Source organism: Phragmites australis, chromosome 19 (assembly GCF_958298935.1).
Source record: "Phragmites australis chromosome 19, lpPhrAust1.1, whole genome shotgun sequence".
Taxonomy (NCBI): Eukaryota; Viridiplantae; Streptophyta; class Magnoliopsida; order Poales; family Poaceae; genus Phragmites; species Phragmites australis.
In genome coordinates, this window is record NC_084939.1 from 9261210 (window position 1) to 9333298 (window position 72089).

Consider the following 72089-nt stretch of genomic DNA (forward strand, 5'->3'; position numbering starts at 1 on the left):
ACGAGTCGGTAAATGTTGTGGAACATCTCAATTCTGATGCAATGAAATTGAATGCTCAGGGCTTTTGCTCTCTTTTATTTAGTTTTTGAATGTTATGTCGTGTGCCATATGATGGCAATTCTTTTCCTATGTCCGTGGACAACAAATTGATGTATACATTGACGGAAAGTGATATGAAAAAGAGTCTTGTGTAGGAGAATTGAGCGCTAGCTTAGTGGTGTGCCCTGCCGTCGTGTAGGCCACTCGTCCAGATTCGATGCTCAGCATCGGCAACAGGGTGCCTCACCGGGGTTTTATCCCCATTAACCTTCGGATGGTCCCGGCTAGGTGTAGAATACATACGTACATATTTAGTGAGACTACATGTTTTTCTCACATTGGAGGCTTAGTATCTTCCAATCTTTTCTTGTATGTATAGGACATGAGTGTGATGTGAGTGGGTCATGTGTTCTCAAATATACCCTTCATAAAAAATCTTGTGTTACTCCTTTTTATTTTTCAAATATGCTCCAAACCTTCTACTTTGTGCTTCCTTGTACATGTGTCATGGGTTATCATGCACTAGAACTCCTGGAAGCAGTGCGCTACTGGAACTTGTCGAATGAATGAACTTATGGTGCATTCTGACACTTTCAAACTCCTATAATACATGAATGCATGACATAAGCTTGCGGTGTGCAAGTGCTTCAGGAACACCCAAAATAATGAATGCAAGAATTGAGTTCCAAAGGGATGCATTAGTTTTTTTTTCCTAGTCCAAAATAATTTTGCATGAGGTATTCAAATTCAAATTGATCCAATCTAGATACATGCACACATTGTCTTACCATCACTTCACAAAGTTCACATAATGTAGAACCTCGTGCACAAACAATAAATTAAATGCTTGCACATGCACAACAAAAGAATTGAAAGAAAAAGAATCTGCTGCCACAATTGAGCACACAAACCATGAACAGCAACAGTCAAACTTTGATAGATTTTACCCTAAGAATAACCAGGGCAAATTTTTTTTAAAAATCATTTTTAGTACAAATATCAAAATTGAAGTAATTCTATAGCATAAGAATTTCAAGTATTAAAAATAATATCTATTTGGAAAATATAAAGAGTTAAAGATATTTTAAAGGCATGTGGCTATACGTAAACGGGTCTAGTGATGTAGCATACCCATTTTGGGTGGAAAAGCGCTGTAGTGAACCATACACATCCTCTAAACTCACTTCCATTACTTCCATTATCGATGAACTAATGTCTATGTGTGGTGTTGAATTTTTTTATCAGTTCTCTTAAGCAAGTGATTAATTAATACTCCTTCAATTGTCAAACATTGACAATTTTGCATGATTGAAACTCACCTCACAGGATGTCGCACCAAGCATTTTGGTGCAAAACATCATATAGGTTTTGGTTGTTGGGGAACAGATAGGCTAAGCTAACGCAAAACAAAATATCCAACCGCGTTCAACCAGGAAATCATTTGAGCAGAGGATCATGGATTGTTACCACTAGACACGCAGTGCAACAGAAAAAGAATTAGAGTAGAGCAGTCCAACATCATGCGCGTTGATGCAGAGGAAGAAGTCAAACTCAATGTTGTTGTAGACGATCTAGTCGAGGTCGACTTTCGGGTTTAGCTTCCTTATCGGGAGTGTTCCTACTACCTAGTCAGAAGGGTTCCGACTATTCATGATCACCTTGTTGGGAGGGATGTCGAGCTGATCAGCGCCCCAATAGCAGCAACACCTCTATGGTATCCACACGTTCTGGGCTGTAACGTCGAACACTGGTGTGCTAGAACCACACATATAACTATGGTTTCAATCGGTCAGGTGGAGAGAGCGTAGCTAGGGTATCTGAGTGGCTCAACCGTGTGCGCCCCTCCCCACTCCTCCCTTTATATAGATCCTACTATGAGCTCCACGTTGAAATCCCATTAGGACCCTAGTCCCTCACAGATCACAATCCGTTTAAACCCTCTTACAGATCAAATCCGCGTGTGCCCTGTTCCAACCCATTAAGTATGTGACCCACTAGGTTCATGTATAAACAGCTATGACCCAGAAACTCTTTTCGAACCGAAATCAACAATGGTTTCTAGAAGGGTTTATTAACTCTCGAATATACATAAAGATCATATCAGCTGAGCCTTGATATACACATGCGCCAATCCCTTTACCTCAGGATAACAGTCAAGCTCAAGGCTAGACACGTGCCATCCTTGTAATAGTTTGACCATTCACTCAATCCTGTAGTGGATTACTTAACATGATTAACTCTTTAATCACATTAACATAGCCATGCACTTTCTAATGCAACTACATTGAGGGATCTAGAGATATCTCTCCTGTTATATAGGAGGGATAAATTTCATGTTGGTCGCTCACACCCCATAACATGTTTTATGGTAAACTCAAAAGCTACCTTTAGGACTATCTATTTACAAAGTAGCGTTTGGTAGTCCCTAAGTATACCATTACATGCTCTGGGAATCAATAACGATCTCTGGTCTAAGGACTATATAAGTACACCATTTATGATTACAACTGATGGCACATCATATGACAATCCTAGCAGTATCTTAAGGTAGGATTATCTAACACTATATTCTCTAGCATGTGTCCTATTATTGATTTGATATCTCTATATCTATAATATGTGAAATATGATCATCAATCAATACATGTGCTAGCCTATAAATCATTATTATCCCGCATAATTATATAAGATTATGGATTATTTATAATAACATCACTATAAAACAAAGAGCTTCACAAACAAGTCACATACCGGCTAATCAATGTAAATGTTAATTATCTAAGGAACTGAATAAAACATTATTCAAAAGTACATAAATATAAACGTGATACAATCATCTCTATGATTGCCTCTAGGGCATATCATCAACAATCTCCCACTTGCACTAGAGTCAATCATTTAAGTATCTAATACCCATAGCTCTCATGTGCGCTTGCTTGGGCCGTGGGAGTGGCTTTGTTAATGGATCAGCAACATTCAAATCTGTGTGTACCATGCATATCCTTACGTCACCTCTATCTATAATCTCTCGGATGAGGTGATAACACTGTAGTGTGTGCTTGGACTTCTAGTGTGACCTAGGTTCTTTGGCTTGTGCAATGGCTCCAATATTCTAACAATAGAGATCTATTGGTCTAGGCACACTAGAGACCACACCCAACATAGAAACAAATTTTCTGATCTAAACAGCCTCCTTTGCAGCTTCGGAAGCTGCGATGTACTCGACCTATGTCATGGAATCAACAACCATTTCTTGATTGGAACTCTTCCAACTTACTACTCCTCCATTGAGGTAGAACACAAAACCAAACTACGATCTAGAATCATTCTTGTTGGTTGGGAAGCTAGCAATGGTGTAACCACTTATAACGAGCTCCTCCTCACATCCATAGACCAAGAACATATCCTTAGTTCTTCTCAAGTTCTTAAGTCTTAACTGCTACCCAGTCAATTTCACCTGGGTTAGATTGGTATATGCTCGTAACACTTAGAGCACAGGAGACATCCAGGCGTGTATAAAGCAAGTCACACATGATGGATCCAACATTGGAGGCATATGGACCGCACTCATCTTGTCTTGCTCATCAGGTGTCACAGGACATTGACTCTTGCTAAGACTAATGCCATGTGACACTAGCAAGTAACCTTTCTTGGAATCATGCATATTAAACCTTTTCAATACCTTGTCAATATATGTACTTTGACTTGATCCAATTACCCTTTTTGATCTATCTCTATAGATCTTTATGCCCAATAAGTATGTTTCCTCTTCTATATCTTTCATTGAGAAACTCTTTCACAACGAAGATTTGACAGCATCAAGCATTGGAATATCATTTCCGATCAATAGTATGTCATCTACATATAAGACCAGAAATACAAGTGCGCTCTCACTAGCCTTCTAGTAAACACAAGGCTCTTCTTCATTCTTGATAAAACCAAACCCTTTGACCACTTAATCAAAACGAAATTCCAACTCCTAGATGCTTGCTTCAATCCATAAATAATCTTTGAAGCTTGCATATTTTCTCAGCATTTTTTGGATTGACAAAACCATCAAGCGGTGCCATGTACACATCCTCACTTAGGTTTCCATTAAGGAAAGACATTTTGATATCCATTTGCCATGTCTCATAGTCATAATATGCGGCAATTGCTAGGATGATTCGGATAGATTTTAGCATTACGACGGGCAAAACTATTTCATCATAATCCAAATCTTGAATTTGCTTGAAACCTTTTGCCACCAATTGTGCTTTATAGATGTGAATATTTTCATCGATGTCTATATTTTTCTTAAAACCCCATTTACACTCAATAGTTTTAACACCATCAGGTGAATCAACTAAGTTCCAAACTCGATTATCATGCATAGATTCTATTTTGGATCTCATGACTTCAAGCCATCTCTCAGAGACCGGTCCCACCATTGCTTCTGCATAAGTCTTGAGCTCATCATTGCCCATTGCCCAATAATAATATGTCACGTTGTTCCGTGGTTTGGAACATGAAAGTCTTAGGGCATGACGGGCCCTGTGTCACTATCATGGGGCTTGTGCTTGTACCATAGGCTCAACAACATCTTGCACTTCCTATTGAGGTTCAATAGGAGATGAAACACTTTCTGATGGTACCGAATTTCTTCGAGTTGCACTTTTTCTTCTTCCCAATTATAGAAATAATATCCTTTAGTTTCCTTAGGATACCCCATAAAGAAGCATTTATCTAATTTAGGAGTGAGCATATCGGATGTCAAACATTTTTGCAGGATCGAATATGCACAAATTCACAATTTAAATCACCCTAATTAAATATTTAATTTACTCACAAAATTTAGTTCGGGACATACAGCTATTACGTCACTAAAAGCGATGCCCAGAAAGATTCAACTGTTGGATTACCCTAAAATGTTTACTATATAAACTAGACAATCATGTGAAACTATCCCACAAGAATCAGGTCAATTGGTTCTCTGGATTTAAAGACATGAAATTCACAAGCAAGCCATGACAAAAATACATCAAACATAAATAACACAAGAATTACTAAAATTTGACCAATCAAACTTTTCACAGAATTACCTTGATTCCTTAGGATGATTTTGGATGCATCAAACCAATGAAAATCATGACGACCAAAGGATCTACCAAAAATCAATGCAAAATGACAAACACAAAAAGCACGAAGAGAAACTAACGAAATTTGCACTTTAATGCGTCTCCAAAGCATCCCCAAAAGTTTCCCCATGAAACTCTATTTTTTCTATTCGAATCCATTTTCTAAAGCCCCTCGGGTCTTTTCGGCGTATTGTTCCCTTTGGCAGTGTTTGTTGTGGCCTCTATCAACTCACTTTGTTGTCGCACTGTTCCAATATATATAGCCACGACACAGTAATGGCCAACACGGCCTCTGGCCCCCATGACCAACAGTCGAGCTTCCCACTTGGACTTGCATCCTGTAGTGCCTGGGCCTTGTTTCCTGAAGCCAATTTCCAATGATATATATATATATATATATATATATATATATGTGTGTGTGTGTGTGTGTGTGTGTGTGTGTGTGTGTGTGTGTGTGTGTGTGTGTGTGTGTGTGTGTGTGTGTGTGTGTGTGTGTGTGTGTGTGTGTGTGTTTAATATTTGCAAAATTACATGCATGTTTCAAATATTTGCAAGACTAGGATAATGTCACCCGTCCAATGAGTGGTAGCAAGGTGTCTCTCATTCAATGGGTGATACCTTTATGTGGCCAACTAGGGTGGCTGGCCGCTGACCTAGCACAGAAGATGTCACCAATTGGATGTGAGACACCTTGCTATCAGCCATCGAGCGAGTGACACCTTTATGTCACCTAATCAGAGGGCAACAGAAAGATATCACATGTTGTGATATAAATCTATCGCCCATTAGATGGGCGACACCTTACTATCACCCATCGAACAGGCGACACCTTTATTTCACCTAATTAGAGGGCGGCAGCAAGATGTTGCCCATTGGATGGGTGATGCCTTGTTGTAACCCTAGCAATGGGCGACACCTTGCTGAATTAGGGCTTCGTTCCCGTGTCGATTTGTTTTTTTGCGAAATGAGCATCTTTCGTGCGCCACCATTTTTGGTTGTCGATGTGTCCATTGGCATTAGATGTTTGTGAGGTATTTTGCATACCCTGAATTCACAGAAAAGGAATGTTGTACATGGTGATTTTAGTGAGAGTTGTGACATACAAGGTGGCATGTATGGTACACGATCATTCTAACCTATACATGTATCGTGTCTAAAGCTAATATGCCTTAGGAAATGTAAACAACAGGATTACAACATCTAGTCACTGAGTGCAACATGGGTATTTTCCCTTCCTCGCCGCTTCTGATCTTGCCTCACGCACCCAACATACCTTCTCGTGATTCATCTCCTTCTTTGTCTCATGAGCCTTGGCCATCATACGTTTATGATCCTCCCTCATCTTCTGCTGCTCCTCCTAAATGCACTTGTGCGTAGCCTCCCTCCTCTCATCAGCATCCATCTCATGGAAGTGTCTCTAAGTGGCGTGGTGCTGAGTGTGAAGGAAGAACACATCCGCTTGTGACTGCTCAGTATCCAGCCACTGTAAGAAGCAACATAGTGGTGTCGGATACTGTAATGAAGACAAAAATGTTTAGTGTTAAATCTTAGTTATATTTAGAGTAGTTTGGCCAGGTGATTACCAGCGGTGAGAGCCAACATTGGTGTTTCCTTGGGGTGAATCGTACTCATAGTTGCAGCACATGAAGAACCTCCTTCCATAGGTGTTAAAGAACTCGAAGGACTTCATCACCCTACAAAGGTCTCCATACCAACACATGGGAACTTCAACCCCATGAGGCATAGTATCCAGCAAGTATTTCTTAGGGACAGGATGGGATGCCATTTCGGTTGGAGTTGTGGAGATTGAGGCTAGTGATTTGCTTTTACATATGTCAAGGAGATCATCTATTTATACTACAGTTTTGTACTGGTCCATGGACAGTCCATGGACCCAGAAATAGTCCCAGGGAAAGCAGTTGATTCTGTTGTAAGGATTGGTTATGTCAGATGAAAAAGCTATTTCTGACAAGCTTACTTCTGAAAAGTCTATATCTGAAAAGACTATGTTTGAAAATGTTACTTCTGAAAAGGCTAGGTCTGAAAAGGCTACTTCTGAAAAGGCAACTTCTGAAAAGGCTACTTCTGAAAAGGCTAGGTCCAAAAAGGCTAAGTCTAAAAAGACTAGTTTTGAAAATGGAGTATATGTTTACTAATGTGAGGAGTTCTAGTACAAGCTATCAATTTTATTATCATTGTTGGATGTCTTCGGGTAAAAAAAGTTGATAGTAATATTACATTGATACGGATTGGAAAAAGGCTTTTACTAGGTGGGCCGGGGATGTCTCCCCCTTCATAGACGTGCCGCTTCGTGCTCAGCCCCTTCTTGCCGATGTAGGACTACTTCACGCCTTTGCAGATCTTCCTCACACCTTTGAAGTTCGACCTCCTACCTCCTTAGGATGTCTTGTTAGAGATGGTGTTCCTCCTCATGCCTCTGAAGTTCCTCAGCCTATCGCTTGCGTTCTTGTTCTTGGCATTGACATTATTGTTGGTGCTCATGCTGCAGCCATGCTTCCTCCATCCTAACATCGTACTCACATTTGGTTTTAGCCTCTTCGATGTAGCCCCTACTGTATGGTGGCCTGATAAGGTCGATCCATTCCTTGAAATGATATGGCTTAGGACAATTATTCTAGAGTTAGAAGTTCTCTACTCAATGTATACTTGGGAGGTGTCGATGAAGGGCAAAAGAGAGATGAACCATGAAATCATCGTCAAGCTCTGGACACATGAAAAGCCTTCTACCAAAAGTCTCGACCTCGAAGGATGTCGACATTCGAGCTTGGTCGCCACACTAGTATAATGGACGCTCATGTCATTGTGGCACTCCCATGGGGTGGTTACTACAGGAATATATGATGATGTGTTTCGAGATGGCAAGAGTAAACAATTATCAAGAGAAAGGACATAATGTGCAATACAAAAATAGTTGCAGTACGCTATGTCCTTTCGGACTAAAAGACAACACCTATATGGCGTAACAAAAACAATTAGGCAACGGTAAAAGGAGATATGGTGCTACCACACTTCTATAAAAGGCTCTCATATCTTGAAACTAAAACCATAGTGATCAATTGAGGCTAGAGGCGGGAAGGGGCAAGGAAGAAGGGGGGGGGGGGTTGCCGGTGATGAGATAGGAGGCTTCGTTTGGTCCAATCGAGTACGACGAACTTCCCTTTGCAGGATAGGAGTGATTTTCAGCCACCAAGTCACATAAGGATTTACGACCATCCGAATGGCTACGCCTGTGTCATTTATATGTACAATGGGAGCATTCATGGAGGGCGTCGATTCTTCCGATGTCCTCTTGGGAGGGTGAGAACTATATCACCATGAACGGCAATATCATTTTTTTTAAACATTCTAGATTGTGACCTCCATAGTTCTACAGGCCTTGAACGATGACACTGACAACTGCCAATAGATGAGATGAGTTGATCTTCCTATTCTGCATCATATCTAATATTACATCCACCACTTACGAGACCAAATCTTTGACTTGCAGAGAGAGGTGGAGAATATGCCAAGTCTTCCTATAATACACCTCAATGACCCTACGGTATGCATCGATCCATGATGCCTCTTCTTGTGCCACAATAAGGACACTCTCCTCCTCCTCCTCCTCCTCCTCCATCAACGCAATATGGTGGTAGAGCATATTGGGACTCAGGAGCCTCCTCGTAGTTCACTCTAAGTCAATATGATTAGAATTACTATTAGGGCGCCATTGTTATTTCTATATCATACCTTCAAACTGCACCCTTTTACATTCCCTAAGGCATGTCGTACAAAACTCCGGTACACCACTAGATGTCTCGTACATGCCATTGTACCTTAGGTCAACATGTTTATTATCATTGTTATGGAATGCTCGTGGTATGACTCTAAGGTCCGAATAGCATTAGAAAATAATAATATGGTAGATACAAAATATTATGACACTGACAATAACATAGTAGCATGACAATGACCATACATAGTAGCATGACATTGCCAATAACATAGTAGCCTAAAGATTATGTCCCCTCTTGGGGACGACCCCCCTGGTCTCTTCCCCCTTTGGGACCCTATGCCTCTGTGCTCTCATGTGTTGTGTTGAGTACGTCAGCGTGTCCGATGGAATGATCATCCGTGTAGACTACCCAGTGGGTGGTGGAGTTGCGTAGTCATCCTGGGTGCCCCATGTCCCTGTAAGTGGTGCACCAGGTAATTATGATGCACCCGGCTTGCTCTCCTGACCGAAGATGTAGGTGTACCCCGGGACCTAAGTATCGTCCCTAATGAGCTACTCCATGTACCTCGCCTACGCATCTACATCCTCGAGATCCTTGATCTCTGCACATAGAAGAGTGAAGAAAACATGTTAGCACCAATAAAGCATGTGATATGTAACAATTGCTTATTCATGAAGCGAGTGTCGTAGCTGAGGCAGGGACATGAGAAGAGGAAGGACCTGCGTCCATGGAGGAAGGTTGTGTCAACCCGCTGTCGATGTAGAAGTGGTATTTGGCACCAATGAATGCTAGCCTTAATGCTACGACACTGTAGTGGGAGTCACCAGCTCCGAAGGAAGTTTGCCTCGCCTAGGTTCCACTGTAGTGGAGGTCACCGGCACCGGTGAAAGACTGCCTTGCCGAGGCGCAGCCGTAGTAGGGGTCAACAGACGGGGTGAAAGATGGCCTTGAGGGCTTGATGATGAAGGCCAGACATACCGGTGGCTGCAATGTGCCTGTGAAAGTAACCGTAGGGTGTGAAAGGAGAGGAACCGATGCTCGTGGTCCAGTCAAAACATCCGAGGACAACTTGCAGTTGAACGACATGAGCACCTTGCACACTTGCCGATAGATCCGGCCAAATGCCGTGCTCAGCTTGCCCCTAGGGACGTCGAGGCCACTGTCCAACCACTCCTGGCTCGTTTGTCAGGACCCCGACCTCGGGTTCCCTGTGCCTCCTATATCAGTCCCTGGATCAAGTAGCTGATACACACAAAATTCAACAGAATGATATCAAATACATACTTTGAATAAAATAATTAAAATAATTGCCTGAAAGGTGTAAAAGATGGTCTGGTGGACAAGGATCCACAGCAGACTAGCCAGGCAGAAGAGCCTGCAGCGGAGCAGAGCGAACAACGATGCAACCCAATGCCATAGGAAACTCGGGTGCGGGCACAACCTTAGACTTCTTCTCTTCGATTTCAACTGGGTTGAGGTTGATCTCCATCTGAATAATCTGAAAGCAACAAGACTGAGTATGGAAGGTACTTAACAAGTCCTATACTACTTCAAGGGGTTTGATAGATACATAAAGGGGTAATTCAGGATAAGGCTTTACGGTTTAGTTTTAAGCGTAAAGTAGTTTATGCAGGTATCCAATTGTATTATCTATGATTGACTTTAAAATAGTTTAAATAGTTCAAAACTAGGTAACAAACTATACCTCCCCCGCCAGAGACGCTCCCCCGCCAGAGTTCTTCAATGAGAAGCTCACACCGGCGACCTAGACACTACGGGGAACACATCTAGGACTCATCGATGGTGGCTGGCAGTGAGAACAGCACCAGACGGCGGCCGAAGGAGAGGGTAGTGGCACGAGCAAAATGGGTAGCACCTCCCCTGCACTGGGAGGCACCAACCTGCAAAGAACAGGATCTGAGGCTTCTAGGAAACATGGCACGAAGGCCAGCCATACACACGGACGCACAAGGCACACCGGCGCCGAGCTAAGCACGAGGGGGGAAGCAAAAACACAGCTACCCACGCGGCCATGTGAAAGGAGGACACTGCAGCTACGACATGCTACCTTGGAGGGGGTGCTAAGGGACTGGGTTGCTCACCACGCTACGGAACAATGAGGAGCTAGACGGCGGCCGGTGGTGCGTAGATGCAGTGGTGGTGGAGTAGCTTGGCTTCAGCGCGAGCGGCCTCTCAACAGGCTCTAGGTGGACGAGTGGCAGCACAGAAATGACGACAACCTCCTGGTGCTCCTTGGTACTATGTGGTGGTAGGTCGGTGATGGTGGAGTTGCGGCGGAGAATGGCGCGATGACATGAGCTTTAGGGAAACCGAGAGAGAGAGAGAGAGAGAGAGAGAGAGAGAGAGAGAGAGAGAGAGAGAGAGAGGCTGAACGGCTGTATAGAGGGAGAGGGAGCAAGGCAAGGCGATGTAACGCATGACGTCGTGCGGTCGTCGGCGGTAGCGCGAGTCATCTTGCAAGCCATCTCACAAGTGCCTTATGGCCAAAGGTATGGATAGTGATATAAGTGATGATGAATCTGATGAGGATTCTCCCTCTTATGATGAACTCCTTCATTTGATCAATGAGCAATAAAGAGCCCTTAAGAAACAATCAAAAGAGCTTAAGAAATTCAATGCACTTAATGGCATTCATGCTATCTTTATTTCTAATTATGAATAATTATTGTGCAAATTCAATTTGCTGAACAAGGAGCATGAAAAGCTTAAGGCTAAATTTGAGTCATTGAATCTCAAACTAAGGTCCCTTTGAAGCAATCTACCTCTCTTTTTAATTGCAATCCTAAGATAGTTGCTTTCACTTCTTGTGATGATGTATATGCTTTATCTAGCTCACCCTTTTGCAATGAGATTTGTGTTGAGAATGTTGTTGTAGAACAACCTAATGAACTCATTACACAAGAGAATGATGAGCTCAAGTAAGAAGTGGAGAAGCTCAAGGAGAACTTGGCGAGATTGAAGGGTAGAGGATATGTCCAACCTCCTCAAGATAACCATGCTTTCATGGTGAAGAAGCTTGAGAAGGGGTCAACTGTGACATGCTTCAAATGCCATCAAGAAGGCTACAAATCCTTCCAATGCAAGCAAGTAAGAAATAGACCAAGGAGAAGAAAAAGATGGTAAACCTCTCCAACAAAACCTCCAACCTCTACACCAAGCCCAACTACAAGAATAAGATAAAGAGTAACCACTAGAAGCTCAAGAAGAAGGAAAATAGCAAGGTAGTTGCACAAAGGGTTGGGAAGAAGGATCGAAGGTGGAACCAACCTATTTGAGTGTTCAAGGAAGTTATCACCAACATTAAGGGGCCCCAATTGGTTTGGGTTCCAAAGAAGACTTGAAGCCCGAGGTGGCTATGGGGATTTGGAGGCTTAGCTTACAGGATGAAGTGAAGATTCAAATAAAGAAGCCAAATGTACAAGATGGGCACATTGATGAAGATTATGATCATCATATACCCAAATCTCCATCCAAAGGTAAAAGAGGTAAGTGTAGCTAGATTTTTGTTCATGCATTTTATTTTGCTTCTAGCTCATTTGCCTTATCTAGGATTGCATGTGCTTATTTTAATTTATTGCAATGCCTAGTGTAGGTTCTCATATGGTAGGTTGCTTGTATTTCTCTCTTATCCATGAGCAACCTACATGGTTTATTGGTTGTAGGTTTCTTTTATGGCACTAGTTTTACATTTGATATCTTTTATATGCCATGATCCAATATATAGGATAAGTCCCCATAGTTATCAATAACAAGTGCATATATCTCACAAGTATCCAACACTTATATGCACACATTTAGGGGGAGTATATCCTATAGGTTGTGATTTTGAGACTAACATGTGTTTCAAGTTGCATCTCTTGTAGTCTCATGGAGCAATTAATATGTTCCCAGAGGTATGCAATGCTCAAATGCTTCAAATTGGTATCATTGTCAAATCTTTATTCATTTAAGCTACCTCCATGCATCATATAGGTTAAACTTCCTATCTTGACACATTATCTAGTTGTGCATATATTTCCTTTTCATCATATGTATGCACACATATATGGGGGTTTAGACTATATTATGTGAGTTTCATGAATTATGATCCATGTGCTTTCATCCTTTTCAATTGGTATCATTCTTTTGTAGTGAGATTTCTACAATTTGTATCATTACAATTGGTATCATTTTAATTTGGACCATGATTTGTGAAGCTCTATCCCATGTACTCTAATGTTTTCCCTTTAAGTTCAACATGTCCATATAGTCCTTTTTAGGAGATTATTGATAAAGAGAGAGAAGTTTGACTACCAAATCAAGAAATGCAAGATGAACAATTTTGGGAGATTATAGCAATTGCAAGATACAAGAAGGTTAACAAAGGTGCAGAAGCTATTGCTTAGGTCAAATCAAGGGAGATAGTGGTAGTGGAGAAAGGAGGAGCCACAACAAAAGGGGACTAAGTGGTAAGAACATGCATCCAAGCAATATGGTAAGACTTTGTGCTCATTTATGATCTTTACATTTGGAATCATTTGTTATTTGCCACTTGCTTTGGTTGTGTTGCCATCAATCACCAAAAAGGAAAAGATTGTAGTGAAAATGGCCCTATTAGGCTATGATTGTGATTTTAGTGATTAATAACAACATAGTCATTGGGACTAACTTGTGCGTCAAGAATATATGTTAGTAGCTCAAAGATGCAATACATGAAGAACCCACCAAAGCCGGGATAAAGTTTGGTTGAATTGAAAAAAGTCTCAGGAGAAATAACTACACTGGATGGTCCGGTGCTCAGGGTATTTGCACTCACCAAAGCATCTCTGTCAAAGGGGGACAGAGGCATGAAAGCCTGACTGGATAGTCCGGTGATGAAGCAAGACAACACCGGACAATGAACAATGCAAAGATGAGAAGTAGAAGACCCCACCGGATAGTCCAGTGATTGATTTGAACACACCAGAGGAATACATCGGAGCATTGGTAACAAAGAGAAGAATGCAGTGACCTCACTGGAAGGTCCGATGCTTTGAAGATTTGTACACCAGAGCATATTTTCTAGAGAGGGTTGCATTGGCTCAGCTAGCTGAGGAGAACGCACCAGATGGTCCGATGATAAAGTATGTGCACCAAAAAATACATTGAAGCAATTTACATAGAGAAGATGTTATCTCGGATGGCTAAAGTATACTCACCATAAAGTTCGGTGATGAAGGTGGAGTATACACCGGAGTATCCGGTGTTCACAGAGATTTGAGTGGGGTTTCAATAGCTAGTTTGTGAGAGTGTACTCACCGGATGATCCGATGTTAGTACTACTATTCTCACCAGATTATCCGGTGTTAATAGCTTTTTAGAGCCATTGGGTTAATGGCTAGTGTGCGAGTTTGAAGCTATAAATACCCCACCACTCAGTCATTTCAGGTGCTGGAGTCCAGAGAAGTTCATATACACATGAGAAGATATCCAAGCCACCAAAGTGCTTAAAGTGATCATCCAAGTCAATTAAGCACAAGATTAGTGAGTGAATAGTGCTTATAGGCATAGAGAGTGAGTTGCTACGTGATTGCTTCCTAGAGAGTGGATCAAGGAGTGATCCAATAGTGTACCTGATGCGTGTTTGCCTGATCTTCTGAAGGTAATATGATAAGTCTATTAGTGGAGTTTTGACGTTGATGATCCAAAGGCTCCGATCATAACAGATCAAGAACCCTTGGAACCACTACACCACTACTCCGTGGTTATCAACCTTGCTAAGACGCGGTTAACCTTGTTTTTCCTGCAAGCGAATCAAGAACACAAGCAAGAACATGTAGATCAACCTGAATATTGCTAATTATCAATGAAGCACTCGAGTTTGGGGTTCAACAAACCGATAAACGGCAAAACTGTATTAAACAGAATAATCTAAGCTAAACTCAAGCCTAAACTACAACGGCTATTGTGTATATATAGGGGGACATGAGGAGGTCAACCTAGGGTTGTGCAACTGTGGAGAGAGGGGTGCACCACCTGGACTCCGACTCCGACACGATTACAAAACTCGGTAGGGTTCAAAATATTGATGCAACACCTTATTCCTTTGACACTGACTAAACTATAAAAATATTTGGTCAAGCTCATATCCATTGGAAAGGGCTTGTCGTAAGCTTTCCAAAATGTCCAAGATTGCCTAAAACGGACTTCGTATGAGAGTGTTATGCCCTTTTTACTGATATGTTATCCTAGAACTCAACTTCGACCATGATCACGACTTCAACCACGACCATGACTTTGACCATGACTACGACTAGAGCTCAGTCTTGAGTTCGAGTAGACTTGGCCTTCGAGGAGTACGTCCAAGTAAGGTTGTGGTGCTTCTCCCACATTCCTAGCAATAAAATATCACAAGAATTTAGTAGTAATCCATCCAAGGAAACATGAACAGCAAGGAACGAGTTCACTGGTGGTCTAATTATCATGCACGTGCTCTTGTAATTAGACCTTGTATGATTTGAGGATTATTAGTGGTACTGATCGTATCCGAAGGAGCCATAGGCTCATCAGTACCTCTTGGTACATCGGCACCTTGGAGTCTTGGTGGCTCACCGGCAAGCTTGTTGACCCTCTGACTTGGAGTGGAGCGGTGGCAAGGCGATTGTGTGGGGTCGCGGAGACCCTTGCCTTTGTGGCTCAAGCTCCGAAGTGATCACGGCGGCAAGGAACCGGAAGAGAGGCTAGTGGTGAGATCTTGCCTTGGTGGTTTGGTGGCTCATCCGAGTGGAGGCCTTGTCTTTGTGACTTGGTAGCTCAAAGACCATGACCGGGTGCCGACCGGGAGCGTATCCTTTGTAGAGCTCCAATGTGGACTAGGGGTGGCATTTATGCAATTGATACCACGGGAAAAAAATCCTTGTGCCGAGTTTCCTCTCTCTACCTTATTTACATTTTCGCATTACTTACTTGAAATTTACCTTCTTATATAGGCTGCAAGCGCTTTGATCGGTAGAGTAGACATACTAAATAAACCTAGAGTATATTTATATAGAAATTGATATAGGTTTATCTTGTGTTATTTTTTGAGTCAAAATAGTTTTAAGTATCCCAATTCACCCCCCTCTTACGACGTCACCGATCCTCACATCGAGCTGGGTCTCGACGGGGACGAAGCAGTGGGAGCGGATGGTGGACTCCTCGGTGCTGGAGAAGGGCTCCGTGAAGGAACCAACGCAGTGGCCCATCTCGTAGTTGTATGACTGGATCGTGCAAAGGAGGCAAAAGATGTGGTACGCCAGGAGGAGGCAGAGCACGATGTACATTGACCTTAGTAGCGTGAAGCAGTGCTTATACACCTAGTTCACGGCTAGCCCCTCACTCTCCACAGTCCACCTCCCCTCCCGCTCCCCCACCACCGGCGGGGGCCAGGTTGACGTCCACCACGAATGGCTCCCCAGGTGCCAACGCCTCTAGGTGCCCTCCCCGACTCGTACCGAATCTCGGGACGAGATTCTTCTTAAGGGGGGGGGGGAGGTTTGTCACATCCAAAATCCGTAATCACCTAATTAAGCATAATTATGCTTCTTAAGCATTATGTTTAAGTTTGTGTGAATTTGTTTTGTAACTCTAGAGCAATTTGTTTAAAGTCATTCGGATAAGAGAAAGAAATTTGGGAGAGAAAACAATAGAAATCACATTGGAAATACCTCCTTTCTCTAACATGTGGGACCCACCATCCCAACCGCCAAATGGGGCAACACCACCTGCTCCCTCTCTCTCCTCCCTCACTCCCCATGCCCTCACTAGAGCAGCACAGCTGCTGCTGCTCACTCAGCCCCTTCTCTCTCAATCTCTCTCTCACTCCTCCCTTGAATTCGCACTCCAGAAGCGAAGCCAAGGTATGCATGTGGTACCATTGCGTTCTCTAGCTCATGAGCTACTCATCTATCCAATCCATTTTTGTTTTCATGAAAGAATCGAGTAGTTCTTGAAGTTCTTGACGTTCTTGAGCTTTTTGGGAGCAAAAATGGAGTTTTGGTCGAAAATGAGTTCTACTAATTGATGAGCGAGTTCCAGGACCCTTGGACTATCCCTAACATATCCCCCTTTAGGTTTGGAAAAGATCGCAACTCGAATCGACCAAAAATCCACTCGAGAACAGCTTTACTGGGCTAATCCAGATATTCCGGCCTCACCCGGATACTCCGGGTTTAACAAAAATTGTCCGTCGAATTGTGCTCAAAATTGGTTAGGGTTTAGGGTGCGAGATTGGTTTAGAATCCTTTGGATGGGGCATATGCATGTTTGTGTAGCACAGATTTGTAAAGTGAGTCAAATCACTCGAGGGAAAAGTTGTGAAGAACCCAAGTCAGTATCACCCAGATAATCTGGGTGAGCCCGGAGACTCCGGGTAATTGCGTTATCGAATAACTGAGAGCCCCTCCCAGAGCCTCACTCGCAGTGTCCGGTACATCCCGGATAGTCCGGACCAACCCGGAGGTTCCGGGTTAAGTTAGAGTAGTGGCTAACCGAGAGCTTACACCGAAGGATGGCTTGGAGGCTCCAGAACCCGGATATTCCGGATTCACCTGGATTCTCCAGGTCAGTCAAGCAAAAAGGCAGTAACTGAGCACCTCTTTCAGAGGTTCACCCAGAGGGTCCGAATCTGGATACTCCGAACCAACCCAGATACTCCGAATGGCTGTTATTTTTCAGATTTCGTTTAGATCGTTTAGAGTTGCATTGATTCACATGTCTTATACTCCCAGCATGTTATTGAGCATTATGGCATACCTTGTTGCATTCATTCATGCTCATCATTGCACGCATTTTTGTTTGTTGAACAAGAAGCCGGTGTGTGGCGCGGTTGCAGTTGAAGACGACTCCAATCTTCCAGATTTCTACAAGTGTTGCGTGGGTAATTATAGGCAGCCACCTGAGCAGCAAGGCAAGCAACTAAGCATATTGCACCCTTGTTGTATTGAATGAAGTTTAAAGTTGATAAATTATACTTATGTATATTGCATGATTAGCGAGTCGGTGTCGGGTATAAATGGGTAGATCCTATGTTGGTTGCATTAGCTCTACCTTGAGATATTGTTTACCCGCATCCTTGTAGCCTTGAGAGCATGTTATCATCTAAGTATAATTTTGACTTAAATACTTAGCAATGTATAGGTCACCAGTAGAAGTCGAGTGGTGGAATGTTCCATCGTTCGTGAGCTATAGGCTTAATTGTTGTTCACACTAATTTTAACCTTGATGGGTTGTTGATAATGGTTGTAAGAGTGGTGAGTATGAGATGAGATGTGGGTAGGGTTCAAAAAACTGACGGTAACCGAGCAAAAATCATGATAACTGACCATCTCAGTCCGGTTCGGTTTCAGAAACCGAACGGTAACCGAAATTGAATTCAAAAAATTCGAAAAAATAATAAAAAATTCAAAACAAATCTTTAAAAAAACTAGACACAATTCTAAGACCTTCTGTGAAAAACTTTGTCAAAAATAATGTCGTTTGCATTATATTCTATAGGGAGGAAGTTTGAAAAAAAAAATGAAAAAATTGAAGCGTGCGGCTCAGTTATTAACTAATGTAAGGAAAAGTTTAATATGAAAACACATATTTTTCTTATGTAAAACGTATCTTAATAGGATCTTTAAAACTGATTTCACTTTATTTAGAGTTTTATTAATTTCTCTATGATTTTTACAAAGTTCACAAGCATAAAGTGAATATGTTAAGAAACAGCACTGTAATTAACTTTTTTATGTCTACTATTATTTTTCCTACGTAAATCATAGTATAAATAAACTAATAAAAGTGGTTTCACTAATTTTTGAGGTGTGATGGGTCAGTTATGAATTAATCTAATCGCAACACATTTACACAATCCTGCATATTACAATAACTAATTTATGAGTTCATGTATTTTTAAAAGACATAGGATCATGTAAAAAGAGTAGGGTTCAATGTTAGAAAGGGCGCAGTGCACTCTGGGACAGCGTTGGCGGTGGTGGACGGCGGCAGAACAGTCGCCGGAGAGAGAGGGCTCGGCAGCGAAATGGGGGCCTCGTTAATGAACCGCATGTGAAAATCGTTTTAAATAGCTTTTTTTATTTTTTTTCCTGGGTAAAATTATTCTAGATGCATATATTTAATACATATTGTTAATACAATCTCGTATATTAATCAAAGCATTTTAGTACTACATACATTCCCTCGGTATTAAGTTACATAACATGTATGTCACATTGGAAAAGAAATTGCATAACATGGAAATCACACTGGAAACTAAGTTACCTAACATGGCACTATTTGCCTTGTACCATTTTTCCTACTCCATCAAGGCATATGTAGTGCATCACAGATCTATCGAGGGTTGCTTCTACAAGTTTGATCTTTTCTGGATCTCTGAAAGGCGGCACGTCATCGAACTGATTGTATTCTTTCTCATCCTCCATATTCTCAACTCCATCAATTCTTTATTTTCCATCAACAACTATGTGCTTCTTTTCATTCGTGGGGTCGTTTATATAGAAAACTTGTACGACGTGATCGAGTACCCACGGGTCATCTTTGTGGCCTACAATGCTGAGATCGACAGTTGTGAACCCATAGTTGTCCACCACCACGCCATTTGGGTGTTTGACCCACTTGCACCGAATGACGGGATCTGCAGATTCACTTCATAGTCGAGTTCCCAGATTTCATCTATGAACCCATAGTAGGTGATCTTTTCCTCCCCTATTGTGTCATAGGCTTCTATCCGAACACCACTATTTTGGGCCGTGCTTTTCTTGTCCTTTGCTTTGGTATAAAACGTGTGCCCATTAATGTCATACGCTTGCCATGACGTAACTAAACTTGATGGGCGACAAGCCAACATTTTCATATTTTTTTATCTACGGATTCACCATCTAGAAGGTTTTGGTTCTTGAACCATGTGGTGAAGCAACACTTGTGCTCTTTCAAAATCCAATCATATGAGCAGCCTTGATTTTCTGTGTGAAGCTCATTCAAGTGTTGCTCAACGTACGGTGCCACTATCTGGAGCTACTACAAGATGGTGAAATGTGCTTCTTCCACTACTTTGTAATCATGATCGATGAATCTTTTATTTTCTTTGGTCCCTCTCCCAGACAACCTTCCCTAATGTTGAGATACAGGTACACCACTCGGTTTAGTATCTTTTATGTAATCGATGCAACACTCAAAGACTTCCTCGGTAATATAGTCCTCGATCATGGAACCCTCTGGGTGAGCACGATTCCATACATAGCCCTTGAGAATGCCCATATACTACTCAAACGCATACATCAAGAATATAGGGCACAATGCAATTATCTCATTCACGATGTGAACCAAGAGGTGTACCATGACATCGAAAAAGGATGGAGGGAAGCACATCTCAAGTTGGCACAGAGTCTCTAACAAGTAACTATGTAGAACACCCAACTTTTTAGCATCGATCACCTTCTGAGAAATTGCGTTAAAGAAGTGACACAACCATGTGATGACCATCTTTATGTATCCTGGCTTGATACCCCTAATTGTAATATGGAGCATCTACATCATCATCACATGACAATCGCGAGACTTCATGCCGATTAGCTTCAAATCTTTCATCGAGACTAGTTTCTTGATGTTGGATGAGTAACTAGTCGGGACTCTCACCCTACGTAAGCACTTGCACAATGACTTTTTCTCCTCAAGTGTCAGAGAGTAGCTAGCTGGGAGAAGATAATGTTTCTCATTTGGTTTGTCTTCAAGGTGTAGCTCTGGCCTAATTCCAAAATGCACCATGTCCTTACGTGACTTTATTTCATCCTTTGTCCTGCCCGGTTGTCCAGTAAGAGGCCAAGGATGCTATCAGACACATTTCTCAACGTGCATGATATTGATGTTGTGACAAATATCCAAGTCCTTCCAGTAGGGCAAATATTTAAAGAAAATCGGCATCTTCTTCCACGGTATGCTGATCGGCGTCTCACTTTTCTTCCTCCTTTTACTCTTCAGTGACTTCTCAAAAACAACCTTGATGCTCTTGACCATTGCAAATACTAGTGCCCCGCTGTAAGGTTTTGGGCCCGTACCTTACTCAATCGTGTTGTCAAAATGTTTCTTCATCTTGCAGTATCTGTGAGTTTTGAGTAAGTACAGCCGGTGTCACATGTACACTACCTTATGTGAGTACGGAAGGTACACAGAAGCGGTTTCATCCAAGCATACTACACATCCTTGCTTCCCTTTAACCTGTCTCGATAGGGAAAAAAGGGTGGGATAATCACTGATGGTAATGAATCATGGCTTTCAGCATGAAGTATTGTCGTTGGAACTCATCCCACACACGTACCCCATCGTTACACAGTTTTGCCATATCTTCCATCAGTGGTTCTAGAAACACATGTATATCGTTGCCAGATTGTTTCGGTCCTTGGGTAAGAATGGACAGCATAAGGTACTTACGCTTCATGCATAGCCATGGAGGAAGGTTGTAGATGGCTAGGACCACTGGCCAAGCGCTATGTGAGGTGCTCATATTATCGAAAGGATTCATTCCATTGGTACTCAATGCGAACCTTACATTCTTGGTTCTTCAGCAAAATCTGGATACATGGCATCGAACTTTCTCCATTGGCTAGCATCAGTGGGGTGTCAAAACTTAGTTCCATTCTTCTTGCTCTTACCAAAATGCCAACGCATCCGTTCAGAGTCCCTAGGGTTCGAGTACAAACGCTGCAAGCAGGAGATCACCTGCATGTACCACATCACCATGGCAGGACTTTTTCTCTTCTTCTCCATGTCAAAAGAAGTGTCTTCTTCGTCACGACCAGCATTACTCTTCTTCTACGTCGCTTTGGCGGAAGCATCTTCATTCTCACAATCATTATTCCTCGCATTGCATACTGGACACCTATCCATGACTTCATACTCTTTACAGTACAGGATACAGTGGTTCGAATGCGTGTGTATTTTTTTTTTACATCCAATGACAACGGGCAGATAAGCTTCTTCACCTAATAAGTGGTGGTGGGCAAGGAGTTAGGCTTCAGAAGCATGTTTCCCAAGAGACTCAATAGGTCCGAAAAACTTTTGTCGAACCATCTATTGCTGGTCTCTAACCTTAGAAGTTCAAGCACCGAATGCAACACCGTAAACTCCTTATCACAGCCCTTCGATTCCTCATACAAAAGTTCATTCGATGCCTTCTGTAACACCTCAAAATTATCTAAATCTCTTGTGTCTCTTAAGACATGCGGTTCTGCGTAGCGCAATATTTCCTTCAGATCAAAATCAGTATCATCATCCACCATAACATCAGTGTCGCCTTCGACTCCCTCATCATCACCATCCATTTCATCAACAGCGATGTCTTCATTTGGTTCACTTGCACGTTGTTCGCCGTGATTGTACCAACATGTGTAATCCTCGACAAAACCTCTCAAGATCAAGTGTGATTTCATTATACTTGATTTGACCCATAATTTTTTGTTCTTGTAGTCATAACATAGATAATATATTTTCTTTATCTTCTTAGTCAAAGCTTCCTTCTCGGTGGCTTCAATAAAAACCGAAAGTCTTTTGATGTATATTTCTCCATATCTTGGCATATCGTACATACATGCTCTGTGCATTTTTAACTTCAACCGCAAATTAGATACATAAATTAATTAAATAATAATAAAATCATAATTAATTTTTTTAAAAAATATAGAAAATATTAGGCACGTTATGATTATAATATGTCTACGCAATTGAATCTACATTGATGCAAATTTATAGCTCAAAACAATGTAGATTCATTACTTTCTCTCCCTCTATATCTAGATCTAGATCTAGATAAAAAATCCCCATTCATGATAAAACCTTCTAGATGCTTAAAAACATCAAATTGAAGCTACATATTTGAAATATAATGCTAGAGTCATGTGAATCTACATAATGAAATCAACATTGCCACAAAATTTAGCTAATTTAAGGATCTAAATGGCTAGAACCATGAGCACTCTAAAACATATTCAAACACTAAATAATTCATAAATCTAAATCTATACTTCAAAAAGATGCTACCTAAAGATGCGATACTCTTATCTTAGATGTCTCCTCCAAGAAATTCAAAACAAAACCTTCCCCTTTGTTTTCAAATTTTGTTGTCGCCTCTTGTGCTGTATTGTTCGAACAACAGTGAGCTCAATCTGAATCGAGCTCCCCACGGACAAACGCTATTTATGAAGATATTTCCACAAACGATTCTTAATATGAACCGTCTGTGAAAATTTGTTTCTACAAGCGGTTCGTTATGTAAATCTCCTGTGAAAATAGCTATATTTTTATAGACTGTTCACATATGGAACTGTTTGTGAAAATAGAGCTATTTACACATCCATACTGGGCTATAACCAAATACTTCGACGATTTTTCATATAAACCACATGTAAAAATAAAATCTTGATATCTCGAAAGATAGCTTTTTAGTAATGTTTGGCATAGCCATGTGCAATACTGATACCGTAGACGTCTTACTCTCCACGAGTGGTAAAGTGGTGAGTTTCATAGTTGAAGGTGTTAATATCCAGTTTTCAAGTTGAATTGGGAAATTCGAACTCAGATAGAAGTTGGGAGGTAAACTTTTTCCTTAGCAAAAGGCGACCCGACACCAAACAAACAAATAGCCCACCTGCTCCCGTTCCAGCCCACCTTCCCCACACGCTAGCCAACCAGATCCAGATGGAACCCGCGCCATACCAACTGACAAGGCGGCCTGATCCCCCTCCCGACGAGATCTCAAATTGCCGGCGATGCAGGATTATGGGAGAAATTTCAGTATTTGCCACTCAATTCGCGTGTCTCTCTGAAATTACCATCCAATTCGCGTGCCTTTCAGAATATAACACCGGACACGCGAATTTTTTCAGAATACGACATCCGCGCCAACACCTTTGGCGCGGAGGTGCCCTTTTCGCAATTTCGTACCATTATGCCCCTAAGTACTGTTCATTGTCAGCGCCAATGCCGTTGGCGCGGAGGTTTAGCAGTCCAGCGCCAGCAATACAGAGTCCTAGTGGGTCAGCGCCAATGCCGTTGGCGCGGAGGTTTAACAGTCCAGCGCCAGCAATACAGAGAGTATGATGCTGGTGCTAGGAGTAGTGGGTCCGCGCCAATGCCGTTGGCGCGGAGGTTTAGCAGTCCAGCGCCAGCAATACAGAGAGTATGATGCTGGTGCTAGGAGTAGTGGGTCCGCGCCAATGCCGTTGGCGCGGAGGTTTAGCAGTCCAGCGCCAGCAATACAGAGAGTATGATGCTGGTGCTAGGAGTAGTGGGTCCGCGCCAAAGACTTTGGCGCGTAAAGTACATTTCTCCGCGCCAACGGCATTGGCGCTGACAATGAACAGTACTTAGGGGCATAATGGTACGAAATTGCGAAAAGGGCACCTCCGCGCCAAAGGTGTTGGCGCGGATGTCGTATTCTGAAGAAATTCGCGTGTCCGGTGTTATATTCTGAAAGGCACGCGAATTGGATGGCAATTCCAGAGAGGCACGCGAATTGGGTGGCAAATACTGAAATTTCTCGGATTATGGAGCCCTATTGGAGCCTCATGGAGCAATGGCGGCGTGACTCCACCAGACCCATGGCGACTTCGTCGGCTGCGCGCCCTGGCGAGGATCCACGTGAGGGAGGCAGCCCATCTCAGTAAACAGCAGAGGCATGGCTGGAGACTGGGGAGGGGATTGGAATTGGATCCCGGCTGCGCTGGGAACCATGCTGTTTACTGAGAAAAATTAAACCTTTAGTTACCGAAGAAACCAAGTGCTTACTGAACAAAGCTCTATGTTCACCGATGATCCCCCATATTACTTTTGCAACTGAAACATATTACATGGGAGTGGCACACAAGAAATGGAGGCAAATTGAGGATTTTGCTAGTATTCGATGGCACACTGGGAATTTTCTCCGGAAAATTGCTGGGCCAGTGTCAGCATCAGTAGACCTAGTGTGTTCAGGTCAGTCCCGCTTGAAAATTCACAACTGCTCATGTACATATCTCACAAATTTGAAGTTAGCCTTCTGCCTATTGTGTTGTGATTTGGATTCATCTTCTTGTCTATCTTTCTGCATCATAATCGTAAACCATAGGATGGATATGAACCATAGCATCATAAATTTTGAAGAACCACAGCAAAGGCTTCTCAAGAAGAGATCTTTCAGTCACTTAAGCAAGATAAGCATAGGCTATAATGCACCCGTAACATGTGAACAGAAACAATTGTCCTATTCCTCAACGCTTAGTGCTGAAAAATGCTTGTTTGATTGCATTGACTTCAGCATAAACATCCTGCATTTTTGGTCGATCTTTTGGTGTCTCCACAGAGCATGAGAGACCGAGCTTAACAAGCTGCAAAATGCAGCTCAGCATTCCCACAGTTGCATGGTCTGATTCATTGTTAACGCCTTCGTCTCCAGAATTTTGAATGATGTTAGGATCAAGAATCTCGGCAATCTTGTGGGGAAATGCATTTCCCACAAATTTGTGAAGGCTCAAACCATGATTAAACAACTCATCTGTTGGACGTTTCCCTGTGAGCATTTCTAGGATGATAATTCCATAACTATAGACGTCGCCCTCTGTTGAGATCTTGCTCCCAAAGCCATACTCTGCATTGTTTGAACATTCGACTATCTCACAACATTGATTATTAAAAAAAATCATAAAAACTCCTTTTTGAAGAAAGAAAAAGTGAAATGTAAATATCAAAAATATAATACTGACAAAATACAATAATATGATAAATGTTTACCTGGTGCAATGTATCCAACTGATCCTCTTGGTCCTGCTAAGCTTGTAGAACTAGTAATGCTTGACGAAGTGTGAAGAAACTTAGCTAACCCAAAGTCACTGACACGTGCACCCATGACATCATCTAGAAGGACATTGCTAGGCTTCAAATCACAATGGACTATAGGGGGCATGCAATGGTTATGTAAATAATCCAATGCAGAAGCTATGTCCACTGCTATTGTTGCTCTGGAGCCCAAACTTAACGGTCCTTCCATTTCCGAATAAAGCCAGCTCTCTAGGGTACCGTTAGCCATATATTCAACAATAAGAGCCTTGAAATCATTCCCTTTATGATCGCATGTTGAGCATGCAGATATCACCCTTACAAGATTACGATGACGAGTGTTTCTAAAGGCCTCACACTCGGCAAGGAAGCTTTTCGTTGCTCCAAGTTGATCAAGCTTGAAAACTTTTATAGCAACCGCATGTGCTTCAGACTCAAGTGCACCCTTATAGACTGATCCATATGCCCCTGAGCCAACCAAGTTGTCTGAAGAGAAACCATTTGTCGCTCTGACTAAATCAGCATACGAGAAGTTCTTCAACTCCTTTAATTGTGGATGATCTGATGGTTTGGATCTCTTACTCCTCTTCAAAAGAATAAATACTACACATAGGGAAGAGACCAAAACAAGAGCCACAGTAATCCCAACTATCTTTAGATTGTGGGAAGTGCGCCGGTGTTTGGATGATGCAAAGCAAAGTGGCAGTTGTAACATTGGGGTACTAGAACATAACATAATGTTCCCTTGGACAAATACCTCACTCGAATTTTGAAATATCCCCCCTGCTGGCATTTGACCCTCAAGGTTGTTGAAAGACAAGTTGAGAAGCTTCAAAGAATTGAAGGACTGAAAAAACGTTGGAATTTCACCACTCAAGTTGTTTCGTGACAGGTCAATCTCAGCAATACCCCCCAAATTGATGAACGATTCAGGAATTCTGCCATCAAGAAAGTTACCTTCCATGTGAAGGGACTCTAAGTGGACACAGGCACCTAGAGTACTTGGAATTCGTCCAGAAAGATGGTTGTTGGAAAAATTTAGAAGGCCAGTATTGATCAAGCGACCAATCTCCTGTGGAATTTGTCCAGAAAGCTGGTTGTGGGACAAATCCAGACCTGATGATAGGGAGTAAAGAGAAAAAAGCTCTTTTGGTATGCTCTCGTTCAAGGTGTTACAAGAAAGGTTGAGAATGTTCAAATTTTTGCAGTCACCTAGAGCACTGGGAATTGGTCCACTCAAATTATTTTCTTGCAAATAGAGCTCATTCAATTGACGGAGTTTACCAATTGAAAGTGGGATTTGTCCAGAAAGTTTGTTCCGCGACAAGTTTAGGAAAGTCAAGTTTGCAAGATTTCCAATTGAGCCAGGGAGATCTCCGACAAAATTATTCTGCTCCATTCTAAGAAACCCGAGGTTTGTGAGGTTCCCTATCTCTGGTGGTATGGTACCGGATATCTTATTTGCGTGCAGAACCAAAGCCTTTAGGCTTCTTGCAAGACTCCCAACTGAACTCGGCAAATTTCCTTGCATTATGTTTGTTCCCAAAGACAATACCTCCAATTTTGTGCAATTTGTCAGCGAGGAGAGGAAAGACCAGTCTCCAGCTTCAAGCTGATTACTAGCCAAAATTAGTTCGTTTAAGTTAGAAAGGGATCCAAAAGAAGGGATAATACCATGGAATGCATTATCCCCTATGTTAATGGACTCAAGATTGGTTGCGTTGGCCAGAGAAGGAGGGATCTGGCCTTGAAAGTAATTTCCTTGCAAAATCAACGATCGGATGCTTGGAAGAGTATATCCGATGTCAAATGGAATGCCCCCTTCCAAACGGTTGATGGATAAAGTAAGGTATGTGAGTGAGGAAATATTGTATAGAGAGGCAGGGACAGTCCCTGAAAAATTGTTGTAAGACATGTCTAGTAATTGCAAGTTCGGAATTTTGCCTATACTCACTGGGATGCTGCCTTGAAAATTGTTACCTCCAAGCATGAGGTAGCGAAGGGAAGAAAAATTCCCCAAAGATGAAGGTATGGTGCCTGCAAGACCATTCACCGACAATACGAGATATTGCAAGGGTGAGTCGACATTTGAAAGAACTGGTATGGAACCAGAGAAGTTGTTCCATCCAAGGACCAATTTTTGAAGTGATGTGCTGTTGAACAGGGCAGGAGGAATCTGTCCACCGAGGTTGTTCCTTCTCAAGTCCAATACTTGAAGCGATGAACTGTTAGCTAGGGCTGACGGAATAGGTCCTGTGAGGCTATTGTTTGCGAGGACTAGAGAAACAAGGGAAGAGCTGCTTCCAAGTGAAAGAGGAATTTTGCCCGTCAGACTGTTACCAGCGAGAAGTAAAACAGAAAGATTGCGGAGCATCCCAAGCCCTTCTGGGATACCTCCACTGAGCATGTTGGAACCCAGGTCCAGTTTCTGAAGACCTGCACATCTGCTCAGGTTCAGTGGGATCGAGCCACTGAGACTGTTGGAGCTGAGGTTAAGGTAGCCCAACCTACTCAGCTGCCCAAGCTCCGGTGGAATCTGGCCGCTCAGTTGATTGCCCGGGAAGTGGATTCTTGTGAGGAGAGTGAGGTTGGCGATGCAGGCAGGTATTTGGCCATTCAGGCCGGATGACTCGAGGTCCAGCGCAACGACACGAGATGCGTGCGTTTTGCTGCATGTGACGCCGGGCCAGCTGCAGAAATGGAGGGACTCGTTCTGCTTCCATGAGCCTAGGAGGCCGGCAGGGTCGGACAGATGGAGCTTCAGGCAAAGGAGGGTTTGGAAGTCGGTGTTAGATGAAGAAGAAGAAGCAGGGTATGCCAAGCTCGAAAGATAGGAGAAGGCAACAATGGTTAGGACCTGTGAAGAACTGAGAGCTCCCACATATCTTCTTGGTCTGTCACACATGATTTGTTGGCTTATGGTACCTAGTGCTTCTTCTGCAATAATTTGCGTGGTTTCTTCTACTAGTGACATGTTCCATTTATAGAAGGAAAAGGTAAGCTGCTAGCTCCTTACATATCCTTGCTCGCCAAATACTAATAAACAATTAACAATAAGTGGGCGCTGGACATTTCTGTCATGTGAGCCATTCAAGTTAAAATATTTTTGAAAGCATGTAGTTGCTCTAGAAGGTAGCCTCAAATTAATTATTGCTTAATTGGATTTCCTAATTTCTTCTTCTACATTTCCACCGAATCTAGCTACTTTCTGAGTTTCAGTCAAAGATGTATTAGGTTTCCATGTGCCTGCTAATTTCCATGGTTTGAATTAACACGAGAGAGGCCTTGTCAGTACGTAGCCATATGCGTCCATGCCACTTGACTAGCTTTCCCACCAGCCATCTCGATCCTCAATATATATAATCATCACAAGACTCCTTTGTTGACTACATGTATGTACAGGCAGCTAAGGTAGGTACGTACACTTGGCCACTTGGCTAACACTACCCAATGCGACTTGATCTCTGATGAATGCCAACAAAACTGATTGTCTGATTCTGTAGCCAGTTAATGTAGTAGCTAGTTGGAGGCTACTCTATAAATGCTTCCAGAGTTTCAGTCAAAGATGAATTAGGTTCTGAATGCATGAAGGCTACTCTATAAATGCTGGAGGTAGCATCGCAATTTGAGCACCCATTGCACCAATTGTCGCCTCTCCAAATACAGGGAGCATACAGCTCGATCGCCAGGAACAATGGCAAAGAACTACTCAACCTCAATTCAGTTGCTTATGATCCTCCTCGTTTTACTGGCTTTTGTCAGCGGCATCCTCGGACAACCAGGTGGACCGTTCACCTGCTCACGTAAGCTAGCACTGGTGCTGTTTCTGAATAAACGCAAGAACTCAAGTTTTTTTTCTGCCTAAATTATATATGTATTACGGCTTTCTAGATAATTAACTCTATTGTTCTTCTCCACCATTCATGACAGCTGAGGTCCAGGAAGACTGCCCCCCAATCCCCAATCCCCCACCAGTCTTCAATCCATAACTACTGGACGGATGGATAAGAAGCACGCACCGGGATTGGGATTCTCCCGTTGCGTATGAAGTTTCCATCTCAGACGAATAAAATGTTTTTGAGGTGCAGGTGTGGTGGTGGTGTCAGTGTCGGTGTCGTCACATGTTGAAATTTCCGTTTTCCTCATGCTTTATCAATATTATGGGATGTTCTCTCCCGCCTGTTTGTTAAAAGAAATGTTCAGGAGCTATTTACTAGTGTGTGTGTGTATATATATATATATATTTTTTTTCGCTCAAAAAGTATTTTCAAGTCTAATAATCCCCTCGCATATTAGGGGCAACAAAATAAACATGCAATACCATTTGTTGCGATCTCGACAGTAGCTTTAGAAACTTGTTACTCCCTCTCTTTCAAAATATAGATTAATGTTTAGAACATTGACATGTTCTACAAGTGACACTTCACTAATAATTTATATAAAAATATAACATTTCAAATAAAGATGATTAAATATTATGAAAGTCCTTCTCATGATAAATCTAGTAACATATAACTTATAGTATTAATCCACAAATTCTTTATATATTGTTAGGGAAACGCTCTAACCTTGAGATATTTAAATATTGTACTCTGATATTACTATATCGATCTTACTATACCAGTTACCACGTAATATGTAAAGGAGTGAAAGACTCAAAATATACTCATACTTTTATGATTATAATATAATATTTTAAAAACAGTATGGTAATTTCCTCTGTCCTCTTAAGGGACGGGAGAGAACGGGAGAGAGGGACTGCAACTTTTACCCTCCATATTGTACATAATCTCTCCAACAGACTCGCCATCTTCCCTGTGCTGGCTGCCGTGGTAGCTATCTTGTTGTGCGGAACGGCGCGTAGGCGAAGATGGCCGTCGTGATGGTGAGAGCACACTTAGTGCTCCGGTTCTCAAAGATACTCGCTCCTCGTCTCCTTCCTAATAGAGCTTTTGTGTCACTCCTTACGAATTGCATCATCTGTTGACGTAAGAACATGGGCTGGTTGTCGACGGAGGCGGCCTCACTGAAGTCGCGAGGCGTGTCTGCGGCTCTGGGACAGAACACCACCAAATTCCAAGGTAGTCCCGTGAGAAGGCCAACGCGGAGGGAACAAGTCCATACAAGCACGAGATCAGAGCATGCACTCATTTACCACACTTTGGATCAGGGGTAGCCTCTAATATTTCGCTACGGTAGCTTACTTTCGGTCCTGCTGTCGAGCCTGCTGCTTGCCTCTGTCGCGTGTGCCGTCCAAAGCGGCATGTGAGTAGGGATGGAAACAGATCCAATACGTATGAATTTAAATTTGGATAATACTATTTATTATATTTTAATCCGAATGCGAATACGGATCCGGATATCCTCGAATACGAATACGAATCCGCATTCGGATATCTACTCGATCATCGAAATTCAGATCGGAAATTTAAATTTTTGATCAAATTTAACTGAAATTTGATAAATTCGACTAAAATTTGTTCTAATTTGATTGGGCCGGAATTTTAGAAATTTTGTTCAAAATTCATGTTGGAAATTTAAATTTTTGATCAAATTTAACTGAAATTTGATGAAATTTGACTGAAATTTGTTTCAATTTGATTGGGTTGGAATTTCGTTCATATCTGAAATTTCTAAAACTTTAGCAAAATTTAGTTCCCTGATTGGCGGATACGAATACGAATCAGATATATCTCGAATTCGGATATCCACGTTTGAATCCGAATCTCGAAAACGAATTCGTATATATTTATTTTAATATCCATTTCAGAAACGAATACGGATACAGAATCGAATAATTCGAATTTCTATCATCCATTTCCACCCCTATATGTGAGGGCTGCATTAGTTACAGGCTACCATAGGCCTATGCATCCTGGGGTCGCGTGAACGATGGGCAGGGCCGCCGGGCCTGCGGTTGGCCATGCTGCTGACCGCTGGCTAGTTGTGGCTGGGAGTGTTTACACCACGGCAGCTCGCTAAGATATTCACGTGCTCGTATGCTAAATTCGTATGGCGGCACATCTAGTTCATAAGCGCATCGGGTCAGCCAGTTCGAAACGCTGGTATGGTGGTAACCTGCCCTCTGGTTGCACGTGTCTCCAACCGTCCGCCTCGAACCTTGTGCTGATCGTCGGGTTTTCCGGTCTGAGGTGGGTGTGCCTAGCCTGTTTGCATGTCTATCTAGCTGTCCGCGTTGATCCTGGTGCTGGTCGCCGGGTTTACCGGTCTGAGGTGGGAGTCTCTAACGGCATGTTTGTTTCAGCTAGAGATTCTGAAAAACAGTTTATAAAAGCTAGATTGTTAAAAGCTGGATTGTGAAAAGCTGGATTGTGAAAAGCTTTTAGACTGTAGATTCTAAAAAAATTTAATGGATAGTTTAGTAAAATGGACTTTCACAATCTATCAAAAGCTGAGGAAAACCAGCTTCTCAGATTCTCACAATCCAAACAGCAGATTTTAAAAAGCTATAACCAAAAGCTGCCTGTTTGTTTCAGCTTCGGATTATAAAAACTGAAAGCCAGAATCCGAAGCTGAAACAAACAGGGTCTAATTTGTTCTCTGGCAGCTACACCCTTTGGCAATAATGCCCATAGGGCTGCACAGGCAATAGGATTTGTTAGGAGGGCCATCATGTTCTGTGCGCTACACCTATCCGACAACATTGCTACAGTTATACTCTGAACGCAGATCGTTTTAATTTATACATAAGGATTAATAAATTAGATTAAATGATCTTGTTGTCCTCATTTATTCTGTATTGGAAAAGATAACTCATTCATTTGTGAGAGTGGTAGTATTTATTAAACAAGGATAAGAAGGGAACAAAAGAGAGAAAAAATGCATAGAAATTCGAGAATAACTTATATTTAAAGAATAATTGAGGAGACTAAAACGATCTACATTTATAATTAGAAAGAGTATTTATCACTAGCCGCTCCTTTTACAAAGAGACTAAAATATCTGGAGGTGGCTACCTGCTAGCCACTTCTATTTAGGACACGATAGACTTAAGTTGGTTTAGGGTATGTGAGCGTGGGGCATGGTTAAAAGACTTGTCATATTTATTAGGTACGGTCCAACTATAATGTCTCCCATCAGCTAACTTCACTAACACGCATATGAGGCAGCATGGACACAGAAGAACACTAAAAAATATTGCATCTTGTCGCATTGTTTCTTCTAATCCATGCAGGCAGTTGCCTGTTTTGGGGTACGCTCACGACTCCGATAACGGCCACGTCCACGAGGGACCACGCCCGCGTACCACCGATGTAGGTTGGAAGTGCCCTCCGCATGGTAGATCAGAGGCCACACTTTGCATGCACGGGCCGACCCTGCTCGCTGGCTTCGGCTCCGTAGCCGGAGGCTCCGGCCACCCTCCGATGCTGGTCGGAGGCCTCCTCCACAAACAGCATCCCGGAGGCCGCACTCTGAATGCCAGAGGCTCCGGTGGCCCCTCGCAGGCACAGTCTCCGCACGCTAGAGGCTCCCACCACCCTCCGTTACAGGGACGAAGGCGCCTTCGGCACGGCAAATTGGAGGCTGCACTTTGCATGGGCAGGCCAACCCCTCTCGCTGGTTTCGATTCCGCAGTTGGAGGCTCCGACCATCCTCTGATGCTGGTCGAAGGCCCCCTCCGCAAATAGCATCACGAAGGCCGCACTCCAAATGCCAGAGGCTCCGACGGCCCCTCGTAGGCATAGTCTCCGCACGCTGGAGGCTCCCACCACCCTCTGTTGTAGGGACGGAGGCACCTTCCGCACGGCAGACCGGAGGCTGCACTCCGCATGGGCAGGCAGACCCTACTTACTGGCTTCGGCTCCGCAGCCAAAGGCTGCGGCCACTCTCCAATGCTGGTCAAAGGCCCCTTCCGCAAACAGTAGCTCGGAGGTTGCACTGCGAATGCCAAAGGCTCTGGTGGCCCCTCCCAAGCACAGTCTCCCCACACTGGAGGCTCCCGCCACCCTCCGTTATAGGGGTGGAGGTGCCCTCCGCACGGCAAACTGGAGGCTGCACTCCACATATGCGGGCTAACCCTGGTCGTTGGCTTCGGCTCTATAGTCGGAGGCTCCGACCACCCTCCGATGCTAGTTAGAGGTCCCCCTTCGCAAAACTTGCCTTTTGGACTTATGATTTCATCATTAATGAACATGATAAGTTGTTCTTAAATGACGTTGATGTAATGTTATAGAAGTTTACTTGTGTTCAACTTAATTATCTATTATTGGAAGAATTGAAGAAATCAATCCTACAGAACACATGTAGAAATTGAGAAGCTTGCATTAATATGTATTTACATACATCTGAATTGCAACATCAGGGATATTCTCCTTATTATTATATGCCTTATTATGTTTAATCTTCACCTTTTTTAGTTCATCTTGCAAAATTTCAGCAGGAGTCATAGGTCTCAATTTAAAATTTCTACCTTTATGTTTGAATTTGTATGTATTAGCTCTCACATGGTACAAAACATCATATTCATATGTCCATGGTTGACCTAGCAATAAAGCACATACTTGCATAGGTACTATATTAAAATCTGCACTACCACTACTACAGAATTGGCTATATATGTCGCCTCATCACTACTAGTACCTTATGGGCCGGCAGTGATAGAGCATCACTGTCAATTCAAAAGCCGCGCAAAAAGAATCAGCCATTGTGACTTATAAATCGGCAATGATGAAGGGCATCACTACAGACTGAAGGCTTGAGCCGATAGTGATGCTTCACTGCTGGGTAAGGACACCGACCGACAGTGATACCTGAACTACCACTGCCGGTTCTAGCCACGAAACGGCAGTTATACTTGACAAACTATCACTTTCGGCTCGTGTGATGAGCTGACAGTGATAATGAATGACAACATACCTTAAAAAATTCATAACGTTTTTTATACGAAGTCAGATGGAGAAAAAACTTTATATAAAAATTGTAGTCCTTGATGAGATCTACAACTTTGTAGTTAAGTTTTTTTAGTTTGAGGTCATTTAAATGTCCAAATAATCTTAACCAAGTTTCAGCTGTGGTCGATGACACCTAATCTTAAAAGAAATCATAACTTTTTCATATAAAGTCTGATGAAGACAAACTTTATATGAAAATTATAGCTCTCGATGAGATCTACAACATTGTAATTGATTATTTTTTTATCTAAATAAATATCTAAAACTGATACAAAGGGAGCTACATACTTGACCACAAACTTTCGGCTTAGATCCAATGTAAAACTAATAGGAATCATTAAAAAAGCCACACACAAGGTCACAAAGTCCAAAACTGTAAATTCAAATATTTTTATTACGAGTTTGGTATCTCAGATTGATGAAACGTGTACACAGTACTGACTTTTAGATGTAGCACTATATCTCTAAATATTATCAAGCAAATTGTAGAATGTTAGTTTTCGGCCAATAACATTAAAGGTCCTGCCGATGATCTTTCAAGCTTTTTTAGGATCAAGGAAGGTACATGTCTAAATACATGTATTTTTTTCAGATATGCCTGATCATTAGCTTTGAAAGTACAGATCGAACGTTCAAATCGGACTCCGTATGTAAAAATTATGGCTGTTTTACTAAACACTGCACAGATTAGACACAAACTTTTTCATTTGGAGTCAGATGGAGATAAACTTTATATTAATATTGTAGAACTCGACGAGATGTACAACTTTGTAGTTGATAACATTTTCATTTAGGATTATTTAGATGTGCAAATATTTATTCAAACATTCGATGAGAAGATATCAAAATGATTGATTTTGCTATTGTACTCAAGAATGAATGAGAGGTGAGATAGTTAGAGAGGTCACACGCGCGGAGCTTTTGATTGAGATCGTGAGTTTGAGTTCTGAAACTCATGTGAAAAAATAGTAAGTGAGCAATGATCGGTACTCGAGTTTTTAATCAAGGGTGAGTGAGTAGTAGTCGATCGGGTGGGCCATATAGTGTTGGGCTTGGGCCGGGCAAAAAAAACTCGGTCCAAGTCCCAGCTCTAAGCAGAGTCGATGTGCAGCTGTGGAAACAATAAAGACAGGTCAGCCCCTCAGAAAATTTTCTTGGCGCACGGCAAGGTTAAGCACAAGCTTTGTGGATATTTAAGGGCAGGCAACAACTAGCAGCAGAGAATATTTTCCTTCTCTAAAACGGACCCGGTAAAAAAGAATAGGGAGAGGAAACCGACTTGATTTCTGGGAAGGCCGCAGAAAGATCTGGCTGGCTCTTCTTTCAATATTTTTCTTTGGCGCATAGAGGAAACAAAGAAAAAAAGAAACTATGTTTGGACGTGCATAGTTTGGCAAGGAGATAAATCAAATCCGAACTGCATCCTGTAGGAGTTCTACTCAGTCATAGCAATTGGAAAGATTAGCTGTTTTTAATACGTAGATGGAAACAGCGTACAGAGGAACCAAACCGATATGCTATTCTCTTTTCAACTTGGCGCAAGAAGATAGGAACCTACTAGCAGGCCCTAATTCTCCAGCGCAGATGACAAACACGCTGCCCACAAACAGCAGATGGCAGTGCAGATTTCTAGGGCCAACTCAACATCAAACCACAAATACTCACACAAATTTAGCGCAGAACACAAGACACCACACCTGCACCTAAACAAGAACATGAACTTAACACTAACACAGGCCCTAAAACAAGACTAAAACCAGAGACACAACGACACGGGAGGGATGACAATTCAGAAAAGCAAACTGAAGGAAAAATTGCAGGGCACAAAAGGGTTTGGACAGCGGAAACGATGACAGATAAATACTTTTGTGGGGCAATTTTTTTCTGGACTCAAGGATGATGGCAAAATTAATCAAGAGAGGATACAAAATACCTAATGGGCAACCTAGAAATCTGATACCTGTTGATGAGAGAATTTGGCCCGATCTTCCAATAGATAATGATTAGTTGATTTGTGGAGACTGGAGACTCGACGTTGACGATTCAAGGCTTCTGATCAGAACTGAACACAACCTTCGCAATCGCTACACCATAACGTCGTTGGTTATGAACCACGCCAAGACACGGTTGACGTTGCCAAGAAGGCTTATCTCTCCATACAAATCGAGAACACAAGCAAGAGGACGGTAGATGCAATCTGAATATTGCTAATTATCAATAAGCACATATTACAACCAAAGTAGTAGCCTAGTCAGTCCAGTACATAGGAATATCTCACAAAACAAAGTGTGTAGACTTAAACTAAGCAAAACCCAAGTTTCTAATGGTGACGGTATGAACTATATAAGAGAACGGGTGGTAGTGGCCATGGAGGAGGAGGCGGCTAAGGGAGTGGATGTCCTAAGGCACCCCTTAGGTGTGCTCCTGATGGTGGGACCGTACACCAACTTGGGCCTGGGTCCCATGAGGAATTACAAGTCCCATGGCCCAATAAAAGGTGATGCAACACCTGGCAAAAATAGCAGCGACTTGGAGAACCAATTTGGAGGCCTTCCTGGATGAATTTGGTTGTGGAACTTGATCCATTGGAAAGGTCTGCAAATAAGTTTCCATCAAGTACTCACATGCCTCCATCAGACTCCAGACGAAGGAATTATGGCCTTCCCAACGCATTGCTGTCAGGCTGTCTTCGAACTGAATTTTTGGTATGTGCGGCCTTGTACTCCGAGTTTGGTGTTGGGCCTGGTGCATCCATGCCCGATATGTTGTAGAGGCTGATATTAAGGTTATAGAAGACACCCTCTTCATGTATGCATCGTCCTCACCATGTTTTCTAAGCACAAGTAAATTACTACCATTAGGTAGCAATAAATTCTCACTAAATTAATTATTCAAACTTAGGAACGAGCTCACATGAATATTTTTATGCGTCGTGGTTGTATGCATGATGGACATGGTCACATCTGAACTCGCCGGTGTCTGTAATACCCAAAAATTTGCTAAGTTGAGAAGTTAACTATGGGACCTAGGAGAGATGTGAATTTTGACCTTTTGATCTGTCACTCGGATAGACAATCGAAGACCGTAGATGCATAGATCTCATCGACATGATTCTGTTTTGCTATCAAACATCTTGTTTGGACTCTTGGTGAAGTTGTAGCTAGCCAAATAAAACTAGACCATTTGATGGGAGAAAAAAAAATAAAAAAGGATAACATCGAGAGGATCGGTCCTCAACCCGTTCCCACCCATTCTGCAGGCGCCTCTCCTAACCGCCCCTCCCTAACCCTGTTTGTCATTGCCGGTCACCACCCTGGCTATCACCTCCACGGCCAGCCGCCTTCTCTGCCTCACCGGTGCCGTCAGTCATAGTGCGCCACCTCCTGTTGCAACCCGCTGTTGCCTGTGCTGTGCCGCGTTGCTGCCTCCTAATAGCCCAGCTTACCGTTGATGCCAACCAGCCCAACCCGTCGTTGCCACCAGCCAGCCGCCTAGTTGTGCCTGCTTGCTACCGCGTTGCACCGCATCGGCCGCCCTTGTGTAGAGCTACCCCAGTCTCCCCTGTGCTAAACCGCCTGCCTACCTATTGGAGGTTGTCAGTAGGGGGGCAAGTAGGGAAGGGCCAGCCGACCAGAAGAAAGGAAAGAAGAAAGAAGGAAAGAAGAAAGAAAGAAAAGAAACGAGAAGGAAGAGGAAGAAAAGAAAAGGAGGAGGAAGAAGGAGAAGGAAGAGGAGGAATAAAGAAGAAGGAAGAAAGGAAGAAGAAGAAAGGAAGGGGGGAAGACAAGAGAAGAATAGAAGAAGGAAAGAAGAGGGGCTTTCATGGGAAATCGCCGAATCCACCGTCGATTCAAGTTCCTCGTCGTGAAGGTGATCTGCCTAGTGTGTAGCATTTTAATTCTATAAATTGAGGTTGAATTGGTGTCGAATGCGACCATAAGCTTAAAATAAAAGTTGTAGGTCTAGTCATTTTCTTCTGATGGTGATAGTCTTGTTCATGTTGGTTGAGCGATTTAGGAGGTTTTAGCTAATCGGTGTTGTTGTCCAGTGAGAATTAGTTTACGTGTTGTCGATTGTTGTTCTTTGATCTTTGATCTTTTTAGTGGAAGTTCTCGCTTGATGTCTTACAAGCTAAGTGAAAGATATGGTTTCATAGACCTCAATTGTTTGGTTTGTAGGGATTTCAGGTGTAGGCACATGTGCCTCTTTTTACTTTTGTTGTTGTAGCATTTTTTGTACTAATTTATGCACTTGTTCAGGTGTTGCCGTTCTAATACGCATCTAGTTCCCGCTTTCATTGTCACTGAAGGCAAGCGAATGGAGTGATTGTGTTATTCTATAATTTATTATTTGATTGCCTCCATCTTTTAATTGTCGTACTCTCTATAATCTATTAAATTTATTGTGAGAATATTTCTTCTATCCACCTTCTTAAGATTTCATGATTTCATGGATTATGAGGTAAAAGAAGTGGGGTATGTTATTTACTTGCAGATGTTCATACTTTTTGTATGCAATAATTGAAGTATATTCATATGTTGGAATTATGTTGGAAGTTATGTCTTTCCAAAGTTTACTTGAATCTTGAATTAAGAAGTGAAGGAAGCGAGACATGTTGCTTTGCTATTGTTCTTTATCATAGTATGAAATTCTGAAAGTATTATGCATAACCTGGAAAGTTATGTTATTGAATATGCATGGAGCATGGCACACATATACATATCATGCATTGGATGTTTTGTTGCTATCTTATGGCCGCGACTCTACTGGTACAGTGTCGTATGTTGCTCGTGGAGGGGTACGATGCACACCCTTACCTTGCCTGTGGAGGGGTAAGGGTGAGGATGAAGATAGCATGTGCATCCGTACGCATTCTCATGCAAGTATTTTATCTTGGAAGTTATGTTTTTACTTATGCATGAAGAATGCCATATATATCCATTTCATGCATTGAAAGTTATGTCATGCAGTGTTCGCAACCATACCAGTACAACACTGTATGTTACTTGAGAAGGGGTACAGTGCACACCCTTACATTGCCTGTGGAGGGGTAAGGGTGAGGAAGAGGATCCCATGTGCATACATGTGTATTCATATGGATGTCTTTAGTTTAAATGCATCGATGTCAATCTTATGATGCCATGAAGTCTTCAATATTATTTTGGATGATACTGCTAAGATGAAGTCTTAGCTAGAGGATGATAGCATGTGGATGTTGTATCATTAGGCTTATTTATGTTTTCCAGATGATGTTAACCTATTTAGCTTAATATCTTTGTTAAAGATGAATGTTTAATCAACTGTAGCTCAATAGCTTGTTGAAACAATTCACTTGCTAAGATGTTTGAATCTCACCATTGCTATCTTTTTAGGTGCGCCTTGTGGTGATGCTGGGCATGCGAGATGGGTAGCAACACGGCTTTTACACAAATCACCTCCACTCGTTGTTTTTAGGTTGTAATGTGAGTTTGGTGTCTCTTAGTTGCTGTGCTGTATGTCTGTCTCATTGTGTCATGGATGTATGATCGAGGCTTGTTCCTCATTTCACTAGTATGTTTAATTGTGCTAGTGTGATGATATAGTTATCTCTCTTTGTGTTGTGTTTGATCAGTTATACCTCTAGGTTTTAGGGAGGTGCCGCTAATATTTTTTATTGTTCAACAGACTCATAGGTAGTTTAGTAGCGCTCCGGGATTGTGGTGGTCCCTGGGGTGTTACAGTGTCACAGCCCGAGATCATCAACATCTCTGATGATAATGATTTGGACTCCCCACCGCGGGTTGCTTCCCTACAACCACGGTTTAGGTGAGAGATTGGCTCCCATCCACCATAGCTAGAGTCACTGCCTTGGCTACTCCTTCCAGCCATCCTTGCTAGAATAACACGAGGAAGGAGAGGATGAAGTGGCGAGCATCTTGCTGTCTTTAATGGAGACACTGCCAGACGCCTCCTTCTTCTTCGCTTCAGCTGCCGCTTCTTCCTCCTCTATTTCCACCTTCAAAATATCCCAATCCACCTCACCTTGGACCTAAGGCACTAGGGGCTCATCGAAGGAAATGTCGATGACCTCCACCACTGAACTAGACTTTGTGGGAGACAGTGGAGGAGTGAGGGGTGTGAACTCGGGGGAAGAAGGTGAGTAGTCAGGAGAAGGAGGAGAATCCATGATCAAACTTGAGTGTGGTGTAGCTGAGATCCGACGCTCGAAGGTTTATATAAACCAACAGGTCAGGAGGCGAGACGCCTCACCTACCAAGCTTTAACTCTAGGCATGGCTGCATTATCAGTCACAAGTGCCTAAGCGATGCTTTGTCATTAAAGCTACATCTTTTCAGCTGACTGACAAGGATAAAGAGGTGGACTCCGGTGCAGTCGTTTACCCGTTGAGTTTTCCAGGGCATGGGAGCAGTTGAAAGGATGGAGCAATGATCCCTTCACATTCATGATGGAGAACCTTTTTCACCATCACGCAAACTTTTCATTGCTACAGTTCAACTTTTGAGCCCAGCTAGTAATGAGCCTTATCTCCCTTGTACTTGGCAAGGACGGGATAATTTTTTGGGCTGAGTAAAAAATCAACCCAGATAGAATACCTTCTTGAGAACTCTCTTGAGAACTCGGAGGCATTCGAAATCCTAAGCAGGTGATCTTAAAGACCCTAGAAACCAGGTTAGATGTTTTATCCTAATCAGAAGACATAGTTTACTTGATGATATAGTCAGACAAAAAGCTTATCTTTGCTAGCTATATACTTGAACCGTCAAAGCCTCATTTCATGTATTGATGAGGGCTTGGTGAAGAATAATGGATAGTTACCATATCCGGGTACCTTAGTGTTTCTCATAATTCTCGTGGCATATCTTTATTTCTGGGAGGGGATCCCTAGAAGAAAGAAAACTACTCGCAGGTACCCAAGGCATCCTGTAACCGGGAAGGTCTATCTCCAATAATAGGAAGGAAGAGTCTGGAGGACATACGACACCCATATATATACAAAATCAAGGGGCTATGTGGAGGACAAGACAAAACAAGTCGTCCAAGTGATACGAGTTCCACAAGCCCATACAAGCCAACCGAAGCCAAAGAAAAGTTGTCGACTAGGTTTTGATCCATCTAGACTTGCTACACCCCCTTGTAACAGGTTATTATCCTCAGAGAGGCCTAAACCTGTCTAAAAACCCTTATATGTTTCACTTGTGATTCATGCACTCAAAGCATCCCCCTATTCTTTGACAAGTTCATTAGATCGACGATTTACCAATCTTCGACACATGCCATTGTGTTAAATTTGAACATAAATTACAAATATGAAATTAAGACCAAAGATTGACACCACATTGCTCTTCATAAGCATTTTATTTTCCTATTGCTACTTGTACAAACTAAGCATCATATTTGAAGACAATTTTGATGCATCATTCATAATAGTACACACACATGCACTATTATAAGCTATCATCAGTCATGACTACCATTCTTGTTAGATTATCATCCATTCAGATCACTAAGGGATTAGCTAGTATGTCTTACTCATGTGTAATTGTCTTCCCCCCCCCCCCCCTTTAGGTTGAAACTGTACATGCGCCCTAAATATGATTTAACCACAATATGTTTGCTGTAATCCTAGCGATTGTGGTTTGACCAGCTGACAAAGCTACATGTTACCTGCTGCATGGCTAAATCCAAATAGAAAGGCCCAAAAGAAACATGCACAAACTCGTAGCATTTTTGTCCTTGCGACAAAATCTCTATTGCAGCAGCATTTGCTAATTTATTTGAAAATAATATCAAAAGGTACACATCTTAGTTTCGACATTAGGTGATTCCAGAATTTATCAAGGATATGTTCATGAGAAAGATTCATGAATCTGTGTGATACTTAATGGAGAAAATAGTCAACTAACATACCAGTCAGGGCAATGGGGAAGCGGGCATCAGGGCATTGGGGTGGTGGGCGGCGAAGCACCGGGGCAGTAGGCATCGGGGCAGCAGGGCATTGAGCATCTAGGCACCAGGGCGACGAGCATCGGGGCACCAGGGTGAGCATCAGGACGACAGCTGAAGTTGAAAATTTTGGTTGTTGCGGCTAGGGGTTGGAGGCGCCGAATATATACTAGAAAGTATCACTGGTGGTTGTAGTATAGAACCGGTAGAAATAACCTCACATCATTGCCGGTTGTATAAAAATATAACCAACAGTGATAAGTATTTACAACCCGCACTATTATTAGGAGTATCACTGCCAGTATTGATATGAATATTACAACCGACACTGATATTAGGAGTATCCCTGCCAGTTCTATACTACAATTGGCAGTGATATTTAGAGGCATTTTTTAAGTTTATTTGTGTAGTTTATTAAATCATAGTAATTACATTAAAGCATATTCTTAATATTTTGTGTAGTGTTTTTTACAGCATTCATATAGTTTATTAAAATAGTATTTACATTAAAGCATTTATATCTTTAATTATTAATTAATATGAAACAACATGTCATTAATTAATACAAATTAAAGCAAATCCTTAATGAATACATCAAAGTTTTACAATTAACGATTACACATTTGTTACGATCATGATTACAAATTAAAGCAATTGAACTTAGGTCAAGGTTCTCTGTAAAAGGAGAGAGGTCATCGAATTTATTGTATGCTTCCTTGTCGATGACATTTTTAACTCCGACAATCCTTCTTTTTACTTGAAGAACCATGTGGTGCTGCTTGTCAGCCGGGTCTTTACATAGAAGGCTTGTGTAACATCATTGGCAAGCATGAATGGTCCTTCTCTATAACCAATAAGTTTGAGGTCAACAGTAGTCATACCTTACTCGTAGATGTTCACTTCTCCTAGAAGTCTGACCTATTGGCACCAAAAAAGAGAGACATTCAATGGTCCATACTGGAGCTCTCAAATCTCCTCTATGAATCCATAGTAGATCTCCCTATTGCCATTGTTGTCGTAGGCATCGATATATACACCACTATTTTGGTTGGTGCTCTTGTCATCCTATCCTCTCGTATAAAATGTATATCCATTGATGTCGTATCCTTAGAATTTCATAATTGTATTTGATGGTTCATCACCAAGTAGTTTCAATTGAGCATCCTCTGTATCCTTACCTATCAGGTGTCTACATAATCAATTATCAAAATGATCTTTGTGCTCTCTCGCAATCCAATCCTCTAATTTTGTTGGGTTTTGGTGCGGCATAGCATGTTCACATGCATATTGACATATGGGCCCACTGCAACTGATTGTTGCAGAATTGCAGAATGTGCTTGAACTACTATAGAACTTGTGATAAGTGTCACCTCATTGGTGCTGGTTCAGTCAAAACCGGCACTGGTAGAGTATCAGTGCCGGTTGGTAGCAAAATCAAACATCCACCCGTCCATTCAGGTAAAAACTGACACTGAAAACTAGTATCAGTGCCGGTTCGTATTAAGAATACGAACCGGCACTGATAGTATCAATCCCGGTTCTTAATATGAACTGTTACTGATAATGTGATCGGATCCAAAATTTATATTCAATTGATTTTATTGCCACCTTGCATCTGTCGGCTGATATTTTCCATCGGCTCGACTCTTCATGATCTTATCCTCTCGTGCCTCCATAATCTCCTCTCCTCTCTCTCATCCGTCTCTCCCCTCAGTCTCCTCAGGTCCTCTGCTGTAGCATCACCGAGTGGGCCGACGTTCGGTCGATGGCGACTGAGTCCTCCCTTCACTTCATCGACATAGCATCCTTCCCGAGCAACGTCTCCCTCTACACTGACAATGACGAGTGCTCGTGCTGGAGGAAGGTCGGCGATGAGGTCCTGCACATCGAGCTCTGCAAGTGGGCCGACGCCATTCCATGGTCATCGCCTGGCACTCAAGGTACAGAGCCGATGTGTAGTTCTTGTCTGATTCTTCGTCCCTCGTGGTAACCACTTCGAATTCTGCTACTCAGCTCGCCTACGGGCTGTGCGACAACCTCTTGATTGTGGAGCGGAAGGGGAGTAGTGGCAGCAATGGTGGCAGCGGAGGAGTGGTGGCGGCCGTGGTGGCAGAGGAGTGGTGGGGGAGTGGTGGCAAGAGCGGTGGCAGCAGTGGTGGCAGCGGAGTGGCGGGGGAGTGACGGCGGGAGTGACATTAGAGCTGGCTCAGATGCCGCTCTTGCCGTCACTAATTTCTCTTTTTTTTATTCACTGAAATAGCAACTATGTCGGGTGGACAACCGACACTGATACTCAATTAGTATCAGTGCCGAGTAAAGAGTGCCGATTGAAAAACCGGCAACGATGCCATTTTTAAACCGGCATTAATACACCTTTTTGCAATAGTGTTGAGTGAAGGAAACACGACCGGTTGTATGGAATGATTTCATGCCTATCCCCTATAGCCTTCCCTCTTGGCAAGATACAGGCACAATAATCGATTTGAGATTCATGTAGTCAACGCAGAACTCAACGACCTCCTTGGTTCCCCATCCTATGGCAATGCAACCTTTTGGTCAACCTTGGTTATGAATATATTTATTTAGATCCCCCAACAATCTTTCAAAATGGTACAACTGATGAAGAAATACGATGCTAAGGATCTTTATCTCTCTTACAATATGAACAATAAGATTGGTCATGATATTAAAAAATGATGAAGGGAAATACATCTCAAGCCGGCATAGAGTGTGCACCAAGTCATCCTATAGCTTTTCGAGTTTTAACGGATCGATGACCTTTTTTGAGATCATGTTGAAGAATGAACACAAATTTTTTATTAGATCTCGGACTTCCTGTGGCAGAATGCCCCTTATTGCAACTTCAAGCAACTGTGTCATCATCATGTGGTTGTCATGGGACTCCATGCCAACTAGTTTCAAATTTTTTATCGATACTAGTCTGTTTACATTGGCGAATTATCTGGACGGAACTTTGACTTCATGTAAGCAACTACACAAGTGGCATTTCTGTTCCTTGCTCAGAGTGTAGAAATCAATAGGAAGCTGCTTTCTCCCGTTGTCTAGTTCTTTAGGATGTAGGTCCTTCTTGAGTTTCATATCTTTTAGGTCCATTCGTGCTTGTTGTGTATCTTTTGTCTTGCATGGTATATCTAGTAAGGTACCGATCAAGCTATCAAACAAGTTCTTCTTGATTTGCATGACGTCGAGTCCATGTTGAACCTCTAGATCCTTCCAATAAAGTAGGTTCCAAAATATTGATCTCTTTTTTCACATAGGAGCCGCTTTTTCACTTGGAATTTTGTACTACCTCACCCCTTTCCAAGGACAAATGTAATATTCTTTACTATCTCAAATACATGTTTTCCTATGTGAATCTTTAGAGCTTGACCAATTTCCTTTGTCCCATCAAAAGCTCTTGCCTTGATGCGGTATGGGTGATTCGGGCGAAGGAACCTACGAGGACACATGTAAACCATTTTTCGAGAGTTCTTTAGCCACCGGCCCATTGTATCTTCCAAGCACTAGAGACATCAATTGTATTATTTAACCGACTATCTCGATAGGTTACCCAGAGCAGGCCAATATTGGATTATTACAAACAACATTGTGTGTAGGGTGAAGTCCTCATGTTTGTACTCATCACATACCCATACACTATCGTTCCATATTATAAGAAGATCTTCAACCAAGGGTTTCAGGTACACATCGATATTGTTTCCAGGTTAACTTGTCCATTTGATCAGCAACAATATCATAAGTTACTTCTGCCTCATACACATATAAGGTGGAAAGTTGTAGATACATAGAGTTATGAATCAAGTGCTATGACTACTGTTCATGTTGCCGAAAGTATTCATCCCATCTATACTCAACCCAAACCTTATATAGCTCACATCATGTGTGAATGTTTTCTTATATTTTCTATTGATGTTCCTCCATTGCATGCTATCAATAAGGTGTTTGAGCATTCCGTCTTTCTTGCGCTCTTCGGCATGCCATCACATCAACTAGGCATGCCTTTTGTTAACAAACAATCGCTTCAAATGGGAGATTATAGGGAAATAACACACCACCTTAGCGGGGGGCCTTTTCTTCTTACAGTTCATCCTCACATCATCATCATTATTGCGCCACTTGTACCGTGATGCTCCACACACCGGACATGCGTTCAATTCTGCAAGATCTTTGTGATACAATATGCAGTCATTTGGATATGCTTGTATTTTCTCTACTTCTAAACCCAATGGGCATACAACCTGCTTAGCCTGGTATATGGTTTCAGGCAACCTCTGGTAGCAAATCACCCAAGAAATGTAATAACTCGTTGAAACTCTTATCTAACTAACCATTGCTTGCCTTCAATTGTAGCAGTGTCCACACCGTATGCAGCTTTGTGTGCTCATCCTTATAGTTTGGGAATAATGGTGTTTTAGAGTCCTCTATCATATGCTGGAACTTTTGATGTTGTCTATCACTGGTGAAGTCCCCCTCCCCATCGCGCAACATCTGATCTATGTCATCTTCATCGTTGTGGACCAAAGTATCTTCAAAGGCCAGCATATCGTTGTCTTCATCACCATCATATCGTTGCCTCTATCTTTTTCGACAGTGGGTTGTCCTTCATGTTCAAACTTATCATCTTCACCGTGTTTGTTCCAACAAATATAGGCAGGATTGAAATCCCTTAGAAGCAAGTGCGCACAGATCTGCTTTATGCTTGAAAACTACTTCTCATTGTTTCAATCAGTGCATGGACAACATATATAGTCATCACAATTAATTGATTTGTACATCGTGGGAATGATCAAAAAAACTTTCATACCATTAAAAAACTCTGGGCCGCTACAGTCAACATCATACATCCATATTTGGTCCATCTATAATTTTATCAATTATTATAAATCAATTGCACTAATATGAAACAACAATCAATTTAATTAATTATTATCCACAAAACAGAATATACTGATAAATAAATTCATACCTAAATATGAAAATCGAAATTGATTATCTTAAATTCACTAAGTCAATTTGAGCTCTAGCTCCTTCTAAACTAATCATCATGGAATAAGCACCTATTTTCAAAATATAGAGCAATCTAACAAGTAAATCTAAGTACAAATAAAATATAGATGAACCTACTAACCTAGATAACGTATACCTAAATCGATTATTTTAAATTCACTAAGTCAATTGGAGCTCTAGCTCCTTCAAAATTAATCATCATGGAACAAGCACTGATTTTTAAAATCTAGAGTAATCTAGCAAGTAAATCTAAGTATAAATAAAATATAGATCAACTTATTAACCTTGGAACACCTAGGTCACGTGGATTCCACCAAATTTTGAAGCCTCACCATGCAATTACGCTTTAAAGAACCACCGCACGTCGAGCAGAGCCACATAGTAGAACCCAACATGAGCCACCAAATTTATATGCATAGTCCCAAGCAAGTTGGGGAAGGCTAGAGATGAAACCTGACATGAGCCACCAACAAACAATGGAAAAGCTTATATGAAAATAAAAAGGGCATTAATAATAGTACTAATACTTGGGAATCTAAAGCCTAGCTCATGGTTTAGGCACGTACATTGTTGATTTCCACGTGCTTCTATTCAAGGACAATTCATTGGGTATACTCCAACCTTTCAAGTCCCTTTTTCTGCCTCCACCCATGTTAGGTTCAGCCCCACCAGTGCCTCTCCTTATATTATTATCACGCCTTAGGATTCCTCTATGCACAAGTGCCTCTAGGGGCCTCCTTTGGATATGCCTAAATCATCTCAATCGGTGTTGGAGAAACTTTTCTCCGATTGGTGTTACCCCTAACCTATCACGTATAAGATCGTTCCAAACTTGGTCCTTCCTTGTATGATCACAAATCCAGTGCAACATGCATTTCTTCTACATTTGAGTATTGAATATGTCGCATTTTAGCAAGCAAACATTCTAGACCATACAACATTATAGGTTGAATCACTGTTCTATAGAACTTCCCTGCAAGGAGGTGACCAGCATTAAATGCCTAGGCTGGTGGACGCTACTCTGTCACCCCGGCATGATGAAGGCTATCCTGACACCCCTGATAGTGTGGCGTCGGGCGTAGTTGGCGACCGGCTCGCCCCCTTTAGGGGGCAGGCACCACGATAGTTACTGCGGTAGATATTTATCTCCTAGGTAGGGTACAAAGTAGTTATTCGGGATAAGGCCCAGTAATTCGGTCGGATCCCTGATATTTGTATATTGTGGTAACTTGTACGCCAAGCTACACACGGCCCTATAAATAGGAGCCCTGGAGGCGAGACGACAGAAGGACACAGAGGTGAAAAAACACCAAGTCACACTGTGATACTCCTCCAGATCGACTCATTTTTTCTACTATCAATACATTCGTGGTGTTCCTTCCTCTTAAACTTCGTCTCCAAGCTTGAGTCTCCTCCTTAGAAGAAACTCTCGCCGTACTTATTGGGGCAAGACGAACTCTTGCGCCAACAATATACTCCAACCTTTCAAGTCCCTTTTTTGCCTCCTCCCATGTCAGGTTTAGCCACACCAGTGCCTCTCCTTATATTATTGCCACGCCTTAGGATTCCTATATGCACCAGAGCCTCTAGGGGCCTTTATTGGATATGTCTAAACCATCTCAATCGGTGTTGAAGAAACTTTTCTTCGAATGGTGTTACCCCTAACCACAAATCCAGTGCAACATGCATTTCTTCTACAATTGACTATTGAACATGTCGCCTTTTAGCAGGCAAACATTCTACACCATACAACATTGCAGGTCGAATCACTGTTTCATAGAACTTACCTTTTAGCTTCTATGGCACCTTCCTATCACAAAGAATGCCAGATGCTTGGCACCATTTCATCCACTCCACTTTAATTCTATGATTGGCATCTTCATTCATATCCCAATCTCTCTGTAGCATCAATCCCAAATATCAAAAGTTATCCTTTTTGAGAACTACCGGACCACCCAAACTAACGTCTCCTTCCACATGTCTAGTAGCACCAAAGTCACATGTCATATACTCCGTTTTAGTTCTACTAAATCTAAAACCTTTTGACTCTTGAGTTTGTCACCAGAACTCCAATTTTGTTTTTATACTTGCTCTATTCTCATCAACTTGCATTATACACCAAGAGATACCTCCTTGTATGTCCTTTGTAACCTCATCCATCACTAAGGCGAATAAATAAGAGATCAAAACTGATCCTTGATGTAATCCATCACTTGTCTGAACAAACCAATGATTGCCCAAATTTACCCCCATTTTTCTATGTCTCAACTATGTGCACCAACACCCTTGTCTAGATCCATGTTTGCAATCCTAGGGTGATAAGTAATATAATTAAAGGAATATAAATTGTACAAGGTAAATAAGTAACAAATCACAATAGAGACATTGAATTTTTCACCATGGTCTCAATGACTTGCCGGTCTCTTCTAATCACACTGAGCTGGGTTCAAACATTTAACCGCTCCTCTATAAAGTATACAATTCTCACCAAAAAGAGACTCACCCAGAGCAAATTGAAGTTTGAACCGGATTAATACAATAAACCACTCAACACCTCTTTTCACTCGTAGGAAATGTTATAGTATATTGGTATATATGTATATTTGATAGTTTAGCATTTTTAATCCTGTGATACTTGACTTATCTTTAGGAAGGCTTCTTGCCATCCAAAGTCACGTACTCTGTATAAACGCCCTCAGGCTCGAGCAATACAATCAATAATCCATCGTAATATAAATTCATTCCCATCATTGCTGCCCTGACCTCCATACAACCACCCACCATCTGCCGCGTCCATGTGCCCAGCATGCTAATTCTCATGGTGTGAATCAACACGAGATAGGCCTTGTCAGGTAACAACTGACCACCTTTCCCACATGCAGCCATCTCGATCCTCAGTAATCACCTAATTCCATAATTCTTTTTTTTTACTACATGTACAGCTAAGGTAGGTACGTACACTTGGCCACTTGGACAATACATATGAACCCAACTCGATCTTGCCCCCTCTCAGATGAATGCCAACAAAACCGATAGCAATTAGAAAGAATAGACAAAGACAGACTACAACGGTACATGTGGAAGAAGGCGGACGGAGATCCTATAGCCAGTCAATGTATGTGGAAGTCTTCGCGTCCCCCCCTCACCCTCAGGGCAAGGCGCGTGCGTTCTCATTTTCTTAATTTCCACGATACTTCTTTCTTCTTCCATATTTCAGTCAAAGTTGGATTAGGTTCCATGTGCCCAGCGTACAAATTTCCATGGTTTGAATCAACATGGGAGAATCCACATTTCCACTTGACTAGCTTTTCTACCAGCCATCTCGATCCTCAATATAATCATCACAAGGTTCCTTTTTTGACTACATGTACATGCAGCTAAGGTAGGTGCGTGGCCACGTGGCCAATACTATATATGAACCCAATGCAACTACATCTTGCCTCCTCTCAAATGAATGCCAACAAAACTGACAGCATTTAGAAAGAATCGATAAAGACAGACTACAACGGTACTTGTGGAAGAAGGCGGACGGAGATCCTATAGCCAGTCAATGTATGTTGAAGTATTCGCGTCTTCCCCCACCCTCAGGGCAAGGCGCGTGTGCCCTGAAGGCAACTGAAGCCAACCACCAACCACCAACCACCAACCCCAACACCACGACGACCGGATAGGAACTGCTGTCTGTGCGATTTGTCATGCCACCTACGATAGATTTAGATGATTGAGATATTTTCTTCTTCCACATTTCCACCTAGCGTACTTTCAGAGTTTCAGTCAAAGATGAATTAGGTTCTGAATGCATGGAGGGCGTAGTACGACGGAAATAATGGGAAATAATGGAACAAAGACAGAAAGAGACAGTTTGACTCCTTTCGCCCGTGGCTTTTGCATCCTCTAGCCAACACTACTGCATAAATAATGATCCACTACATAAAAAATAGATAAAGAAGATAAGAAATTAGCGATGAATCATCTCATCGCTGATAATAATAGTGACAGATCATAGTTGTGATTCATCATTTATGACTAGTCATTAGTAATGGGATATCGTAGGCTAGTCATTAGCATGTGACCCGTCACTAATGACGACTCATCAATGACAGATTATCCTAGGCCAATTATCAGTGATGGGTCTTTCTGGACCTGTCACTTATTACTTGTCATTACTTACGGATCTTCCTGCGCTAATCATAAATGACAGATCATGTTATGACTGATCATTTATGATAAATCATAAGTGACATATGTTGTTATGACCCGTCACTAATGACTCAGTTCTGTTAGCGCTCTCTGATCTATTAAAAATCATGCGACGAGTTCTGCTCAAATGGGTTCGACGTGTTTGTCAACTTGTCACCAGACCTTCCAACGATCTCTTATGAAAATCAACCCTCGTGCTAAAAATAGATGGCGGGTGATACTCTTCAGCTATCACATATGATATTATATATTTTATTCATGTATGCATTCCAGGCATAGGGGTTATCCTCTATATATATTACAAGCTAACAACTACACTAGAACACACAAATCTACATAGCCCAAAAAAACATACTCATATATATACCTACAGAACAGAAGCCATAAAAAGCCAAGGTCAATATCTAACAGAAGAAAGCAGGAAAGTACTATGAAAAGAGGGGTGAAAAAAGATGAAAAGAAAGTTGAACACTAGAATAGGAACCATTGTATGGTATTCACAATTTTTTTATTTTTCTCTTATTTTTTCTCACATCAGCAGTATTAGAATGGGAACCATTGTATATTTCTACTCAAGTTTGATGTAAGAGGTGGTGGCTATGGACACAAAGCATGTTCCAAAAATAGTGTAGAAGACACGGGGCGAGAACTCAATCTTTCAGGCCGAATTTAGCCTAAAAATATTTGTCAAATCTGACAAGGTTCTGGGAGAAACAGATGTAACTTTTTCTGTAGATGTCTTTAGAGTAAAAAAATTGTCAAAATCGGAGTTCGTATACAAAAGTTATGCGTATTTTACAGAAGGCACTCTGGATCACCTATTGGCAAAAACGGTCATTGGTGATTGGTTAAGATTACGACCCGTCACTGTTATACAGTCATTAGTGATAGGTCACGGTTATGACCCGTCACTAATGATATATTGAGGATTTGTTTCTGACAATGTGTTAAAAAATAATAGGGTTACCTTTGTAGATCAAAGATCGAACATGAAGCGAGACACACACGATGTATATAGGTTCTAGCCTCTGGTTGGAGTAATACCCTACATCCTGTTTGGATGATTATGTGTACGTATTCACTCGGGTACAAGCAATGTGGCTAACATATTACAAGGAGTAGATCAGATCTAGTCTATCCTAGGGTTAAATTCGTCGAGTTCCTTCTGCGCTAAGGTCATCATGCCTGCCTCCAATAGCCGAGAGAAAGAGAGTCTCCTCTAGGGATGATACCATTCTTTTCTTGGATCATGACTTGGAAAAAGCTAGAAACTTGAAAACCTTGCTCTGTGCTTTTGAACAGCTTTCTAGCTTGAAGATCAATTTCCAAAAAAGTGAATTGTTCTATTTTAGCCAGGCTCATGAAAATGTTAACCATTGTACTGAGCTTTTCAGGTGCACTATGGGGGAGTTATCTCTACGTTACCTGGGAATCCCCATTCACTATCGTAAGCTAAAGAACCCAGATTTGTCGGGTGTTGTGGATCGGATCGAGAAATGGCTGAGCAGCTGGTTGAGTAAACAACTATCCGCAGGTGGACACCTCATTCTCCTCAACTTAGTTCTCAGTAGCTTGCCTACTTACATGATGCCCTTCTTCCTTATACTACGGGGGGTACTTAAGCGAATTGACTATCACATTCCAGATTCTTCTGGCAAGGCGATAGTCACAAGAAAAAGTAACGTCTAGCGAAGTGAAGTGTCATGTACCAACCCAAAGATCAGGGTGGTTTAGGAATAAGGGATCTCAATGCCCATAATTTGGCTATGCTATGTAAATGACTTTATAACTTAGAAACTGGAGAAGGGAATTGGCAAGAATTACTGTGGAAGAAATACCATGGATCCAAACCTTTGTCACGGGTCACATGGAAACCAGGTGACTCCTATTTTTGGGTTAGGCTGATGAAGGTCAAGAATATCCTATTCCGCTTTGGATCCTTTACCATCAAACATGGGTCCCAAATCAGATTTTTGGGAGGATTAGTGGCTGGGAATTGCACCTCTTAGAGAGCAGTACCCAAGCCTATATAATATCGCATAAAACAAGGAGGACACGGTTGCCACCGTGTTATGCTCAAACCCACCTGATATTTCCTTCCGGAGGAGCCTCGTTGGCCAAAGCTGCATGCTTGGAATGAGCTAACTCAATGCCTTAGCTATATTTCCTTATCACAAGGGCGTGACGAGTTCCCGTGGAATCTCTTGCGAGATGGAAAATTCAGAGTAAATTCCTTATAACACGTACTAATTCATCACAATGTGTCAAATATGGAATAGGTAGCTATGGAAACTTAAGGTTCCTCTAAAAATTAAAGTTTTTCTTTAGTACCTGCGCAAAGTAGTTCTTTTAACAAATGATAACCTTTCTAAAACACAATGGAAATGTAGTTAGAAGTGTTGCTTTTGTCACCAGAGATTAAGCACCTATTTTTTTACTGTTATTTTACCAGATCAGCATGGTTCATAGTCCAAGTGGCCTCCAATATTTAGCCACCACGTAGTACAACTAATATATTTGGTAATTGGCTCCGTGGTTTAAGTAAACAACAGAAAGTGGATGTAATGGTGGCTGCCGCCACCTTTTGTTGGTCTAAGGAGTGACATTGTCTTTAAAAAAAGTGCTTCTCTCTTTGGCAAGTTATCTTTTTTTTACATGGTGGCTCTGTAAATGGTCTATTCTGCAGTGACATGAGTGACAATTTTCGATGGCTACAACGTGTGCACACTTGTAGCAGGTGATCAGAGAGCTCTTTACTCGTTTTAGTAGCTGTCTAGATTACGCATTGCACCATGTCCTTCTTAGACCTGCTTTTAATAGTGTTTCACCTTTAAGAATTTTTTGTATGTTCTTTTTTTCTCCTTTTGGCAGTATACATTTTAGTTATGCAAACGCCGGAAGCATACTCTTTGCCCTGTTCTATCATCTTGTTGTGATATTAAAAGTTAAAAAAACTTCTGTTATAAAAAAATAAAGGCCCCTGAAGCCAACGACCAAACCCCAACACCACGACGACCGGATCGGAGCTGCTGACTGTGCTTGATTTGTCATGCCACCTACAATAGATTGATTTAGATGATTGAGATATTTTCTTCTTCCACATTTCCACCTAACGTACTTTCAGAGTTTCAGTCAAAGATCTCGATTCTAAGTCATCACCTAATTCTACGATTCTTCTTTTTCTTTACTACATGTACAGCTAAGGTAGGTACGTACACTTGGCCACTTGAACAATACATATCAACCCAACTCGATCTTGCCCCCTCTCAGATGAATGCAAACAAAACTAGTAGCAATTAGAAAGAATAGACAAAGACAGACTACAATGGTACCTGTGGAAGAAGGCGGACGGAGATCCTATAGCCAGTCAATGTCACTACGTGAAAAAAGAAAAAAAAATACACATAAGTGACAGGTCATTACACGACCATCATTTATATTGTCTCAGATCGGAATAAGGTATTTACTTGTCGCAGATAATAGATAATAGGTGACAAGTCGTAATATCACCTGTCACCTATAACATAAGTGATGGGTAATAAATAAAACCGTCACTTATGACTTGGTCATAAGTGATGAGTCTTCCTGCATCAGTCATAAGTGACGGATGATGTTACGACCCGTCATTTATAACTTAACATAGGTAACGGATCTCATTAGGCCAGTTATAAGTGACGAGTCATGACCCGTCACTTATAATAAGTAATAAGTGACGGGTAATATTTTCACCCGTTACCTATTACCTAGCTCTATTTAAAGAGCTGACCAGCCACTGTGCAGGTGAACAGAGACTCCATAGTGCTGCCCGCACAATGCTGGCAATTTTTACCGGTTTCGCTCGAGATTTTCTAATATCTTGTTGATTTAAAGTTTGAATTGGTGCTAGATCTTTGAAGTTTTACATCCCCTTTCCTTCTCTTTAATCCCTATTTTGTAGATTTATTGTGCTTTGAGTTATAATCAGTAATTTTGTATCTTTAACTAAAATCTTAGTACAAGTGAGTTGTATTTATGTTAGACTTGATACTAGGTTTGCCTGATCTATCACGAGATGCCACAGATCTAGTGAATTTGTATGGAATTTTTAATTGCATGCTTAACCACAAAATTAAGGTTATTGCTAATGAAGAATGAATATTTTTACATTAATTATAGATGACAGACAGAAGTTGGATGTACCTTGAGACTCGGACTTGTTCGGAGTACCTGAGCGGGGTGACGCATTTCATGAGTGCTGCCTTGACGGATATGAAAGATTGTGGTAAAACAACAACATATTGTTCATGTCGTGACTACATGAATGATAAGAAGTTCCCGAAAGCAGTTAATATCCATGCATACTTGGTCATGTCTAACAAGGGTGGGAAAAATATGTATCAACCTGCATAATTACTACATGCAGGTTTCTAGAGACGGCAATATCACATCCATAATCGTTTAGTACAAACGATGACACTTCTTAAATAATGCAGACAGCTACTTCATTGTGGGTTTTAATGACTTATACGACCTTTTCAACCTTAATGACATGGACGTTTCGTTATTATGAATCTTCACATTATAAGTCTCTTGAAACCGAATATTCATTAATTAATACCACTAAGTCTTGAAATCTAACTATGTTCTTATCTGTAGACACATGATGAAAGAAACAAAAAAGAATAAGGAGCCCATCGCATTTCTTGACCCTAAGGCTATTTCAATATCGATCATCCAACTTCACCCCGACTATGCTATAAACCATGTGACTAGGGCAATGGAACAACATTCCAAAATACAGTATCTAATGGGCGCCCATAACACTGGTGGCAATTAGATCTTACTGGTTATTTACCTCAAGTGGAACTTGGTGTGGTACCTCGACTCATAAAAGGACGAAAAGGCAAACCTAAAGAGCGTGATTACAACACTATAAAAGGGCTCCTCGATGCATAAGTTCTACCTGACTTAGTTTATATATTACCTTTTCTAACATTCAAATGCTCCCTAATCGATCCATCTTTATGCAGGGCTTTTGACAAGTACATTTGAGCTCAATCTGACTACAACGAGAAAGACGGCCGTAGACTGACACACAAGACTGGCTTTGCGGTAAGTGCTACCAAACAAATTACTAAATACTCTATATTGTTATTTTTTTCTTTTGATCTAGTATTAAATTTTCTTTCCAGTAGTGCCACCAACAACCACCAGGCAATAAATGCGGATTTTATGTTGCGTGGAACATGATCCTCACAGTCCGAGCAAAGGATATCAAATCCCCTGATATAAGTTCAATACAAGACTATTCATAACTAATTTCAATAATTAGTTTAATTCCATAATACCATGACATTGCTTACGCGTCAAATTATGCTGGAATTTACTTTTTTTGACGATGGTGCACTCCCGGAGATTCGACGATGGATTGCCGAGTTTTTGGTGTCTGAAGTCATTAACCCACACAGCAAGTTCCACTATAGTACCCCTAGGTTGTGAGGTCTTATGTAATATGAGTTGATCGGAACTCTGTAACATTTGTGATTCTGTAATGAATTGATTGGAACTTTGTAACCTTTGTGATTCTGTGATGAAGCTAGTTCTTATATAACTGTGTTTGTCGATATGGATTTGGATATATTGTTGTTATTTGTAGGGAGAAGACGGCTACAAAATCCTAGCTATGCTCTAGAATGCAGCCTGGAAGCAGTATATTCCTACCAGGCAATATATACATCAGTGACGGGTAACCTAGGTTGCTTATGTATTTCTCCCAGCACATGGGTGACAGACATAAGTGACAGGTAGATATAAATGATGGGTTAAGAGATTACCCGTCACTTATGTCAGCATAAAAATAATAGGTAAGGTTATGATCCATCACCGATAACATCATTGGTGACGGATTCTTACCCGTCACTAATGACTAATCATCAATAATATGTTCGGGGTGATAGGTATATAACCCGTCACCCATGACAAGTATGACCTATCATCTATAACTATTTTTCACGTAATGTGTATCTCTTGGCATCTGCCCTCACCCTCAGGGAAAGTCGCGTGTGTTATCATTCGGATGCCTTTTCCATTTGTTTCCATGGAGGCAGCTGAAGCCGACCACCAACCCCAACACCACGACGACCGGATCGGAGCTGCTGACTGTGCTTGATTTGTCTTGCCACCTACGATAGATTTAGATGATTGAGATATTTTCTTCTTCAACATTTCCACCTAACGTACTTCAAGAGTTTCAGTCAAAGTTGAATTAGGTTCTGAATGCATGGTGGCTACACTATAAATGCTGGTGCTAGCATCGCAGTTTGAGCACCCATTTCACCAATTGTCGCCTCTCCAAATACAGGGAGCATACAGCTCGATCGCCAGGAACAATGGCAAAGAACTACTCAACCTCGGTTCAGTTGCTTATGATCCTCCTCGTTTTACTGGCTTTTGTCAGCGGCATCCTCGGACGAAGTGGACCGTCCACCTGCGTCAACAGACGTAAGCTAGCACTGGGCTGTTTCTGAATAAATACAATAACTAAAGTTTTTTTTGCCTAAATTATATATGTATTACGGCTTTCTAGATAATTATCTCTATTGTTCTTCTCCATCATTCATGGCAGCTGAGGTCCAGCGAGACTGCCCACGAATTCCCAATCTCCCGTAACTACTGGACGGATGGATAAGAAGCACGCACCGGGATCGGGAGGATTCTCCCGTTGCGAATGAAGTTTTCCATATGTGACAAATAAAATGTTCTTGAGGTGCAGGTGTGTTGGTGGTGTCGGTGTCGTCACATGTTGAAATTTCCGTTTTTCTCATGCTTTATCAATATTATGAGATGTTCTCTCCACCCCAGTTGTTAAAGAAATGTTCAGGAGCTATTTACAAGTATATATGTACATTTGTGCAAGTCTAATAATCCCTTCAAATATTAGGGGCAACAAAATAAACATGCAATACCATTTGTTTGTGATCGCAACAGTAGCTTTAGAAACTTGTTACTCTTTCCCTTTCAAAATATATGATGTTTAGGTCATCGACATGGTCTGCAAGGTGACACTTTGACTAACAATTTATATGAAAATATAACATTTCAAATAAAGATGATTAAATATTATGAAAGTCCTTTTCATGATGAATCTATTAACATATACCTTATATTAGTAATCCACAAATTCTTTATATAATGATGGTTAAAGTTAAAAAAGTTTGACCGGTAGGAATCATAAAATGACATAGATTTTGAAACAGAGGGAGTATACAATTTCCTCCAAGGATAGAGTGCTGAGTAATTAATTAGCTTTTGCACTTAGTTTTTCTTAGTGTGTAGAAGATACCTTTAGTGGCACAAATACTCCTTATCTAGTCTATGGTTTCTATGGCTGTTATAAAGAGATCATTGACATATATTAATACCTTTCTTAACTAGGTACGCCGTAGAAGAAGTGCTGCCCCGATGTTTATCGACATACTTATTTAATTAATTAGGGTGTGTTTGTTGGCTTAGTAAGAGCTAGATGTGTATGTATGAGTTAGCAGTTACCAAGGAAAAAAACATCTATCACTACTATAGAACTTGCTATAGATGGTGGCTCATCACTGCCGGTTATGCAATAACCGATAGTGAAAATGTATCACTGCCAGTTCTTAATCTCCCGCACCTGAACCATGATGAAACCGCTAAGAACCAGCACTGATACTGATTATCAGTGTCAATTCGTGTTACAAACCGGCACTGATACTGGCACTAATAGTCGATATCAGCAACGGTTCTAGCCACGAATCAGTACTGCTGATTCCTACAATATAAAGGGTGATCGCTTCCCCAAGGCCGACCAGAACAGAAGTGGCTGATGTGCCTGCCATTTTTGCCGTCCTTGCAGTTGGAGTATTGAAAATTTGGAGGAATCAAGATGCTCTAAGATTAGTAAGATAATCTATATTTCATATTTAGTTAGATTTACTTGCTAGATTGCCCTAGGTTTAATGGTTGGTGTTTGTTCTATGGTGATGAATTTGGAAGGAGGTAGAGCTCTAATTGAGCTCTAATTTAGAAAAAGATTACAATTTTGTCATGTGAGATGTATAGAGATAATCTGCATTTCAGTTGTAGTTAGATTTACGTACTAGATTGCTTTAGGTTGCAATGTAGGTGGTTGTTCTATAGTGATGAATTTTGGAAAGACGTAGAGATCAAATTGAGATCCAATTTAGGAATAGTTTGCAATATTATCATTGTTAGACGTATAGAGATGATCTACATTTCATTTGTAGTTGGATTTATGTAACAAACCAGTTTTTATCCAAAAATTGAATTTCAAAATTTGTTCAAAAGAAATTATTTCAAGTATTGTTTCCAATCAATTCAAACCAAAATATCAAAACCTTTTACTTTTTCTTCTCCTCTTGGGCTCAATCCTTCCCGGCCCGGCCACCCTCTATCTTTCTCTCTTTCTTTTTCCCTAGCCTGGCCTGGCCTTCTTTCCTTTTCCTCCAACACAACTCCCTCTACCGGTACTCTCTCTCTTGTTCCTCCCGCGCGCCAGCCCAACCCTATATGCCGTCTCCCTTCTTCCTCCTCTCACCTGTGCCCATCGCTCACGCTCACGCCTCTTGCTCGCACCGAGCTTGCTGGCCACTGGCCCCCGCCGCCTAGCCAACCACAACCACCTACCAACCACGGCCATCACTGCATCGTACCGCCACTGGAGTAACTGATTCACACCACCGTTTTCCGCCCTCCTTTTTCTGACACTGCACACGGCAACCACGACTGAGAGCACCACTGGCCCGAGCATGTGAGTGTAGAAAAGTCGTTGCCGCCTCGATTGCCGAGCTTGATTTTCCTCGCCCCTCGGTGCATGAAGTCCACACCTCTATACCATTGGCACTGTCACCCGTTGACACCCGCACGCACCGTACCGCGGGAGGGTCATCGCCGAACCCCACTTCCTCTACCCTATTGGCTATAAAAGCATCACTGCTCACTCCTTCGCACCTCACCGCCACTTGTCGAGTCGTTGAGGCAAGCTCCGCTCCCCCCATCTCTCGCACTCCTCACTGTTTCCCCTCCGCCGTTGGTGCCACTATCGATATCCTCTTCAGTGGCTACCACCAGTCAAATTGTCCTCAGGGAGAGCTTCACCGAGTTCCCCTCGACCCTCCTAGCCCCTCTATTCAGTTACTTTGTCCCTCTCCTGAGCCACCATCAAACAGCCATGGCCGCCAGAGCTCCACCACTATCGGCAACCATCGTTGATGCTCCACTAGCCAAACCAAGCCCAGAGATGTCATCCCCGCACCCCATGCGTGCTTCCAGTACCCACAAACTCGAGCCAAACCACCCTTTTCCGAGTATCCCGTGTCGACCGCTGCCTTTCCCATCTTTGATGAGCAATCAGCTTTGTTCTGGCTGTAGCTCATCGATGAGATGCTCCCTAGCAGCTCCGCCGCACCACACCGATCATGTGAGCCTTTCCCCGTTCCCAACCAAGGCTAGGTGCCGCCGGTGGTGTGCTCTCCGGCGACCCTCCACCGTGGATTCCCTCGGCACCACCACACCCGCACCACCCCACCGTGTTGCTATCTCTCTACCATCTCCCATTGCTTCCCCTCCCTATGTGTGTGTGAGCCGTTGACGCCGTCACCCCCACCATCGTCTCTCCTTAGGCCGGAATGGGCCGCCTCGACCCATAGGCCAGCCCAGCAGCCGAAGCCCGCCTCCACAGATGCCAGCCCACAAAGGACAGTACCCTTTCTCTTTTTCCCCAAAAATCAATTCCTAGAGAATATTCCAGGAATATTTTTCCCCATTTCTTTTTTCCCGATTTAAATTGCCGATCAACTTTGGAAGCCCATATCTCCTTCGTTTCAACTTTGATTTCGGTGATTATTCCACCGATATTCATGTAAATTCAAACTTTATCTTTTTCATATTTTTTTATATTTATTTAAAATTTATTTGTATTTTATTTATATTTATTTGTGTTGTTTGTCTGCCTGCATTTTAGAAACCGGAGAGTTCGAGGAGGAGGAGGAGCCGGGAATGCAGGACTTTGAGTAGGACCCCGTCAAGGACTTCGATGGAGGCAAGTCTCAATCCATTTCCTTCATTCATCATATTATACCCAGTTTTATCACTACAACCCGTAGCAGCCATTTTCCATTACTTGTCAACTTAATTTGAACTATTCATCTAGTTATGATCTAATGTAGATTAGCCGACCAAATTATTTTCAACCTAAGTATAATCTTGTTAACCCTAAGATATTCGTCTCTGCTACTTTATTTATGCTAAGACGATTACCTTTTACTAGTATGATTAGGATTGTAATCTTTGATGTTCCTTCATGCTTAATCACAATTAGTTTTGAGAAATGGGTGAACCTTGGTGCTTGGTGTTGTGTGAGTTGTTGGGATGAGAAGACTTACCGAATAATGATAACATTTGAGAACTAGTTAGAGCTGGAGCAAATCAGGGTTCCCGCAGGGAATGTGTTGAGAGTTTGAGTGCTGCCTGTGTGGTAGGCTCAGTGTGGAGATGTTTTCCTTGGCTCGATTAAGGACTGAGTTGGTGTAATATCCTACCTAGTCTTCACAGTGCAGCCACTCGACCCTGTATAAGGTAGGGCTTAATCTAAACCCACAAGCTAGGCTGCTATACGACCTGAGGCAGGTGTGCAACGGGAGGCCATGGAGCAGGTGCAAACGAGTACATGCATGGTGACCCGGTTTGAGGCCTAGTTAAAGGTCAGGAACCCTTGGTTAGCTCCTGTAGGTGGCTAGTGAGATGACGTTGTTGTGGGTAATGACTTTGTTGAGTCGCACTGCTACAACAGTGGTTTTTTGCCAAACTCAACTAGTGGATAAAGTGTACCACTCTGTAGAGGTAAAACTATTCGAATAGTTATGTCCACAGTCATGGATGAACTACGGTTCGGTCACAACAACTAGCATGAAATATGGTTGCGTATGTTTCCTTGTTGTGTCTATGGGCAAGGTGTGCCCGTTTTTGGAAATAGGACTGGCAGTGTGCTATGGATTGCCATGGACGGGTTGTCCAGCAACTTTAAAAGTTGGGTCCTGGTGATCTTCCACCGTGGCTGAACAACCCCCTACCCCCTTCATTTAATAATGATGTTATAAAGATTTTATGAAACTTGCTTTATGAAAATAAACCCTTGCATGTGTAAATTTGGCATTTCTTCAAAATAAGCTTATATCCTTATCCTTGTTGATATCGTATGCATGTATTTATACCCTTGATGTAGGGCAAGGGTTGAGACTTGTTGAGTAGGCTTGTATTCACCCTTTATTGTGCTTTCAGAGGATGATTCGGACTTCACCAAACCAGATGGTGAGGGTGACGAGTAGGTCTCGGTCACATCCGCACTCGAGTTGCCTTTGGAGTGACGTGTTCTTCATGCTGTCCTTGCTATGCACTCTGATGGTGTGGACTGTGTTTTTCATGCACTTCTGTTTAGTGCTATATGTTTTATTAGTTTGGTGGAGTTATTTCATCATTCCCTTTGTTGTATGACTATGGTTCCACCTGTTGTAAGACTCTTATTTACTAGCAACTGATTTAGAGACTGGTATAATAAAGATTTTAAGCACCGAGGATAACCCAAGGTATTTCAATTTACTTACTTGATTGCTCTAGGTTTGAATGCAGGTTGTTGTTCCCTGGTAATGAATTTTGGAAGGAGTAATAGCTCCAATTGAAATATAATTTAGAAAAGTCACAATTTTGTAATTGTAGATGTATAGAGATGATTTAAAGAGTAGATTAAAATCACATGTAAATAGATGTTGGTGCGTACATTAAAATCTAGCTCTAATTTTCTAGTATGTGGATTGCATATATTTTTAATGTCTTGAATTTAAATATTAATGTAATGGATTTCCTCTATTCATTAATCAACATAGTGAAATTAACACAATTGATATAATATTTTGTTGTAGGGATGGCACATCCACCCACGGATCGCAATCGGATATGGCAACCTTTGGAAGGCGGGTCCCCCGACCCGACCCATGTACTAGAAGGAGATGGGCCCTCAAATAGAGATCAATCAAGATGCGAGATAATTTAATGAATTTGTTCTAGATTTTAAAATATTTAATGATTATAAGTTGTATGGGCATAATTATAATGATTTGTAGATTGACCAGTTACGGATGTACAAGGATCATGGGCCAGAGTTCTTTAATGGCATTGAGACTCTTTTTAGGGCTGTCTCCGCATACAAGAAGCCTAAAAGGAAGCGTGCTGATCACTTTATATGATGTATGTGTGTCGATTGAAAGAATGAGAAGTAGTTTTCAAACATAAAGTAGACTTGTTCACACTTGATTCGCTGGGGTTTCAAGGCTGGATATACTCGTTGGAATGAGCATGGTGAAATTGAAGATGTTATGAATGAAGGGCAACCATCAGTCAAAGACGACAGAGGCAACGATATGACAGTGAACAAAGACTTTGATATGTCGGTATTTGAAGATATTTTTATCAAGAACGATGAAGTCGATACTTTTGTTGGCAACAATGAAGATGGCATAGAACAAATGTTGTATGATTGGGAGGGGGACTTCACCCTGAAAAACAACATCAAAAGTTCCAGCACATGGTAGAGGACTCTAAAACACCAGTTTACTCGAACTGTAAAGATAAGTACAACAAGTTGCATGTGGTGCTGACACTGATGCAAATGAAGGCTAGCAATGGTTGGGCCAATAAGGGCTTCAATAAATTGTTAGAATTCTTGAGAGAATTGCTTCCAAAGGGAAACATGTTGCCCAAAAACAAGTACCATGCCAAGCAAGTTGTCTTCCCATTAGGATTGGAAGTAGAGAAAATACATACATGTGGAAATGACTACATATTGTTCGCCGTGAGGATGCAGACTTAGAAGCGTGTCACATTTGCAATGCACAATGGTACAAGAGCAACATTGATGATATCAAGAGTGATGGCGTGGGGGTGAAGAGAAAGAAGAATAGACCCCCCCTGTTAAGGTGGTTTGTTGTTTCCCTATAATCCCCCGTTTGAAGCGATTGTTTGTTAACAAGGGGAATGCCGAGTTGATGCGATGCCATGCCGAACAGCGCAAGAAAGATGGCAAGCTTAGACACCTTGCTAATGGCATACAATGAAGGAGATTCAATACAAAATACAAGAAATTCAGAGATGAAGTGAGGAATATAAGGTCTGGGTTGAATACGGATGGGATGAATCTTTTGAGCAACATGAGAAGTAATCATAGCACTTGGCTCGTGACTCTCTGTATCTACAACCTTCCACCTTGGATGTGTATGAAGTGGAAGTACCTTATGATGCCTTTGTTGATTAGTGGACTAAACCAACTAGGCAATGATATCGATGTGTACCTCAAGCCATTGGTTGAAGATCTTTTTGTACTGTGGAAAGATGGTGCACGGGTATGGGATGAGTACAAATGTGAGAATTTCACCCTATGCGCAATGCTGTTCATAACGATCTCAGATTTTCCTGCTCTCGGTAACCTATCAGGGCAGGCCGTAAAAGGGTACAATGGATGTATTCAGTGCTTTGAGGAAATAGGAGGAAGGTGGCTGACGAATGATCTTCATGGGTTACTGTAGGTTTTTTTCGACCGGATCACCCATACTGCAAGAATAAAAAAAGCTTTTGACAGGATAGTGGAGCCTGGTCAAGCTCTGAAGATTCGGACTGAAGGATAGGTATTTAAGATGGTAAAGAAGCTTAGAGTTGTACTTAGAAAGGGGCCAGATAGTACAAAATTCCCGACTGGGAAACATGCTCCTATGTGGAAAAAGAGGTCAATATTTCAATTGCTACCTTATTGACGGTATCTTGTGGTGTGACATGCAATCAACGTCGTGCATGTGAAGAAGAATGTGTTTGATAGCTTGATTGGCAACTTACTAGACATATATGGTAAAACAAAAGATACAATAAATGCATGGCTGGACCTAGAAGAAATGAACCTCAGGAAGGATCTACATTACAAATAATTAGACAATGGCAAAAGAAACTTCCCATAGCTTGCTACACTATGAGCAAAAAAGATAAGATCAACCTGTGTGGTTGCTTGCGTGATGTCGAAGTTCTAATTGGTTACTCCTCCAACATCAGAAGCTTAGTAAATATGAAAGATAAGAAGTTAGTTGGCATAAAGTCTCATGATTGTCATGTGACGATGACACAGATGCTTCTAGTTGAAATTAGAGGTATTATGTTAGATAAGGTCTGAGACTCAATCATAAAGTTGTGTTCGTTTTTCAATGCAATTTCATAAAAGGTCATTGATCCAAACAAACTGACAAATCTACAGGAAGAAGTGGTCCATACTATATGTTACTTTGAGACTATTTTCCCTCCAATATTTTTTGATATATTGCACCATCTAATTATTCAAGTTGTGGGCGAGATAAAGAGCCTTGGCCCCATGTTTGTGCATCAGATGTATCTTATGGAAGGTTCATGGGATTCTGATGAAATATGTTCAGAACTGAGGTCACACGAAAGGTTGTTTTGCCTAATGGTGGACTACGGACGAGGTCATTGAGTTTTGCATTGACTACATAAAACTGAAGGCGATTGGTCTACCTATATCTCGCTATGAGGGGAGGCTAAAGTGGAGAGGGATGATAGTTCATACTTCAATCCATATCAAAGATCATGTTTTATTCACTCAAGCACGTTTCACAGTTTTGCAACAATCAGTTGTAGTGGACCCGTATGTCAATATGCATGGGAGCATGCTACACTCCACAAATCCAATGAAGTCAGAGGATTAGATCACAATAGAGCACATAGATAATTTCAGTCATTGGTTATGCAAACACATGATGGGTAAGGATACCTACGATGCTTAGTTTGGAACTGCTGGTTAATGGCCCGTCAACTATGATTCACACATTCCTAGGCATGCGAGATTAATGACTATACATTTTATAGGAGATCAAAAGACAACAAGAGCACTAACTAAAATAGCGATGTCCGTATTGATACCTGTGACCACGCTGGCAATAGGGAGACCTACTATGGATTCATAGAGGAGATTAGGAAACTTGAATATGGCGCGTTGAGGGTCCCTCTATTTCGGTGCCAATGGGTCAAACTCCCAGGGGGAGTCAAAGTCAACAAGTACGGTATAACTACAGTGGATCTCAAACTCGTCAGATACAGAGAAAAACCATTCATGCTTGCTAATGATGTTGCACAAGTCTTCTACGTAAAGGATGCAGACCCAACTAAACAAGGAGGAGTGTCATGTGGTTCTTCATGGAAAAAGAAAGATTGTCAGTGTTGAGGATGCTGTCGACAAAAAAGACTACAATAAATTCGATGACCTGCCTCCTTTTGGAGAGAATATCGAATTACTTCTTATTGATGACACTGAGGAAGCTACTTACATACGCTACGACCATAACGAAGCATTAATCGTTTAATAAAAGCAGCTTTCATGTATTTGGTGAAATTTGTAAGAATTTAGGATAAGCTTTAATTTGTATCGTGAACATATATGGACGATGTAAGAATGTACTTTAATTTATATTTAGGGCATGTATTAACTAAGAAGCTTAATATGCAATAGAAGAATAGTTCCTAGGAAAAAAATAAAAACTGATCAGTGCTGGTTTGTACTTAGAATCGGCACTGATGCCTTATCTATATAGCCAGCACTTAGAACCGGCACCTCGCTCGCTCCATTCAGCCTGATACCACAGCCTGCACCGCTGCCTATCTGTGATCTTCTGTGCGCCGCGCCGATGCGCTGCGCCGATGCACTGCTTCTCCTCCCAACGCCACCGCCTCCTCTATGCTCTACCGTGTGCCACGCCGATGCACTGTCGCCTCCTCCCGACACGCTGCCCCGCCACCTCCTCCCCGATGCCCCATTCCGCAGTCAGCCGCGGCCTCTTCCTTTGCGCTTTGCTGCGTGTCGCGCCGATGTGCCACCGCCTTCCCCTGACGTGCCACCCTGCCGCCTCCTCCCAAAGCGACCCTGACACCGGCGGCCGCCTCCCCGGCGACCTCCTCCGCACAACCCCAACATCAGACATCAGCTAGAGGCGACACATGAACCTCTTCTTCCTCACAGCCGCCCACCCGACCCCCCCTCCTCCGTCGATCGCCTACTTTGGTCGTCCCCGATCCAAACCGACCCTTCCATGAGCTCTCCCAAACCAAGGTGAATATCCCATGCCCCTCCGCTTTCTCTCTTTCTCGCCATGGTACGCCACCACCGTCGGCCCACCTCCGTCATCCACCATGGCCGCCGCCAAGCAATCCGTTTGCTATGTAGATTGTTCTTCTGTGCAGCTTGCTATTACTGCTATGTTTTTGGTGAGATTTTGATTATCTCATCTATACTATTGGCTTTACAAAAGAAAAGGGAACATAATTAAAGGACCTTGCACTGAAGTTTTAATATAAGTACTTTGGGGGGGGGGGTTAATAAATAATGATGTTAGATTGATGCATAAAAATAGAGAAAGAAGAAAAAACCATCTAGGTAAATGCTATTATCTCAGCATTTTGTTTTGGCTGCCCAAAGAGAAGGATGAAGGTGGAATCATGTACCTATCATACAGTGCAGGTAGATTGGGTCCTTGGGTTTAAGCTCTGTATCCATCTATTCTACAAAATTACATAGTACTCTTGTGAGCTAGATAAATTGTAAATCAATGCCAACAGTATAGGCTTTAAATGCTAAAATATGCTTATATCATTGAAGCATGCTGGTATTAACCTACATTTGAATAAAAAGAGTTGCACCTTGTCCAGTAGGTAGGTGCCAACACCAACATATATTGTTGGTACTGTTTAAAGTTTTAAAACCATAGGTGAAGATGCATCGTACAATATTCTATCATTGCAAGCTAAGTTGAATGGGTTAAGAATGAAGAGTCTACTCATTGGTTATGTGTAGCAATTTTTCGAATAGTTGTATTTGATAAAAGCGAGTTTGGTTAATCATGGGGGCAATTTGCCAAGTACCATCGTAAAAGTTGCAAAAGTTGAAAATACTATCGGTGTGAGGATGACATGTGGGTCCTGGGCTCACATGTCATCCTCATAGCCGATGGTATTTTACAATGTGAGCACTTTTACAATGGTATCCACCTAATTTTGCCTTAACCATGCTATCAGTTAGTTAGCAAAGTGAGATTGAAAAATTATCAGATAAGAGCAAATTCACAGGTATGGTGAGTAGTATTCCTGTGAGAATTGAACTAACTTCAAGATATCTGTTGCACATTTTTAATTTATTCTTGATATCTTTAAGTTTGCACTATGAATTTTGGGCAAAAATATTTACTAAGAATGGCTGATTTGATTATCCAATGTTACGAAGGTCTAGAAATGTGGGTTTATGCTCCAACCACAATTTAAAACTTGAAGCATTTACAATTTTCTGATCTGTCTTCTAATGCTATATTAAAATCCTTTAGTGTTTGCTTAATTTCAGGTATTTCTTATTTTCGTATAGGTGGATCTGATAATTATTCAGTTTCATGTATTTCTGCTTTTAGTTTTGTTGCATTAACCTGAATCTCTGTTAGTAGCATTTTGAGCTAACAACCTGGGACAGGAATGCAGTATTTTTAATTTACATTTTATGAACATATTTCAGGTTAACTTCTCTTGATTTTATTGAAGAATTATCTGCCATAGACAGCTGTTTAGAAGTAATGTCCAGCTAACAAAGGATTCATCTTTTGCAATTTTATATTACCGCTAATATTGCCAAATTAGTTGGATGCAACTGAGCTGGGAGAGCTAGCTTGGTTATACTAAACCATTTATTGTGGGGAGTCAAATTGTTCTTACATGATTTAGTTAGTTTTTGTACATAACAACTGTATATCCTGGTAAAATGAGCTTCAAGAATTTCTATGTAACCGCAGTAATATTCGGCTTAACAGAAATTCAGCTCTTATTTCCATATAAACTCTATTTCCCTCTTTTGGTATTGTTTTCATTTTAGCATGCAAATTGTTGGCACTTGGACATGTACATTATTTAATAGGGGTTTGTAGATCATTTGTTTGATCCAATCATGGAACCTACTGAATATTTCTTCTAACATTTGTTCAGATTTTATTCAATAGTTTTTTAACCACAGAGTGCAATGCCTAACTCGTTTATATTTAACTATCTTATAAATACGTGATTGCACCAATATAGATAACATTGGTATTCTAATCTTATTGAGGTTTGGAACATGAAAAAGATTGTCATGATGAAATGTCCACTTGAAATGGCTACGTACACTTCACATGATGAGCTAAGTGTCGATATGGATATGTACACTTCATTGATGGCGTTGGTGTCTGTAGAGTTGAATTAGTTAAGGTGGTTCTTTGTCCTTCAATTTGACATCTTAAATTGATGGAAAATTTCTTTCCCTTTGAGATCTATATTATATCTTTAGAAATTTTCTTACATGTATTTAGTGAATTATATGTATTTAGAATTTTATGTTTTTAGAATTTTAGAAACCAAGTTGAAATGTGTCTTGGTTTATATATGATGAGTGATTGACAATGTTGTTATTTTAGGTTTTGGCTTGCATGAGCATGTATATGTGCTGCAATTATGATCTTGACTAACCAAAGTTGTAGAGAATATGGAGTTGGCGTGTTTGTCTCTGAGTCCAGAAAAATTGCACACGTCGGATGGTTTGGCGCTCTAGAAATTGAACACGTCGGATGGTCTGGTGTTCAGATGAGTTTCACACCGGAGCATTTCAGTTCTGAGGCAAAATATGAAGTGCACGCCGGATGGTTGGCGATGGGTATAGTGAACGCCAAAGCATTTCTTGCAGAAAGGTTGCAAATTGGCTCTAGTGGACTTACATGCACCTGATGGTCCGATGATGGAAGATGTAAATGACAGAGAATACGCCAGAAACTTTGTTGTAGTGAGGATGAAAATTGTGGTACAGTGAAGATGTATATGCCAGATGGTCCAGTGATGAAATGAAGATCATGCTGGAGGATTTCCTGTAGAGAGGAGTGCAAGATGGCCAGTCTAATGAATGTATACGCCAGAACATTCGGCGTTCACGTTTTCTAGTTGATGTCTCTTCAATAGAGATTTTGATTTATGCTAACTTGAGATGGAGTTAGAGATATGTGTTTGCTTGTCTCGTGTTGTGCAAGTGATGGATATAACTTGACGGCTAATGGCGGGATGATCGGGGCCAGGTCGGGTGCTTGGTGCCGGACAATCAAAGAGGCTGGGCAGAGTCAAGGGTTGTCCTAGTTGTGCTCATGGAGGTCAAGCAAGGCACGGAAGGATGGATGAAGATGACATGTTGACAAAGTCAAGTGAAGGGGATGCTGGTGCAAGTGACAAGGCAGTCCGAGGGATAGAGAGCGAGAGAGACTTACCGGCAGTCAAGATCAAAAGACGAAGTAGAAGTGTTGACATTGGGATGCTTGCTTGAGGTGAAAGAAAGCAATAGTGGGTCACGCTTTGAGAAGCATGCGAGATGATTTCATGGTTTAGCCTCAAAATCGTAGAAGGATGGAATGCATGTGGCATCATCATGAAGGTAGTGTCGAGACGGAGCTAAGTCGTGAAGGCGCCACGACTGTTCAATGGACGGAGTATAAAATAGACCAAAATATCCATGTGGTAGGTAGGAAGATATTGGAAGTGAGGGTTATTTTGGGAACAAGAAAACTTAAGCGCAAAATGACCTCCCTAGGCCTATAAATAGAGGGGTAGGGCTGTAGGTTTAGAGTGAGCCAGCCACTTGTGTTTATGTGCTAGGGTTTTAAAGGAAAGAAGAGAGAGAAGAGCTTAGCCTTTGTAATGGGTGAGAGTTTTTGGTGAAAAAACTACTTTGTAAATATGCCAAAAATAGGGCTGACCTCTAAATGAAATGAAGCTTTTGTTACCTATTGTGCTTGTGCTCATCCCCTTAGTTTCCTTCTATTGGCTCTTTTGTCTTGTCGCGAGTTTTTCCTTTTTGGATGAGATTTTTATTTTGATTTTTGAGCTGAATTCCCCTATCTTGTGAAGTTGTTCTTCTTGTTGCTAGAGGCATAAAATTCACATATAAATGTATACAATTGGGTCTTGAATTCTCTTACCTCTAGATCATCAACTTGGAGAATTGCTTCTTCCAGTAATCTTCTTTGGATCAAAGCGTTCACTTAAAACCACGAGAGCCATGATTTCCCATGCAATTTTGGTTGCAACTTGTTTCTCATCAGAGTTTGCTTCCACAAGAGTTTTTGAGGTGCGTTGGGTGAAACAAAGGAGCAGGCCATCCAATTCAA

The 72089-nt window shown here is 41.7% G+C and overlaps 1 protein-coding gene and 1 long non-coding RNA gene across 2 annotated transcripts; one reads left to right on the forward strand and one right to left on the reverse strand.

The window, feature by feature from the left end:
- Positions 1 to 24451: 24451 nt before the first annotated feature.
- On the reverse strand, positions 24452 to 28706 carry LOC133900887 (probable LRR receptor-like serine/threonine-protein kinase At3g47570). Its single transcript, XM_062342159.1, has 2 exons — positions 25673 to 28706; positions 24452 to 25529 (listed from the first exon to the last, which is right to left on the reverse strand). The coding sequence occupies exons 1-2, from the start codon at positions 28689 to 28691 to the stop codon at positions 25153 to 25155; spliced, it is 3396 nt and encodes a 1131-aa protein (XP_062198143.1). The 5' UTR covers positions 28692 to 28706; the 3' UTR covers positions 24452 to 25152.
- A 426-nt stretch (positions 28707 to 29132) lies between these two features.
- Positions 29133 to 29893, forward strand: LOC133900647 (uncharacterized). The gene is made up of 2 exons (XR_009906576.1): positions 29133 to 29520; positions 29648 to 29893. It is a non-coding gene; the product is annotated as an uncharacterized LOC133900647 (long non-coding RNA).
- The last annotated feature ends 42196 nt before the right edge of the window (positions 29894 to 72089 follow it).

Coding starts and splice junctions, on each gene's coding strand:
- LOC133900887 (XM_062342159.1), bottom strand. CDS start 28,691: ATGTCACTAGTAGAAGAAACCACGCAAATTATTGCAGAAGAAGCACTA. Junction 25,530..25,672: donor AGTTGGATACATTGCACCAG/GTAAACATTTAT, acceptor CAAACAATGCAG/AGTATGGCTTTGGGAGCAAG.